Below are 72089 nucleotides of genomic sequence, written 5' to 3'. Positions count from 1 at the left end.
TTAGCTATATAAAAAAAATTATGTGCATAAAATTGGCTAAAATTTATGAGTGGCTAGGAAACAGCAATAAGAATACAGGTGGCAGGGAAATAGCAACTTTGCCTCGCTTAAAGTCATAAACTTCATAAATAAGTACTTAATCAAGAAAAGGTCTTAGGTTTGGACTTTGGATACTCAGAAATACTTGCAAAGGAAAGAACTTCCCAAACCCAACATATTACTCTAAGATATAAAAGGTGAAAATACCAAAGTTTTAAATATAATAACATGCTTATAGTATAAAAGTGTAACAGAACAATAAAAAAAAACGAAGAAAACCAAAGCTTTGTTTCTTTCAGAATATATTACTATGATAAACTGCATTTATCAATTATCATTATTTCATCAACAACGAACAGTCCAAACCAGAACTAGTGGACAACAAGTTTCCTTTGTTGGTTATAGATGAGTGACCAAACATTCAGGCTGTTAACTATTCGGCAGCAATAAACACCTAAACACAAAAATGGCATAGATCCAATATACCCAACAATTCAAAGAACACTGGATAACAGTCATGTTTTCAGTCGAACAACATTAACAAAGCTATACTACTCAAAAGATTAATTCAACTCTTAAGCTTCTATGATCAATGTCCAAACACCATCAGTTTAAATGGGGGAGCTAATTTCATCGTAGTTGTATATTTTCAACAATTAAAGTGAAACAATGCAAGGTTCATGTGCCAGTACGACAATTGATTTATATATATATATATATATAGACATGATCTACGTAGTATTTCAAAACTTCCAACCAAAACTTAATCTGTCTTTGTGAGATGTGACTTCTGCTAGCCAAACATTACTTCAAGGTGTCGAGATCCCCTTGTTCCAGGACAGGCTTTACAACTAACTTGGTTACAATAAAACAATTGATGAACACACACAACAATTCACTTGCAATTAATCAGTATCTCCATAAGACTAGAATTGAGTAAGTATAAGGTGTGACAATAACTATATACAGTCATACACTACCAGCAAAAAAATTGCATTAAAACCTAACCCAAATCGCATAGACATAAACAGTTAAAAGCATCAATAATAACAAGAGAGAATCAGAAAACTTATTCCCCTCCCAAAACCTAGGGTTTCAAAAAAGAATTCACGTCCACACCTGACACTCCTTGTCTCCGCCGACCAAATCGCCGGAAGCAGCTTTGGAAGAGAATCCAACAGGCATTTTCCGGCAGAGAACCTTGAGAACCCTCGTCCGGAACCTCCAGGAGCCGGAGCGAAACGAAGTGGAGGCGAGAATCTGAACGTCGAAGAGAACCTGACCTTTGGCCTTCTCATCGTTGAGGTCGTCAATGACGCGGGGCTCAAGGTAGGTGCCGGCGGCGGAGAGCGTGGCATTGAGAGTGGACTCCGATTTGGTGTCCTGCTTGAAGGGCGGGAGCTGGGACTCGGCGATGTAGTTGGTGCGGTAGAAGAGGGAGGAGCGGAGGGCGTTGTAGGAGACGCTCATCTTGCCGTTGCCGTTGCGGACCAAGAAGGAGATGTTCCACGTGGCGGAGAGGGATTGGGCGGTGGTGGAGAGGTTGGAGACGGAGAGGGCGTGGAGCGTGAAGTGGGGGAGCGAGGGGCGGAGGACGAGCCAGGTCACGATGAGGATCACGCCGAACACCACGGCCAGGCAGATCATCGTCGCGAAGAAGGCGCGGAAGAAGGACCGGGAGGCCAGGGAGGACGGCCTGGGAGGGGCGTAGGTTGGGTTGTAGTATTGGGGAGGGGGGGCGGCGTAGGGGTAGGCCGTGGCGGGGGGCGGCGCTTGGCCTCCGTTCGGCTGGTGGAAGGGCGGCGCGGGGTAGCCGGTTGCCGGCCTGGAAGGGTCCTGCATAGAGTAAAGCGAAGCGGTGACCAAAGAGTGAGAGAGTGGAAGTGAAAGTGTGGCAGTGGGATTTTTATTTATAGGGTCTTTGGTTTTGGCTTTTTTGTAAATGGCTTTTTTTGGATTTTTTTTCTTCTTCTAATATCTTCGCCAAAAGTAGAGGCTCCCATTGTTTGATTTGAATTTGAACCTTTTAATTCCATCGTTCCAATGTGTCATTTTCAAACACATAAAATAAGGATTACGAATTTACGATCCTCTCTTTTATAAAAAAAAATCACGATCCTCTATAGTTTACCGGTGAAACCGCACGGATCACATCCATTAATTTTATTTTATTATATAATAAATTAATGTTTTAGAATTAAATTTATTAACTTTTAAGGGTGGGATTTATAACTGCACACATGAACACTTGTTATGCACTAAGTACTAACAATGCCTTATATTCTAATAGATCTCAAAGAAATTTACCAAGTTTCAAAGATATACGTTGCGATGTATGTCATGTGTTGAAAGAAAAAACGAGAAATTTGGGTTATATCAATATCTACTCTACTATTTCAAATGAATAGTTCATATTAGAGAAATTTGAAGGTTTTTTATTTACAAAAATAAGGATAATAAAATCAAATTATGCATTGAAGTCTACATTGTCCTATTCATTATGATTTAACTATGACGTGATATATCATTAAAAACACACATGGACACTTATTAAAGAATCATAAAATTCTATTACCTAATAATTATTTTTGTACTTCTTATATTCAATGTAAATTAAATGTTAGACCATCTCGTGCTCAAAGTAAATTAATTGTTAGACATGTTGAAATTTCAAGGATTTTCATTATGATTATGTTTTACAAAAATAAACATAACAGAATTAAGTTCTATGCATTAAATTCTAGATCATCTTTCTAATTGTGGTTCAGCTCTAATGTGACATATAATTGAAAAAATATATATATATAAGGGAAAATTCTGTTTCTCAATTTAATAATTTCTCTCTTATATTAAATTTTAACAATTCAATTCAATTATTAAATTAAAGGTTGTTAATATATATATATATATATTAAGTTTATAAATTTTTAAAAATTTAAAAATTATTTAATAACTCGTTAGATTAATTCAAATTAATAAATAATTATAAAAGTTATACACATTGATTTAAATTTATATAATAAAATATTGTGTTTTTTAAATTTTTTTAAATATTTACATAAATAATATATATATTAAGAATTTTTAATTTAATAATTAGATTATTAAAATTTGATATAGAACATAAATTATTAAATAAAATAAATTTATTAAAATTTACTTTTAAAATAAATAAATCTCTACTCTATCTTTATATATATATATATATAATCAGTAAAATTACCTAAAATTAATGTTTATTGAAAATTAATATAATACTTATTTTGAAATTTTTTTTAATACAACAAAGAGGGGTAGTATACATGTCTATAACCATGAACTAGTGGTTATCAAACCGTTTGGCAAGCATGACGTATAGATATAAATTAAATGATCATCGACAAAAGTGAAAATGTGGCCGGCCAGTTTGTAAACAAAAAAAAAAAAAAATGCACGTTCAAAGATTTTTTTCTTCTCTAACATATAATTTATTTTATTATATGTTTTTATTCTCTTTTATTTATCTTTTTATTGTATAAAATGATTATACAACTATATAATTTTTCTTCTTTAATAATTTTATTAGTGCCGATTTATTTATACCATCTGATCAACATTTGCTTTGAGAAAAATATGTCCTGTTTTAATTTTTAATTAAAATGATACTTTATTTTCATTAAGTTTCATATTTTCAAAAGTCCATATAAAAAAAGATGAAAATAAGTTTATCAATTTCTATTTTTACTATTCCTTATATAAATATTTTGAAAAGATAAGATAATGTGATATTTTGTAATTAAAAAAAATAATAATTTTTTTTTCTCAAACTGAACCGAGCATAAGATTTTGTACTTCTTTAAACAATGATCATTATTATTGATAAAGCATTTGACTTCTACCGGTTAATTAAGATATGATTTTTCTGTGTTAAACTTTTTTTTAAATAATTTTAATTTTTTTATGAACATAATCAACGAAATATTTTAAAATTGATAATTAAAGATTAATTTAGATTTGCATTTTGTAAAACTCGTCGACCAAACATTTAATAATTCTAATTTTACATGTCTTTTTGATAATTTTCTTAATTACTAAATATATTGCACATTTTTAAATTTAAAAACTTGAGTAATTACTTTTATTTATTTATTTTTTCAAATCCCGCTTTAATTATTTTAATAGTTGATACTATTTTTTCCATCTTAAATTTCAAGCATTTATACTTTTTATTATTTTTAATTAGTCATCTTCCTCTACATCTAAATTACGCATACTCTTTTGCTTATTTATTTATATTAGTTATCAATATTTATCTAATAAATACAAAAATCTTTCTTTTATACTATATTTTAAAATTTACTTAATTAAAAAATTCTATATAATCTACATCATACTGATTTGTTTCTTTTTTTTTTTTTTTTAGAAGACAAGTATTTGTAACAAGTGTTTGAGAACAATAATTAAGGAAATATAAATATTTACAATTACTCAGAAAATTATTAAACAATTTTTGTGGTCTGATATAATAAATACTTTGATTTTGTGATTTTTTTTTTTTTACATTGTTTCTTTAACCACTACCCCCATAAAGTAAAAGTATGTAGAATATAGCACTAGCTCATTTTTTTTCCCCCCTTTTCTATTTGGTTCATCACAGCATAATTGCAGTTGACCATCTAGGGAGAAGACTAATGGAGCATATCGGTTGTTAATGAGCCTGGCGAGAGCGAGAGTATGTCCACACAATTGACCGTAAGTTGATGTTATTCATTCGTATGGTTACACTATTATTTACAACAGCATAAAAAGAACTAAAAGAATTACAACAAAAAAAATGAAAGAAGAAACGATAAAGCCTGTTTGTTCGCTCAATTCAAGTGGCATTTGAAAAGCTATATGAAGTAGAAAAGTGATTGAAGATATAAAACACAAGCAAACTTACCAAGGAGTAAAAAAACCCATTAACAGCGTCCCCCACTTTCCTCAACCATCAATCCTTTTAGACTCTTGGCTAACCAAATGGCTGTCTCCCTCGGGGAGACTTTATCTTTTCCAAAGGGCTTCAGAACAACTGCAAGTTCTTCCAATCTATTTTGCTGCAGCAAATCTGCAGACAGTTCTAACAGCCCTTCAAGTGCCTCTGCTCTCTGCCTGGAAGATTTAACATCCAAAATTTCCTTTGCTGGTGTTTCCTCTTCAGCTTTTGGAGTGTTATATTTGGTATACTCGGAAGAATCAGATTTTGAAATAATTGAATCCGGGATTTTCACATCTTGTTCCGTAACACCAGAATGATCAGAAAAACTTGATTTCATGCTCAAAGAGTCAGTGCAACTCGAAGATTTTAAGTTAGGAGGATTAGTCAAGTTTCTGATTTCCACATTATCAGAAATATTTGACTTCAAGCCAATAGCTTCAGAGCAATTTGAGGATTTTAGGGTCAAAGGAGTGCTCATGTTTCTCATTTCTAAATCATCCCTTGCAATGTTTATAAACTTACCAACATCTACATTTTGAACTCCCATCTCCACAGATTCCTTCACTGGCTGCTCACTCCCCACACGGTAACTGCTATGGCGTATGACATGAATGACATCATCAAAAGCTGGAGGAAGATGGCCAACAGCTGGCCTTTCTGGTGCTGGATTCTGTAAAACTGTTCCTTTCTCTTCTTGCAAAACTTTCTGGCTTGAAAATTTAGTAGAGATAACCAAAGGAGCAGTTTCATCCACTGATGAAAGTCTTTCCCTCATCATGAATTTGTCATCACCAGTGGAAATGCACGTAAGTTTTGGCTGGCTAACTTTATCAACCCTATTATTTGGCTTGCTTGCTGGACTGAATTCTTCACAAACACACTTTTCTCCAGAAATGGAGACTGAATGTTGGAGAGACTTGGTTGAAGCCACTTCCTTAGAAATATCTTGCGGGTCTTCAATTTCTTGTGTGGATTCAGCAGAGGGATCTACGGATATATTATCACACTTGGAGGCAGCAGATGTAGTTGTCTGATTTATGGGAAAACTATCATCAGAAACAAATATTACCTTAGCATCTTGAACTGAGTGAAAACTGGGACTTACTTTCTCATTACTATTCACTATATTCTGAAATTGGGGTGTAACCATAGAGGTTTCCCTAGACAATTGTTCAGACATCTCAAAATGCAAAGAGGCCGCAGGTGAACTGCTATCTGCATGTGATTCCACATTTTCAGTGTGGTTTAAACTCTCATGATCAGGATGTGTTGGTTCACTCAAATCAATAAAAGTTGTTGCAAAATCAGAAAGTTCAAATCCTTGAATAGAGACCGAGGACGAGACAGAATTGCTGCTGTCTGTCTGCAATCCTTTGGAACTGCTTTCAAAAGTGGTCAAAGGCTCTCTAGAAACATGTGGTAGATTACTGTTGGTCAACTGATGATGGCTCGTCTCAGGCTCTCTAACCATTTTATTTAGAATTGACTTTCCAGTAATATTTGGAACATCAAACCCAGCCTGCTTCACATGTCCTGGAAAAGAAGGTGGTTTAAGTAAACTCGGTGGAGTCTTTTGCCTTGGCTTGGCAGGAACTTCTCGTACTTCTACTTGTTTGATAGGACCAGATGATGGAATCACATTATGTCGAGGTTTAGCTTTTGGTATGGATTCTATCATTGGTAACTGCCAGCATGTATCAAATATACCAGAAATAAATTTCAATGTTACGAGAAAATCTTCAAAATCAAAAAGTAACTAATAGTACATTATATCATTTATAATGGTAATGTACCTGATGCTTTGAAGTATGTGCTCCTTGCATTCTTTTTGCAGAATCAGGTGTTGCTTTTGAAGGTGCAATAGTTGGCACCTCCAAATTAGGCTTCAAATCATAAGCACCGAAATTAGGTTTGGGCAATTTGGACACTGTCTCTGTATTTATTTTATGGATCGATACACCACCACCCTTTATGCGATTGCCTCTAATTGGAGAACTTGTCTCTCTAAGTTTTCCATTTTTTAATGTTGTCACTTGATTCTTAGTTGTTTTTGGTTGCTTAGAAACAACATTAGAATGGTGTTCGTTATTAAGTTGCTTCATCACCTCTTGCTCATCTGATTTCCCATTGACTTTTCTGGATCCATTTCCCTCTTCACCAGGCAGGAGATGCTCGGAGCCATCATCCTCAACTGATGTCAAGTCTATTTCAGTGATTTTGTTATCACACTTTTGCACTGTTTTTGCAGTGTTTTTCTCATTTGACACCAAACTATCTTTGTCAGTACTCAAACTACTACTGTTTTGACTTTCTGGCATATTTTTTCGAGGATCATGGACAGCAGAAATCGGCTTTTCAGGAGAAGTGGCTGATGGAGTACAGAAAGATGAACGATATTGATCAACATAAGGCTGCAAATAAGGGTGCTTTAAGATTTCAGATGCCTGTGAAAGATAATGAAATTGTTCAGGATAAGCAACAAAAGGAAACCAGGGCAACATTGAAAATAATATCACTCATAAAGAGAGGCTTACTGCTGGACGATGCTCAGGATTTTTTCTCAGCATGCCCTTTATCAGTGTTTTCCTGTGAGTATCAACCAAAGACTAAGATTTCCAGTGCACATACAAGAGAAGTGAGAATTGAACTAGAAGGTGTGTATATATATATATATATATAGAGAGAGAGAGAGAGGGAGGGAGAGAGAGAGAATTTTTATTATATATTAAATATCGACGATATAACCGTTGAATATCTTGATATTATTGCAATGATCATATATACCATATTTTAGATAATTTAGACATTTGTAGTTAGTTGATCTTATAATTAGCATTTACTTGTAATTTAAAAAATTATATTATATGCTATTTGAATTTATATAAGTATCAAATAGTCTTCAAAGTTGATAAGAATTCGTTAACTTAATGTAGTCAATAAGAACTTATAATTTAAAAGTTAAATTGTTGAAATTTAATATATATAAAGAGTTATAGAAGGTAATAACTTGATCCGCACAATATATGTGTGCGAGTGTGCATGGATAGAGATAGGAAATTACTTAGGTGAGAGCACTTCGTTATTATGAGAAATAAGAATATTAAATATTGAACATTTAATCATACTTGAATAGTCAAAATTGAAAGATAAATGTGTATGACTTTTGTAATTAATCATGTGACCACTAACACACACATATACTATATACATACACACTTTTTCCTAAACCTATATAGATTTAAGCTTCTCTTAATGCCAAACAGAAGCCTTTTGGTCTTTTCCTTATGAATGGAAGCAAAAGCAGAAGACAATTAAGTTAGCATGTCTTTTTTATAGATCTCAACTTCATGTTCATTGATAATGCATATTAAAAACCAAGTCCAACAGCGTTCGTGAGAATAAATAAAAATTAGGGTGGTGCACAACAAATGCAGACTATAACAATGTCCTCAAATTCACCTACACCAGCTTTTACGTGAGGCCATACTAGTCAAGTATTTATTGTTTATGCTTGACTTGTGAGTCGTGAAAAAATAAAAAGTTGCTCAAGATTGAATCATTTATTTAAATGAGTCAAATTTAAAGCTTGAGCATTTTATTGGCCTTTTTTCCTTTGTAGTTATTTTTAAGTTTATTGATTTAGTATTTACCATATATCATCTGATAGGTGAAGTAAAAGGAGGAATAAATATAATTTTGTATTCACCAAGACTACTTAAGACTCGGATGAAATCTTTGATGACAAACGTAATGAATTTTTTTATTTTTTTTATTTTGAAAAGGCTTGAATGTCACTCATTTAAAATATGATTCTTGAAAATTGAAATTAGGTAAGTGGTAAATATAATATAATAATAATAATTATAATAACAACTAAAATAACAATTCCCCTAGTAAATTTAATTAATAGAATTACGAATCTCTGGGTCAAATATTTACGCATGCGAGCAATTAATGTTAAGTCTACAAATATTAAGTTTTACTCATTTAAATAATTGAGCCTAACTTGAAGTTTTAGTATGTTTATTTAGCTGAACATATGAGCTTGATTGTGCATTCAGCAACCCGAACTGAAATAATTTTCACGAATACCTTACCCATTTAAACCCCTACTAGTACCCATAATTTTCTGTCATATGAACCTGATTTCACCAGGAAACCTGAGTAATCACTTACTTTCTATTAACATAATGATGCTAGCCTGAACAAAATCAGATGAAACTTACAAAGATGGGGAATAACAGGGAGGCAAAGGGCCAATTGAGGAACGGTTTATCTTGCTTATCAAGCCTGCCATATCCTGTAACAAGATTTACCGTGCTTGTCAAAGAAAAGAACATGATGACAAATTGCATTCACATACATAAATATATCAGACAAGACTGGGTTCACAAGCTTAAATTTAGAAGTTAGAACTCCATCACAGATAACTGAATAGTAATAATCATAAAATAGGTCATAATGAGGATTCTGGTAGGGGTATTTTGTTCAGATTCAAACTTGAGATAACATATGACAAGAATTCGCAAAAGATTGTAGCATGTCTACAAATACTTCAAAATAAGTAAAAAATTATAGGAACTCTTGACCAAAATTTTGTTACAGTATTTAATTTCAATCGTTCTGAACCATTTATGCAAATCAATACCTCTCTTTCTTTTGCACAAAAAGACAACTTCCCTATCTTCAATGCACAAATGAGATATTACGTTCATATATGACTTAATGACAGTGCATTAAATGAGACAACTGATTATTGCAAATCTATAATTACTATAAAGTCAAAAAAAAAAAAAAGTAAAACTTACAAAGGCTTTAAAAGCTGGGCGATGAGCAGCCATCTCGTATATACAACACCCTGAACAAAAAAAAGTGCATTTTAGCCTGCAGCAAAACCAATATCAGATATTCATGGCCAAAAAAATATACCTAGTGACCAAATATCAGATTTGAATCCATAAGGAATATCTGCAAGCAGTTCAGGACACATATAGTTAGGAGTTCCTACCACCTGCACACAAATATTTACAGCAATTAACTTTGGCAATAAGTAACCGCACGTGTATAAAATAAATGTAATATTAATCATATGGTACCAATGTCATAAATGTCATATTATAAACCTATAATAGTTGGAAATTATTAAAACATGGATTTCACCCTTCCAAAATATGAGTTGATAAAAATGAAGTTCTTTACAACATAGTCTTCCAGCTGAATTAGATTCAAGAAAAACCATGATCTTATCACTGATAGTAACAACCATTGGTCTTATTTAGCAAATCTGAAGCAAGGAATTTAATTTAATCTACTCAAACAACACTCAATTGCTCTCCACATTTTTTAATTTCTGAAATGTAGTATTAACAAATAAGAAAAGCTTGCTGACTGTATCAGCAATGGAGAGAAAGAGAAGGGTATGCAGCTGAAGATTGATTGCTACTGACACCCTATAGGTCATCCCAATTGAACTAACATTTACCCACTTTCAAGATATATAGGCATAGGATTATGTGTCATTGTGGTCAACAAAGCAGGAAATAAAAAATTGTAGCAACTAGTATTACAAAGAAAAAAAAATAAAAATAATGGAAGAATTGGACGCATTATAAGAGATTTGAGTATAAGCTGAAGAAACTTATTTGAAAGGATTTCAACGCATATCTGTAGTTTTTTTTTTTCTTTTACCAACAATCTATAGGATTTCAACATAATTGTGAAGGTTTTCATTAGTTCACGGATAATGGCTTATCAAATAGAAACATAGTAACAAACTGAAGCTTTCTGTTCTCATGGACAGATACTCTAGGGTACTAAATTTGGTATGGAGGTGCACAAAATTGTATGATTATATGCCAATATGAATAGGTATTTTCAGAGTGGAGTGTCACTAAATATGTCCAACTGAGGGAGCAAGCAAGGGGAATGATTTAAGGATGAAAAACCCTAAGCTCTTGACTTGGTTTTAAGTGCTACTCACTGCTCAGCATATGATGTTCACTTGTACGATTCATCAATGCTGTAGAAACTTGACAGAGTAAAGTTCAGCATAAACCCATGCATCCTTTAAAATTTATAAAAATAAAAATAAAAATAAAAATAAAATAAAAAACTGACTTAAAAGAAGAAAAAGAAAGCAGCAAGTTCCCATTTCTCACATACCGAAGAAGCCAAATCATCCGCTTTTAGTGTCTTAGCAAGCCCAAAATCCCCTATAAAAATGTCAGAAAATTACAGACAAAACTCAGGATGAGAACCTCATAATCTATCCCTAAAGTAATAAAACATGGCAGATGAACTCACCTAGGCGAACATCCTGATCCTTGGTAAGAAAGATGTTGGAACACTGGCAGCAGAGTTGACAAAATAATTTAATATATTTTCAAATGGAAGATTAGGAGAAAATAAAAGCCATATGATTATCATACAGCTTGTTTCATCTAAGTAATACCTTTAGGTCACGATGTAAAACATAATTTGAATGCAGGTATTCCACTGCCAAGAGTAGTTGAGTAAACCACTTGCAGAGTTTCTAAGCAATATCAAACACATCCAACGTGAGCAACCAAAATATTCAAAAAAAGAAAATATAGGAATAAAAGAAATCATCTATATCTGCGCAAAAATACCTCCTCAGGAAAGTAAACCCCATTTGATTTTTTCATCAATGCAGCCCTGTTAAATATTTAAAGAGAAAACAAACTTAACAAAATAGTAAGTAATCCCGCATGCACAACTCATGAAGTTCACATGACACTAGGAGTTCACACTTCCCAGGCATTATCGAATACTCACATGTCTCCACCTTCACAGTATCCAGTAACAATGCAAACATAGCAACCCTACAATACAACCAAAAAATGCTTAGCTAGAAAGAAAACCGTTATAATACAACCAATTCCAGTTTACAACTACTGCAATATAACGATTGAAACGGTGTGGTTTGTCTCACCTTCTCAACCCAAGCCTCCTTGAATTCCACAATGTAAGGATGCTGGATTCGAGCAATAAGAGCCATCTAAAATTCCCAAAAAATAGTCCACAACGGTCAAATCTCAGAGCACGAAGCAATTCAACAAGCGAGAAACCGAAAACCTAACCTCTTGATGAGCAGATCTTCTGCATCGTTCAGTCTGCCGCGCGAGCCTGATTTTCTTCAACACGTATCTGCAATCCATAAACCAAACGAAGCGTTAGTTAGTTCTCAAAATTCAAGCGAACGCAATCGAGATGCGAAATTGCAAAGTGGCGCGTACTTCATCTTCTCCGCTTTGTGGTTCACGAGAATCGCAGCGCCAAACGCTCCGCGACCGATCTGCTCCATGATCTCGTACTGATCCATCCGAGACTCCATCGCTCTCTCGATCCAATTACAGTAAACCGGTTCCGCTCCGAACGAAATTCACTCTCCGACCTCCGGCGACGACGCCGAAAGCATTCCTAGCCGCGGTTTTTGCTCCGAACGAAATTCTACATTGCTTCCGCAGTGGAAGGTTAACGTTCCCCGGTTTTTCTCATCCCTAACTTGTCTCCGCAATCAATGCAGTGCTTCGGCCACACTCAATGGTCAATTCTCTCTCTCACACACTCTGGCAATGCCGTAATGATTGCAATAATGTGAATTACGCAGCGTAATTATCTTGCTCAGAAATTGCAATGATGAGGTTCCTTTTTGTTACGGCGAAACTGAAGAAGAAGAAGAAGAAGAAGAACCAATGAATCACTCTTTCTCTTTCTAAGTCTAGAGAGAGAAAGAGGAAGAAGGAGAGAAACGCATGTGGAGCATACGCCGACAGTCACAGCTGGTCTACCACACCAGCTTCCCACCCTTCAATTTTTCGTCTTTATTTATAATTATAAGCTTTTTTAGTAGTAATGTATTTGCGTATTTATTAGGACTTAGGAGGATGAAGTGATGAACTCATTTTTCTTAATTTTTTTTTTTAAGTAGTAGTTATTATTACTTTTCTAAAACTAAGCTAAAAGCCTAAAACGTATGCTTACACGAGAATTAGTTTAATTTCACTTTCAGGTTCCGTTAACTTCAAAATTCAGCATCCATTAATGGCGATTATCTTGCGGTGTGTCGCTATCGTGGGAGAAATACTGGTTATCCGTTGTTAATTACCAAAACAGAAGACGCCAATTATGTGCAGAGAATGTAGCACAGTAGCAGTCTCAAACTAGAATTGCAGCTTTGCAACCCTACCCAAAGGAAATTTTTAGTGCACTTAACGAATTCTCCATCCGTCTTATCTTAATTAAGAAAAGTTAATTAGTTCATCCTTTCGGAGTAAAATATTTGTTGCAGCAAAAAAATATCCTTATTATATGTGACATGTGATATCTACAACATTGTTTTCGTTATTTCAATCTTAACATTTCATTTCGGTTGTACGATTGTGATTCATTTTTCTTTTAGAACTTTCATCTCTTATTGATATGCTTACAATATTATAAAATTAAAATATATTTACAATATAAAGTATTTTTAACACTTTTTTTTTTACTTAGACTACAGGTATCTTACACTATTGTCTAATAGTAAATTATTATATATCCAAGATTGTTAATTTTATAATAACTATTAATTTCTATGATAACTATTTTATAAATCTTTTATTTCTATTTCTATCTTATTCCTTTTTTTCATCTCTTTTTATCCAAAGTGAATTTACGATTTCAATACTTGAACTTATTTAAATGTAACCTTAAAATAAAAAATATATTTTTAATATATATGACTACATATTAATTGAATAAATTATATTATTTCTACAATATTTTATATAACATTATTATTCTTTTATTTTTCTCTATTCATTGTGTCAATTATTGTAATGGTTAAAATAAATAGTTTAGATTTAAAAATATCCAAAATATATATTAAAAATAAAATAAATCTACCAATTAACATTATATATCAATATCTTAAATTATAATTTTAAAAATAAATAAAAAATAATTTTAAGAATCATAACATTGTATTGCCCTTTCCATTTACAAGATTCAATGAAGTAGAAGTCTGTCGCACCAAATAACACAAACACCCTCCCAGCAATTATAAGTCATTCTGACCTTGGCGTACTTCTCACTTAAGTAGGTTTTACTTAATAGTCTCTAGATATATATGATTTGACTTGCCACATCCATAGTACAAATTTTTAGCATGAGAACAATTTCGAGCAAGGTAAGCTCCTCCACATTAAAAACATTTAATATTTTGAGCTTCACCCTAAGGAATAGCAATATAGGTTCTCCCGATAATAACACCCCCTTATTGCTTAGGAGGTCTATCATAGGGCCTCTTTTGCTAGCCTGCCTTCTTGGACCGAGATGGTCCCTACCTATTGAGTCTTGGCAACCTTGCCACCACCTCCACCCTTTAACCTCTCAACATTCTTCACCTTTTCAACTAAGGTTGAAAACTTTGTAATAGACATACCCTCTTCAACTAATGTTTCAACCCTTCTACAAAATTTCTATATCTTAAAGCCTCTAATATGGTCTAAGAGTAAAAATGAGTCATATGCTCAAACTTCATTGTGTACTATGATATGGATATACTTCCTTAATATAGCTACATAAACTTTACCACCATATTTCACTATCTAGGAAGTACTTCTCGAGAAATATTTTCTTAAAGCACTTTAAATCAACGACTACTCCCTTGCTTTCTAACATTTGACAGGTGTCTCTCCACCAATACTTTGCTTCTCTAACAAACATATGCACAACATATGCCAATTTCTTCTCATTAGCACAATCACATATACCAAAGATTTTCTCCATTTCACACATCTAGTGATTTGCCACATTTGGATCTAAATCCCCTTGAACTGGGGAGGATGACACTTCTTGAACTCTACCAAGTCCCTTTCCTCTTGTGACACCACAAGCCTTGTTGCCTCAGTTGTAGCTCTAATTGCCTCTATCTGAGCAAAATGAGCATTTTGTTGTTGCATTGCGATAGTTATCATCTACATGGCCCTAATAATTTGATCATATTGAGGTTTTAGCACTCTATATAGAGATCAACAAACCATTTAATAACATTGTACAACAACTGCACAACAAACAAATCATAAAGTAAAGACTCACAACAAAAACCTAATGAGATCACTCCCATAGAGTGCCCAAAAGACTTGATCAGCTCTAATAACATAAAAATGTAACTTCCTATCATGGTCATCACACTTGCTAAAATCACCAATTAGCAGCCGAAAAAAAACTATCAACTACCTAAGATTAATTCTTAAACAATTCATGTCAATCAAAATATAATATATATACAATATGTACACAACTATCCAAGCAAAATATATATATATATATATATATATATATATATATATATATATATATATATATATATATATAGTCACTCAACCACGATACAAGTATCACACATATAATTACTGATAAAAACACAATAATTTATGAAAACTTACGGTATTACATTTTTTAAGTTAGAAACTAGCTGAAATTATTTACCAAACGTATACACTTAGTGATAAAATTATATTATTACTTAAGTTTCTTAAATCTTAATATAAGATTAAATAAACAGATTAAAGGTCATCAAAACTCTAGTAAATTTAATTAGTACCTAAATCCCATTTGGTCAATTACAGGGTAGATAGCCTGACGTTTACCTGAACTATAGAATATATATGTATATAATTAAAGACAAGAATCACTATATGTATTATTATATAAGAAAAAAAAATCACTATATGTATCATGAGATTTGGTGGGATATCTTATACACGTACGTTGTGGTCCTCTTCCTCTTCCTCGAGGTAGAGCCATTAACTGTATAATTATTAACCCATGCCTACTATTTCATTTTTCATATTTCAGTTGGTGGCTCGCTAACATTAGCTGATGCATGGTGATCCATGAAAAAAATGAACCATTAATAGGTTACCTAACTCAACATATCACACAGCAGTTTGATGTATGATACATGAAGTCTTGTACATAAAAAAATTAATTCTAATTGAGATGAGAATTTTTTAAAGTATTCAGTTATTCAGAGAAAATTAATTGTATATTTCTAAACATTTTTGAGGAAAAAAAATAAGAAAAAATTGATATATTTATCACACTATTAAATCAAGAGAGACGGCTTTTAAACAGAATTCCCTTCGCTAGATATTACTTATAGTTTATACCAAAAATTAAGTGATGCTTATTAAATGAAACATGAAATACATAAGAATTTATAATTTTTAATAAATTTTTATTGATAAAAAATTATTAGAGAAAAAAGTTTAAAAGAGAGTTGTTAGCCTTTCTTAAAAGAAAATCGAAAATTAGGAGGATAAAATAATATTGGGGTGAGGTGGGGAAGTATATAGAAGTTTATAGTGAAGAATTAAACAGCTCCTAGGACAAGCTGGCATGCATTGCATCTATACTTATTTAAGAAATAAAGCAGAACCAAAAGCTCCCTCCAGTTGACACACAATGCACTAAATCACATTTAAATTTCTAAAATGAGTTATACACATCATTAATTTAGACTAAAATACTAATAAACTTAAACCATTTCTTTTGTATATATACAATGATTATAAAAAAAAAAAAAAAAAGAAGTTCGAATAATCTAAATTTTATGTATACTATTTCACCTCATCTACTGCTATATATATTTCACACATTCATTTACTTTTTTTTCTTCTTCTTTTGAATGCAAGTTAGTGTATTAGCATGTTGTGCAATCAATTAATAATATATATATATATATATATATATATATATATATATATATATATATATATATATATATTATATAAATTATTAAATAAGCATATATAATTCTTTATCACAAAGTTGATTTATATAAAATTAAAAAATATTTTTGATCGTAATTTTATACTTAAATTATGAATCGAATTTTGTTTAATTAAAAAATAATAATGTGTCAAATTATTCATGCTAATAACTTTTAATGTTAATAGCTTTTAATAATAATATAAACTCTTTGAAGGTGTACGTTGGCTAGCTTATTATTATTATTATTATTATTTTTTGGTTGGTAATGTGCTTACACCTACTCTAAGAACAAAATTGTCTGGTTTGCTCTGCTGTATAAATTGGTGTTTCACAATGCAGTGCCACCGTCCTAAACAGCTCAACTGTTAAAGTGATTAATCAAAGTTGGAAATGGAAGGTACTGATAGAGGCTTGTTGAATGCTGGTGTTTTAGATCAACTAAACTATAATTAATTAATTAAATGTTACTAATTGGGCCTATCCGTACCATGCATGTCACCCGCCACACATTTAATGGACTACAAAATTTAAATATATATATTTTTAGGGTCTATAATTTTATAAATTTTGTTTTTATTTCTATAATTAAAAAAATTTATTTTAGTTTATTTATAATAGTTTATTTTTAAAATCTTTGTTATGTAGTGTTATAAGAACTAAAAAAATAAAAAATGAAAATAATATATATGTATATAATTAAAATAAAATATCTTTAATCATAGAGGTTAAAATTTAAAGTTCATGAAATCATAAGATAAAAAGTATTTAAATCTATTTATAAAGAGAGTAATGTGATAATATTTTTTTTAAAAAATTATATTATTAACTTATAAAAATATTAAATAAATTTAAAAGTAAATTACACTAACATTTTTAACATATAAAAAATTACACATATGTTCCTTCATTTTCTATGAGCTAGGTAATATTTTATTAAAAAAATTGTATAAATAGGTATTTTTAAACTTATATTATATTTTATATTTATAATAAATAATTTATATTTTGTTATAAAATTATTTTTAATTATTGATAATTTATTTTAAAATTATTAAACATTATTTTATAAATAAATATATAAATAAAAATTTAATTAGATAAGAAATTAAAAAATTTCTTAACAAATTTCTCGTTGAATTTATTTTAAAAAATATTAAAATATAATTCATCAATAAATATGATAAATAAAAGTTACATTAGAAAAAGAGTTAAGTTTTCTTTTCTTAGAAATGTTCTCATTAAAGAAAATTTCAATGTAAAAATTCGTGCTTCATACATAAGAGTTGATGTCTCTACTAATAAAATTAGTATTTTAGCAAGTGCAATGCACAAATATATTTATTATATATAATTAAAATTTATAATAAATCATATACATAAAAAATATTAATTTTAAATATATAAATTATTTAAATTATATATATATGTTTTTAAACATATGAATTATATATTAAATTTATGATAAATAATTTATTTTATAACATAAAATTATTTTTATTTATTGATAATTTATTTTAAAATATTAATATTTAATTTATAAATAATTATGATAAAATAAAAACAAAATTAGATAAAAAAAAAAGTTTTAAAAATTTCTACGAACTGTCTCATACAAAAAAAAGATTAAAAACACCTTTATGTATTATAACCGTTCATATATTAATATATTGAAATTAATTAAAGGAGAAATTGGAATACACAAAATTAATTTGTATATACGATTTGTTTTGGGTTTCACCAATTAAAATTGAAGCTGAATAGGTTGGATTAAAACTCTTCCATAAACTTTTCATTTCATATTGTTCTACGATGGTGGCTTCTCTACAATAGTTATTAAGTGTTCTGATGGGAAGTTACTTGATTGTTCTAACAGTTATTCTATATAGTACTAAAATCCTAAATTCCTAGAAAACCAAAAATGAAACTCCTCAAATAGACTAATTGACTAAACAAAACATAGATACCTAAACTAAGCTGCCTCACAAACTACAAAAACATAAACAGAACAGGATTATTCCACCAATCTGGAAGGTAGCATTTAATAAGAAACCCTCTCAAGACAACCAATCACATATAAGTGTCAAGACTTGTTGCAAAAATTATCTATCAATAAAATCCTGTGTTGAGAAAATTATTGTATGGTCTGAAGTTATGTGTACCAATCAGTTTGACTCCGAGTTACATAGAAATTAGCCTAAGACTACAGGATAATACAATAATTTGTTTCAATAAAGCAACAAGAGTTTTTAGACATACAAATTGTCAAGCATGCAGTTGCATAAATTAAATAACATCAAATAAAAGTCCATCAATGATTTACATTTTTCATACAATAATTTTTAAAAAATGCTATAAATACACTCTAACATATTTTTTAATTAATTAAAATACACCTAAGTTATTAAGTTCTGCATCTTATTTAATTATGACCCTTTATTAATTTTGTAATTTTTAATAAATTCTTACCCATAAGAAAGAATATATTAAGAAGAATATATTAGAGGATGTCTCAAACACAATTCTATTACAAATTTAGTTCTTGTATAAATTGATTGTCCAGTTCTTAGTTAATCTGAGGAGTTATTGATATTTAATTAGTGATAAACGAGCTTGTAATGGGTAAGTAATAGGTATACAGTCACTCTCATATAGTCATATGTAATGCACGTGTGGATATTCTATAACTTGTCTTTTGACAGAACAGGACCAAACACTTAAATATTGCAATGCACGTTCATCGTTATTTATTTGGAAATGTAAAGTGAACAAAAGTAATATATCGAATGGTCACTTTTACATTAGCTGTTGGTCTAGAAGAGCAAGGTGAAAGTGGTACAGAGACACTTTAATATAATGTCCAAATCAGCGTATAATTGAATATCAATGAAAGGTATGTATTAACTGAAAACTCCTGCAAGTGCTCTGTTCATAGAACTCAGACAATGGATGAATTAATTATGACATTTAAGAGGTGTTTAGGTTCGAATATTGTGACTCTTAAGTATAAGGTCATGTTTGCAGAATGTGAGTTCTCTAAGTATTGAATATTCTGACACTCCTAATATGGGAGATGTGAATAGGTGTTTAGGATTTGTTTAGTTCAAACGTATGGAACAATGAACTAGATCTTGAATAAATCCATGCCTCAAAAAATATTTGCCTATTTATGCCGCGCTTAAGCTTTGTGTTACATCCTAGATTGGGCTAATTGTGTTAAACTGTTGATACTTCATAGAAGGAAACATTAAAAAACCACCACAAGCCGTTAAAAATGATTTTAAAAAAATCACAATCAATTTTAATCATAAAAATTATTAGTTTATTCTTTTTTATTTATCATTTTCATTTTTTTTTTCTATTTCTCTTAAACTAGATATTCTTAATTTCACTATATTTATCATTTATTTCTATCCAATATATTTCTCAAATTTTTGCTCGTTTGTTTGAGTATTGAAGTTTCTTTATTTGCTGCAGAGGAGTACCTCTCCGTTGTTTGGTTGTACTTATGCATAAAATTTAAATTCTGATATAGATAGAGTACCAACATACCAACGGCCAATTTTTTTTCTTCTTCTTTTAATCCTTGAGATTCAATTGTTGACTTTTGACGTCAACCTCTAATGCATTATAATCATGGGGAAATGTATATATGTTTATGTTGCGTGTACTTAAGTTGTATTTTCATAACCAACTAATATATGATGTACCATTATCTTAAATATAAAATAAGTGTGGAAAAAGTTCATATAATAATTTAATGATAAGCCGCGCCTAGCGTATAATTGTATATATGTATTGATAAATAACTTAATTAAGCATTTTGCAATAAGTTTTTATTAAACAAGAATTACGTTATATATAATTTTTATAATGAAATAAAATAAATTATTTTAATAAATTTTAACAAGAAATTTTTTCAAATAACTTAAAAAAAACTTATGACAGATTAAATCAAATAGATTCCCTTTATTTGTATAAAAATTGTATGGCAAAGAGAATTTTTGTGGCATGGAAGATGGACATTTTTTACTAGGGGTGTGGAGGAAGAGGGTATAACCTGGTTGGGTCATGGGATCCCAAAATTTTTAAGTTTACGAATAATTAGTATTATAATGTGTGCAATACATAAAAATATTTTTTATAAATAACTTTTAAGTATAAAATTATATTATATTTAATATTTATAATAAATAAATATGTTTGAATAAATAAATTATATTTTATATTTATTATAAAAATGTATATTGTTATAAAAAAACATTTTTAATTATTGATAATTTAAATATATTATAAGTTATTTTAAAAATAAATATGAAAATGATAAAAAAAAAGAGTTTATGAAAATTTCTTAAAACATCTTATTAAAACGTTCTTATTAAAGAATAGCTTAAAAAATATCTCTTGGAAGATAATTATATAAATATAAATATATTGAAAAGTATAAAAGTTATTTTTTGGTTCTTTTAAAATATAGAATTTATTCTTTATATATTGTCACTAATTTATAAATACCATCCATTAATCAGAAATTATTTCATTAATCATATATTAATTTTATAATACCTGAAAATTTATTATTAGATAATAGTGGAACACACTTTTACACTTTCAACGTATTCTAATTAAATTTTAAAAAATATAAAAATATTTATCTAATTTATTTCTTTCCTCTTACACTATTTTCATATTTATACTTTAATAGAGTTTAATTTTGATGCATAAGAAAATTTACATTTCAATAAAAAACATGTTAAAATAACTTTTATGGTAAATTATTATAAAATTTAATAAAATCATCATAATGACAATCTCTAATGGTTGACATAAATGACAACTTAAATTGAAAATTCGTTACACTGCCACCGTTTACTCTCATATAATTATATATTTTTCTTAATTAAGAAGACACTGTTAATTAAATATTAAATTCCATGCACATTTGTCTTTTCTTAGCTCCTTAGGCTCTAGGGGTGACAAATTTCACCTCAATTCTACCAGTACTCAAAAAAAAAAAAAAATCAATGGAAAGATTAAAAACTCACATAATGGAAATGAGAAGGAGGAGAAAGACCTACCTACAAGTATATATATATATATATATATATATATATATATATATATATATATATATATATATATATATATATATATATATATATATATATATATTTATTTATTTATTTATATAGTACTCATCCTACCTCACACCAATACCTCTACTTATTATCATTATTTAAATAAAATATCTTATATTATAACACAAATTCTTAACCTAAAATTTTAAATTGTATTATTCTATTTATTCAATTAGAGTTGTTTTTATCTTCTATGGGAATTTTTAATTATTTTAAATTTTAGTTGTTTTTTGTCATATTTTAGTTTTTATATGTATATTATTATACCAAAATAAAATTTAAACTTGAAAAAAATAAGTGTTTACATAAATGTGAAAAGTTTGATTCTAAAGATGAATGAAATTAATCTACCTAATTTGTGTTCTATTGAATTTATAATGTATAATTAAAAGCTTATTAGTGAAGGAGAGTGTGATAGATGTATGAAATCTTATATTTAATTATTATTATTTTTACCATCGTAAACTTTCCAACCGATAAATTAATCATGTATGTTACTGAAAATAGGAGCGAGAGACATGATGAATACAGAGAGGTAAATCTGACCTAAGAAATTCTGTGTTTTAACAAACGAAGAATCATTAAAAACAGTAATTCGATCACTGCTATGAAATTATAGAATAATTGGTTTTAAAAAATATGTTAGCATTTTTGTAATAAACCAGCATGCATTATGATTTATGCATACCGACAAAAGAAGTAGATATTGTTGGGAGTGTTCTCCATCTGCATCCACACTGGCATGCGATCGTCATAAAAGATTTATGTTCTCATTAACTTTCTCTCTTATCCTGCAAATTAAAGACATGTTAGATATTAGAAACGTCTTTTTACTGCAAAAGCATCTTCAGCACCATGAAAATCTCACTTTAGAGCCAAAGATGCCGCAAACCACATCAATCGATCCGTCATTTCTTCTTTTCTCTTCACCATGACTTCATCTTGTCATTGGGACACAGAAGATGAATTCAAAACCAAAAATGATACTCAAATGTTCCCTTTCCAACCTGTTTCTACCTAGTCTCCTTACTCCCAATGGTACAATCAATCATCACTACTTTTACCTTAAACTACTGCTGCCACACCTTAATTGTAAATACTAAAATATATTTTATTCTGTTATGAAATCAGCGTGATACGGAAGTGCTGGATCGCGTCAATTGGAGATAATGAGAAGGAAGTAGAGAGACAAAAATATTGACACACAATATTTACGTGGAAAACTCCAAATTTGGAGAAAAACCATGGAAGAACGAGAGCAAAATAATTTCACTATGTAAAAAGGAGAGTACAAGAAAGTTCTCTAATATGATGAGAACAGAAAGTTAATAAATCCCCAATAATATGAAGACTTAAAACAAAAATGATCTCTCAAATTTTCTGACTAAAAATACTCTCTCAAATGGAACTAGAAAGATATTAAGATGAGTAAAAAACTCTCCTTTTTCTCTCAACTTCGGTGTGTATTGTGGTGAGCAATGAGTGCCTTTTATAGACAAAGAATGCACCGAGAATCAAGCAACAAATGAAGAAAATGTGTGTGAACACAATATGTTGTATTCAAAGAAAGCTGCACCGAGTTTGGCTTGAAAATTTGAGCCATCGAAAGTTGGAAAGTTGGCACCGCAACTTTTGACCAACAATCTCCACCTTGGCTCAAATTTGATAAGTTGCTCATCGTCAGATAAAGTCCCAAAGGATATTCAAGTGCTGTAAAGACCAACTAAGTTCAAACAATGTTGAAACTTAGCATTTGGAAGTGGCTTAGTAAGCATATCTGCTGGATTATCAGAAGTATGAATCTTTTTTACTACAACTTCACCAACAGTAACAATATCTCGGATAAAGTGATGTTTTACATCTATGTGTTTGGTCTTGTCATGATAACGACTATTCTTGGTCAAATGAATAGCACTTTGGCTATCACAAAGCACAATAAGAACCTTTTGTGTGAGACCAAGTTCATTGACCAAACCTCGAATCCAAAGAGCCTCTTTCACACCCTCTGTTGCAGAAATATATTCTGCTTCAGTTGTTGACAATGCAGCAATAGATTGAAGTGATGCTTTCCAACTAATAGCAGAATTGTAGAGAGTAAAGATGTAACCAGAAAGAGATCTTCTTCTATCAAGATCACCACCATAATCTGAATCAACAAAACCTGCAACATCATTGGTTGTAGCTTTGCATCTATCAAATACCAAGCAAATATCTGTAGTACTTTTAAGATACCGAAAAATCCATTTGACAGCACTCCAGTGATCCTTTCCAGGATTATGCATGTATCTGCTCACCACGCTGACAGCATATGCTATATTAGGTCTAGTGCACACCATAGCATACATTAAACTGCCAACTGCACTAGCATATGGAACGTGTGACATACGCTCCATCTCTTCTTTTGTTTCTGGACAAAGGTCTGATGATAACTTGAAATGTGCAGCAAGTGGAGTGGAAACAGGTTTGCTGTTGCTCATATTAAATCTGTCAAGCAATCTCTCAATATATTTTTGTTGAGATAAGATCAATTTACCAGCTTGACGATCCCTGTGAATCTCCATGCCAAGAATTTTCTTAGCTGCACCTAATTCCTTCATCTCAAACTCATTGTTGAGTTGAGCTTTCAATTTCCTGATCAAAGACTTATCACGTGATGCAATCAACATATCATCAACATAAAGTAACAAGTATATGAAAGTTCCATCAGAAAATGTTGGAAATATATACAGTCATCATATTGACTCCTGGAATAACCTTGCCGAAGCATAAAGGAATCAAACCTTTTGTACCATTGTCTAGGAGCTTGCTTGAGTCCATATAAAGATTTCTTCAATCGACAAACAAGATGCTCCTTACCAGGAACAACAAATCCCTCAGGCTGATGCATATAAATTTCTTCTTCCAGCTTTCCATGTAGAAAAGCTGTCTTTACATCAAGTTGCTCCAATTCCAAATCAAACAGAGCAACAAAAGCAAGCAAAACACGAATGGAGGTATGACGTACAACAGGTGAGAAGATCTCATTAAAGTCAATGCCTTCCTTTTGATAAAAGCCTTTGACAACTAATCGTGCCTTGCATCTAGGATCTTCAACACCAGGAATACCATCTTTCTTTTTATAGATCCATTTGCACCTTAGAGGTCGTTTGCCTTCAGGGAGCTTTGTCAAACTCCAAGTGTTGTTCTTATGAAGACTTTCAATTTCTTCATTCATAGCCACTAGCCACTTAGACGAATCAGCACAAGAAACAGCTTCAGTATAGCTGGCAGGTTCAATATCATCATTTACTTCTTGTGCAATAGACAATGCATAAGCAGTCAAATTATCATCACCAGTGTATCTAGCTGGCCTTTTGATTTGTCTTCTTGGCCTATCTCGAGCAATATTATAATCATCCTGTTGTTGAATAGGATGAGTAGTGTGATCATCAATATGATCATCAGTGCTAGACTTAGTGGTAGAGGAAGATGAAACATCAACATTAGGAGCTGCAGACTTCAATTCCAACTCCACCTTCTCGCTAGTATCCTGTAGATTATTAGTACTAGAAGAAGAGACAGAAGATTGTTTCCCAGAAGATAATTGTAACAGCCCGCGCAACCCGCATGAGGATATTGTCCGCTTTGGCCCACGGCCTCACGGCTTTGTTCTCGGGAATGGCCAACACCACCCCAAAACGCGTCCTCAAGAGTAAGGTATCCACACCCATATATATGACATGCTTCGTTCACCTTACTAGCCGATGTGGGACTTCACAATCCACCCCCCCTCGGGGAGCCCAGCGCCCTCGCTGGCACACCTACCCGGGTCCCGGCTCTGATACCAAATGTAACAGCCCGCGCAACCCGCATGAGGATATTGTCCGCTTTGGCCCACGGCCTCACGGCTTTGTTCTCGGGAATGGCCAACACCACCCCAAAACGCGTCCTCAAGAGTAAGGTATCCACACCCATATATATGACATGCTTCGTTCACCTTACTAGCCGATGTGGGACTTCACAATCGCATCCTCATTAAAAGTCACATCTCTACTAAGAATTATTTTTCGTGACTTAGGGTCTGAACACCATAAACGATATCCTTTGGATTCAGATGCATAACCAAGAAATATGCACTTAATAGCTCTTGGAGCTAATTTTCCATCATTGACATGTGCATATGCAGGACATCCAAAAATTCTTAAATTAGAATAATCAACAGGATTACCTGACCAAATTTCTTCTGGAATTTTGAAGTTAAGTGAGGAGTGTGGTGATCGGTTGATCAAGTAGCAAGCTGTGGATGCTGCCTCAACCCACAACTCACGTTGATGCCACAACCCAGCATTTGAGAGCATACAACGAGCTCTCTCAAGGATAGTTCTGTTCAAACGTTCTGCAACACCATTCTGCTGGGGTTTGCCTGGAATGGTTTTGTGTCTAGCAATACCATGATTTGCGCAGAACTCATTAAAGTCACCTTCACAGAACTCCAAACCATTATCTGTTCTGAGCTTCTTGACTTTCTTTCCTGTCTGAGTTTCAACAAGAGTTTTCCACTTTTTGAAAGTGGGGAAGATCTCATTTTTATGCCTTAGAAAATAAACCCAGACTTTTCGAGAAAAATCATCAATAATGGTCATCATATAGCGACGTCCTCCATAAGAAGGAACTTTAGAAGGTCCCCAAAGATCAGAATGAATGTAATCAAGGATACCTTTTGTACGGTGAGTTGCAGTGGAGAAGCTAACTCTTTTCTGCTTCCCAAAGACACAATGTTCACAAAACTCTAACTTACCGATACCTTGATTACCAAGAAGACCTTGCTTGCTCAGAAGGTGCATGCCTTTTTCACTCATATGGCCTAGGCGCATGTGCCATAATTTGGTGACATCTTTATCATGCATAGAAGATGAAACAGCTGCTGATCCTGTCACTACAGATCCTTGCAAGATATACAAACTACCAACACGGTTAGATTTTAATAAGGTAAGGGCACCTTTAGATACTTTTAGTACTCCACCTTCAGCTGAATACTTGCACCCAAGTGATTCGAGGGTGCCAAGAGAAATTAGATTCCGCTTTAAGTCAGGAATAAAGCGAACTTTGGAAAGAGTCCTAACAATGCCATCATGAGTCTTGATCTGAATGGTACCAATTCCTGCAATCTTGCATTGGGTATCATTACCCATTAAGACAATACCACTATCAACAGGTTCAAGAGTGGTAAATAAGTCCTTATAAGGACACATGTGAAAAGTACATCCAGAATCAAGAATCCACTCATTTTTGCTCCTCTTATCAGAAGAGACAGAGAACATAACATCACCATCGGAATCAGTTTCAATATTAGCAGCTTCAGCAGGTTGTTTATTTTTCTCTTGTTTTTCTTGTTTCTTTTTCAAGATAAAACAATTAGAGATATCATGCCCATATTTCTTGCAATAGTGACAGGTTTTGTTGGATTTACGCCCTCTAGATTTGGATCTGCTCTTCTTGTTACTGGTACTCCCTTTTTCTTGAGTTCTACCTCTGACACTTAATCCCTCACCCTTGTCCTCAGAATGAATATCAAGATCAAACTTTTCCTTAGACAATAAATTAGATTTAACATCTTCAAAGGATAAGGTATCATTGTTGCTATACAACATAATTTCTTTAAAGTGTTTATAGGTAGAAGGTAAAGAGACAACCAACAAAACAGCTTTATCTTCATCATCGATTTTAATATCGATATTTTCCAGATCCATAATAATAGAGTTAAATTCATCAAGATGAGATTGAATAGGAGTACCTTCGATCATACGGAGTGTGTATAGTCGTTCTTTGAGACGAAGTTTGTTTGCGAGACTTTTAGTCATATATAGAGATTCCAACTTTAACCACAAAGCAGCAGCGGTGGTTTCGTTGGCTACTTCACGGAGAACCTCCTTAGACAAACATAATTGGATTGCTGAAAGCGCCTTTTCATCCAACTCGTCCCATTGCTCATCTGTCATGGAATCCAGTTTTTCTGACTTTCCATATAAAGCTTTCCTTAATCCGTTCTGGATAAGAACGACTCTCATTTGGACTTTCCAAATAGAAAAGCTAATTTTGCCGTCAAACTTCTCAATGTCAAATTTGGTGACTGTAGACATCTTGAATCTCCAATTGAACAAGCAGCTCTGATACCACTTGTTATGAAATCAGCGTGATACGGAAGTGCTGGATCGCGTCAATTGGAGATAATGAGAAGGAAGTAGAGAGACAAAAATATTGACACACAATATTTACGTGGAAAACTCCAAATTTGGAGAAAAACCACGGAAGAACGAGAGCAAAATAATTTCACTATGTAAAAAGGAGAGTACAAGAAAGTTCTCTAATATGATGAGAACAGAAAGTTAATAAATCCCCAATAATATGAAGACTTAAAACAAAAATGATCTCTCAAATTTTCTGACTAAAAATACTCTCTCAAATGGAACTAGAAAGATATTAAGATGAGTAAAAAACTCTCCTTTTTCTCTCAACTTCGGTGTGTATTGTGGTGAGCAATGAGTGCCTTTTATAGGCAAAGAATGCACCGAGAATCAAGCAACAAATGAAGAAAATGTGTGTGAACACAATATGTTGTATTCAAAGAAAGCTGCACCGAGTTTGGCTTGAAAATTTGAGCCATCGAAAGTTGGAAAGTTGGCACCGCAACTTTTGACCAACATATTCTATGCCAAGTCTTCGCCATGAATTCAATTCACGACTTTCTTTTACACTATTTCATACCAAAGAGAAAAAATTACGAGCAATGGAGTGAAAAATAAATTAAAAATAGAAAAAAGATAATATTATAAAGTTGTTGGTTTTGGTCAGAAGATATGAGAAAATTAGAATGTAGTTAAGTCATATTACTATTATACTCCTATTTATGTCGCGACGAACACGTACAATACCATAAAAGACTAGACGAATTTAATAATTGTAATAGACCTCTAACTCTAAGGAATAATCGTAATTAACTTTGAATACATTTTTAATTGATCAGCATTTATATAATTAATGATTATAATAAGTTCGAGAGTCCTCATAATACATTTTTAATCAATTAAGCGTTTGTATAATCAATTACAATAGATGCAAGTGTCCTCGTTGGTCCTGTGGTGAAACTTTAACCACTAAAATTTTGTTTTAAATTGATTAAAGTTTCACAACAACGTATACATACTCGTGAGAACTTCGAACTTCGAACCGAAGTCACCTTCGTCCCTCCTATTTTGGTTGAGTCTCTTCGCTATTTCTGCTCATATTAGAAGGAAAAACACTTGCAAGTCTCACCACTTTTTTAATTCTTCTCTCCACGTTTCAATTACTTCGGTCAACCTAACTTATTATTATTTTTTAATTCATATCCTATCTATTTCTCATCTATTTTCACCTTATAAAATAATATTAAATTTTTTACTCAAGAAACATGTTCCGATTTAAAAAATATTTTATAGTTAATCTAATCGTTTAATCAAAATCAAAATATTCAAAAGTGTATCATGTCATTTTCTATCTTAAGGTTAAGATTTTTATAGTTAATTGTTTATGGGTTTATAGAACTCTAAAGTTTTCAAAATTTGATAAAATAATTTAAGTATTATCTCTTAACATATTATCTTAATTATTGAATATAAGATTTGGTCCAAAAGTTTTTAGATCAAAGATCAAAATTAGTCCAACTTCCCTTAGACATGGTTAATAGATCACATACTAACTATCAAAGGTTGGTTAACATTGTTTACCTCTTATTTTTATTGTAATCGATGTATTAAGTGATACAATCGATTTTAATGATCGACTTGTAAAATTGATCGAATAATTTTTTATTCACTTCACCTATATTATTATCTCAACAACTTCATATCGAAATATATCCAAAATGGTAAAAAAAACCAATGATTAATCTAGTTAAATTAGAATTTGAGAATGAAAATTAATCATATCACTGCAACAAAATTTAGTATTACCGACAATTATTTAATGGCAATAAATTAATTACTTCTATTTTATTATTTAATAAAAATATTAATGACTATTATATAATGGTCACTAAAAATGTATTTATATCACATCAAAATTTACTATTAGCAACAATTATTTGTTAGAAAAAACTTAAGTCTCACATCGACTAGAAATAAAATAATTAAAGAGTATATAAGTGAATAATAACTCTTACTTTACAAGTATGTTTTATAAGGTTAAGTTAGGCCTATAACTTACTATTCTAAGTTGGTATTTAGGAGATAAGATAATTAAAAAAATTAAAAACTATATACTTAATTAAAAGATAACCTTCATCTTCTAAGTCTCACATCAATTAGAAATAAGGTAATTAAAGAGTATTTGTACTTATCTTACAAGTCCTACATCGACTATAAATAAGATAATTAAAGAGTATTATAAATCTTTTCTTAAACTTTTAGCGACAATTTTAAATGCCAGTAACAAATGACACAAAAAGTTATACATTTTTTCCGACCATTATGAAGGTCTTTACCAGCATTTAGAATAATTGCCGGTAAATGTTTTAGCGACACCGTATACAATAGCTAATGTGTGAAATGCCGATAAAAGAATTTGTAGCAATTTTTATTGCCACTAAAAGTCTTATTAAATGCCACTAAAAATCTATTTTGTTGTAATGTATTAAACAAGGTTGTATTTTGAATAATTTTGAATAATTTTGGGTAATGTGTTTAAACTTAATGTTTGAATCTAATTTAATTGATGTTATTTAATATCTAAAATTTGTTTTAAAGTCCATATTAAATATGACATCTTTTAAATTGTCACGGACAGACTTTTTAATAAGCTTTTATTTTATTTTTTTATGAGTAGACTTTTTTAATAAGTTGATATAATGTAAAGGTGGACTAACACAAGTGGTAAGAATATTTGAAGTTAACTTTCGTTTTTTTATATTTTATTTTATTGTTGTAATATATACGGGTTCAGTTCCTCCTTTTGTTTTGTGTAATTAATTTTAGATGGCTCTTTATTGACGGCTCCGATATGTTATTGGCAAAGCTTAATTTCAAGACCATTCTATCATATAATAAAATAAATTTGATTTCAAGATATTTATGGCATTATCATAGAAAACTCCCCTTCCATACCATTGGTAAAATTTTGATAGAAAAATTCACACTCAAATCTCACATTTTTTTTTCCTCTTCAATTCTCAACACGGTTCAAATTAACAGTGAGCTTGTTCTAAGAAGCGTGTTTTTTTCCCTCGCCATTTTTTTTTGGCAAATTAAGGAAAAAGTAATTTCACATTATTCGGCAAGCAAAAAATGGTACATGAGTTAATTTTGCACAGTTAAATTAGTGTACTAAACTGCTAGTACAGCTTAATTTGAACTTTTTAATTAGTGTACTGAACTGTTAAACTAGGCTAGAGCTACTGAGCTAGAGTGAATCAATAACGAAAGAGAGACATGAGTCATTAGATACATAGTACAGATTGATCCAATTACAAACAAGGTAAGAACTCTGTAGTACAAAAACAAAAGTAAGCATGTTCATAATTTTTATTTGAATCTTCTACTTTTAAATAACATTATTATACTAGTATTATTTTGTTAAAGAATGATGATTCATTTTTTTTAAAAGATATAACTAATAAAGTTTAAAACCAATTATGATAAATATTTATATCATTAAATTATATTGTTTTATTTTCAACAAGATCATAGTATTGTATCAAATAGAATTTGAATCTTTTAATTTTCGGTCCTACCCACTTCAGGTAAAATATTTGGATAACATTTTAGTTTCACTATCGTTAATTCAAGGTAGTTGTTGCTTTTTTATACAATAAAAGAAATTATAAGGACATGATCAGGATAAATTTAAATCATCATGTACAACCCACCACTAAGTTTTTTTTAAAGCTCCTCATGCTTCTGGTTGAAATTAACTTATATGTTCAGTGTCTTTTTGTTCTGGAATATAGAATCTTCTTTACATAATAGCTAATCTATGTACTTGATAATTATTTTATATAATTTAGAAATTTAAATAATTTTGTAATAACATAATATTTGAAATACACAGCAATAAACTAATTAAATAACAGAATATTAAATTATGTAAATAACAAATTAAATAAATAAAAAGTGTGTTTGTACATAGATTGTCCAGCAGGAAAAATCAGATACGGAAGGGCCACAAACCACATCCTGAAGTGAAAAGAGTTGTACAGAATCATAAGGGAAACGTGACGTTGAGGCTGATATCCAAAAGAACATCATTATTGAATAAATAAATAATTCTAATAAAATTATTAATTAAATGATTTTTTAAAATGTTGAACATTTATATTTTAATTTTCAAGTTTATATATTTTATTAAATTTTATAATCAATTTGAAGAGTATATATATATATATATATATATATATATATATATATATATTAGAATAATTTTTCTGTTTACATATTTTTATATTATCACTCTTTTATATGTATTCTCATCTAAATATTGTATTTTACTGGAGTTAAACTTTTGTTGGTTTTAGTCTTAAAATAGAGAAAAACAATAAAGTAAGAAAATAATGTAATTCTATTTTTAAATGTAAAGTGTACCTAGAAGAATAAAATTTAAAATTAATTGATCCACTAATAACATAATAACATATTTTTATCAAATAACTATTTCACGTATTCAAACTAAAAATCAAAATTACTATGCCAACAATTAAAGACATATTTCTAACACTCCTATATTCATCCTTTAAAATTTACCTTGCTAATTTAGAAAGTCATCAACACTTTGATTTTCTTTTGTAGAAGATTCTTCACTTGTTGAAATAATATTGCTTTCCTCTTATATGATTAGGCTTCATAACTTTTAGCTTTCAATTTTTTAAGTCAATTTTTTAATTTCAAACCTCATCAACAATATTTTTATATCATAAAATCATATTTTTGATTCAATAGCCTTCAATTCTAAATTAAGAATTTTTAAACACCTTTTAGCATGCTCAATTTTTGCAATTTTCTTTTTTATTTCATCTTCTTTTCTAGCTAAAGTTTCATAAAATTCTTTTTTTAAACATTTTTTCTTAATTGCACATGCTTGTTTGTGCACTCCTTCATAGTAGTTGCTTTATCTAAAGTAGAGTACCCTTTTTTAATAGCGATATCATAATTTTACTTCCAATCACCTGCCCTTTTTTAGTCAATTAAGCATGTTCCTTTATTGTTGCCAACTTGCTTCAACATCACTACTTTAGGAATTAAGGGTTGGTATTTCAAAACTAGCTTGTTCTTCTTTAGCATCTTGCCTCTTACTCCATAATTTAGTGATATTCTCTTTTGTTAGAAAAACAATTTGCTACTCTTTCTCTTTCAATAGATTTAAAAGTAAAACATTTCCATCTCATTTTTTACTTTGAAAACATCTGTTAGTTTTATCTTTAATCAAGCAACTTTTGTTTTCGAAAAATACTTTATAACCTTTATGAACTAGTTGTCGATCCAACACTTAACAAATTCTGATTATTTTAAGGAACATACAACACATCAAAAATGAACTTTGTATTTGAATAGGTTGAGATTGTTACTGTTCCCTTTTGCATTCACAATAATAATGTACTTGCCATTTCCAGTCCAAACCTTTGATGTGCTTGCATTGCTTAGTTCCTTGAATACATTTTTATTGCTTGTCATGTGATTAGTGCAATCACTGTCATTAAGCCATTTTTCATTCAATTCCAAGCTAGAGAAACAAGTGGCAATAAACCAGTAATCCTCCTCTTGATTAGCAGCCTTTGCCTTTTAACTAGAGCTGTCAAAATGGATCTCAATCTGTGGGTCAACCCGATCCATCTTAAAAACAAGTCAGGCTAGGGCAGGCAAAAAAAAATCACAATTCTTAATCGGTCCAAAAACTTAACCCAACCCACTTTTAACCTAGTCCATCCGGGCTGAACTCGTAGTGGGTTGGATTGCTCACCTAACCCACTTACACCTCCCATCAATCCAACCTACTAATGACCCATTTAACCATTTATTGTTATATATGTATTATGTTAATAAAATATCATTTTTTGTAGAAGAAGATAAAATTGATGTTAAACATGAAATTGCTATAAATTTATTTACTGCTTCTAATAAAGTTTAATATTGATGGACAACTACTTCAATGTCAATTTTTTTTTGTCTTGATTATTTAAATTTGTACACTTTTTTGATTAAGTTTAATGTAGTATGCATGATACTTAGTTTGACAATTTTTATTTTAGATTAAAGGTCATTTTAGATAGGAATTTATTTTAAATTAGAATTTACTATAAATTAGATATTTTAAAAAAAGATAGGTGGGTTAACCTTTTTAGCTCATCAACTCGTTATATGTTGGGTCGGGTTAACAAATTTTGAATATTAAAATTGGTGGGTCGGATTGGGCCAACCCATTTAGAAAGTGGGTTGAGATGAGTCAAGCCAAGCAGGTCGACTCGGTCTGTTTTAACAACTACTATTCACCATGTGGATGATTTTTGTTTTTACGTGTAACAACTTCATGTGCAATTTGATTACACTCACTACACTTAGCATTGGGTATTCTCTGGCATCTAAATGAGAATGACCTTTCTTTTTGTAGTGTTGACATGGTGGTTATCTTGATCTACCACTGAACTTCCTTCTCGATCTTTACTCTATTTCTTCTTTTCTTTTGTTCTTTGATTCATATGTGATTTTTCTTGCAAAGTTCCATCAATTGTGCTTTCTTGTGTCATGAGTCTTATATGCTCTTAAGCTTGTAAAACACTCAACACTTTTGCTAAGAAAATAGTTGTCAAATCTTTAGAAGTCTCTAAAGAACAGATTATGAAGTCAAATATTTTAGGAAGAGAGCTAGAAGTTTTTGGACAATTCTTAAGTCTTCAAACTTATAATTGAACAATCTAACTCGATTTGCAATGTTGATAAGTTGATTAGAATACTCCTTCACAGTTTTTGACTACTTTATCCTTTGCATTTCAAACTCGCTCCCTGATCAAGTTGAGAGCTTTCATCCCTTTGATCCCCTCATCTTCTTCATATTCCTTTTTGAGAAAATCCCATATCTCTTTAGCTGACTTTATCATCATGATTCTATTGAAAATCCCTTGTGATACAACATTGAATAAACATGCTTTGACCTTGCCTTCCTTTTCTTTTGTTTTTTTTTTCTTCCAAATTTTAGTTTGAGAAATTGTAGGGTTGTCTAGAAAAGGAGGAAGTGAATAATCCTCCTCCATGGCTTCCCAAAGATCTATGACTTCTAGATAGGCTTACATCTTAAGTTCTCAAATCTGGTAATTTTCTCCATTAAAAACTGGAGGTGCAACAATCAGATTTTCAATTTACATATTCATTTTGATTTTTGGAGTGTATATGATAGGCTCTCAATCTAAGTCGATCTCTTGAGAACAGGTTCTTCATACCAATTGTTGGTTTTAGCCTTAGGATAGAGAAAAATAACATAACAAAGAAGTAATTAACTCTATTCTTCAATACAAAGTGTGTCTTATTTTATTGAATATGAATTATATTTAAATACATTAAAATAAATGAATAAAAAATATGCTCCATGATTTTAGGATTTTTTTGATAATATCTGAATAATAAAATCTGAAACTAATTGATCTACTAATAATACAATACCATATTTTTTTTATCAAATAACTAATTGATTTATTTAAACAAAATTAATACTCCTTTGATAGCATATAAAGGCACATTTCAAACAACTTTACACTCCAAACATGTGTTTAATAATGTCTTTTGTAACGACCCGCCACGGTCTCTACACTTAGTGGAATCGCACTACAACTAGTTAACTAAGAGAATATTAAACTGGATAATACATACATATAGGCATAAATATAAAGATTGAAATAATTAAGTTTCTGTATATAAAATATAGCACCATATATGTACAGTCATCCCAAAATATTCCTTAGTGCCGGTCAAGCACTGACAAAAAAAAATGTTACCCAGAATGGTAACTCAAAACACAAGACTCAGCTCCTCGTCTCGCAACGATCACCTCTACTCCCAAGTTATCCCTGACCTGCTCCCATACCAAGTATGATCATCGCAGTTCCACCACATGGAAACAAAAGGGTAAGCTAGAATTCAAAGATCGAGTACAGAATAAAAATATATATATACATGCATACCAAATCATGTCCCTAAGGAACCTTTTATCTCAATCAATCATTCATTCATCAAACATGAAGTCAAACACCACACTTCATCATATTAATAATCATGCAATAAATGCAACTCATGACAGATATCCATACATATCAATCATCTAATGCGTCGTCACGCATACACCTAGGAGATCTCCATAACAATAGAGCTGTATAAGTGACATTCCATCCTACCGAAATCACCCCAACCGTTTTCACGCCTAATGCGTCCGCTCGGTCACAGCTAAACAGGATATATAATCCTCACTCGGGTTTACTCGGATGATGTCACTTACACACTTGGAAGTCCAGATCCACCGTCAGGTATATCACAGCTGGGTACGGGCTTACCACGACCTTGGCATGCATTAACCAAGTCAATTGTGGAGTTTGCCCACCGACTATCCGCAAGGATCCACGCACCTTCCCGAGTACTTGGTTAAGGGAATAACCCTCGACCTCATACCCCGCTCTAACACTAGCTAAGGACTTAGAGGAGACTCACCCAACCCAGTGGCCTATCTGAGCACCACTCTCCCAAATCCAGTGGCCTCCCAGAGCACCACTCTCATATATTAGTGGTCTATCCAAGCACCACTCTCAAGAGACTCTATGTGAGCTCTTCCAGTTCGAAAATATTTTTCCTCTCCTCAAGTCCTAGGCTAGACTCATGCCATAGGCATCACATGCAATCATGCATCATACATCATAATGATCTGCCCACCATCATGATCAACAACCATACACATGTCATAAGACATCACATGCAATAATGCATCATACATCATAAATGGTCTACCTACCATTATGATCAATACATACCATATGAACATATCATATTCAAACATTCATATATATCATCACTATGCATACATATGAATCACACCTCACCATACATCATATATCATACATACATAATCCAAATCTTCAACTTTAAACATGCATAAGCATCAATTATTTATAAATATACTCAAGCACAGCGCCGTTAACTCGCGCCTGACCTAACACCAACCCAAGAGCTCTAAGCTCTTCCACCCCTGACGCGCTCAACCTGCGCCCGGCCTAAAACTATTCAGAGAGTTCAAAACTCTCATCCAAACTAACAAATTCATCTACATGCAAACAATTTAGCTTCCCTTACCTGAAGATTGGCTCAGATAGCCAAAGACTGAACAAAAGTAGAATTTTCCCTCGAGGCTCAACTCGGAACTTCAATCCTCCCAAAACAAGCTTTCTAATCTGAATTTCAAGAAAAGACAGAAGGAGTTATTGATCTAGAGGAGAAAAGGAGTTAAACAGAGAAATTTGGGAGAGAAAGGAGCTCACTGACCCAGAGACCTTCTCTCTAAAACTTCTCTCTAGAACCAAAACTCCTCACGGCCCCCCCCTCACCTCTATTTATAGGCAATCCGGAGTGGCCAGAACGGCCCGTACCGATACCGAAACGGCCCGTTCTGAACTCCCAGATCACGCACAAAATCCACGCCTAGAACGGCCCGTTCTGAAATCAGAACGGCCCGTTCTGGGACTCATCCAGAACGGTCCGTTCTCCCTCCAGAACGGTCCGTTCTCCCTCCGGAACAGCCCGTTCTCCTTCCTAGAACGGCCCGTTCTCCTTCCCGGAACGGCCCGTTCTCAACTACAAGATCATGCACAAAATCCACGCCCAGAACGGCCATTTATGATGTATGATGCATTATGTTCATATGGTATGTATTGATCATAATGGTAGGTAGACCATTTATGATGTATGATGCATTATTGCATGTGATGTCTTATGACATGTGTATGGCTGTTGATCATGATGGTGGGCAGATCATTATGATGTATGATGCATGATTGCATGTGATGCCTATGGCATGAGTCTAGCCTAGGACTTGAGGAGAGGAAAAATATTTTCGAACTGGAAGAGCTCACATAGAGTCTCTTGAGAGTGGTGCTTGGATAAACCACTAATATATGAGAGTGGTGCTCTGGGAGGCCACTGGATTTGGGAGAGTGGTGCTCAGATAGGCCACTGGGTTGGGTGAGTCTCCTCTAAGTCCTTAGCTAATGTTGGAGCGGGGTATGAGGTCGAGGGTTATTCCCTTAACCAAGTACTCGGGAAGGTGCGTGGATCCTTGCGGATAGTCGGTGGGCAAACTCCACAATTGACTTGGTTAATGCATGCCAAGGTCGTGGTAAGGCCGTACCCAGCTGTGCTATACCTGACGGTGGATCTGGACTTCCAAGTGTGTAAGTGACATCATCCGAGTAAACCCGAGTGAGGATTATATATCCTGTTTAGCTGTGACCGAGCGGGTGCATTAGGCGTGAAAACGGTTGGGGTGGTTTCGGTAGGATGGAATGTCACTTATACAGCTCTATTGTTATGGAGATCTCCTAGGTGTATGCGTGACGACGCATTAGATGATTGATATGTATGGATATCTGTCATGAGTTGCATTTATTGCATGATTATTAATATGATGAAGTGTGGTGTTTGACTTCATGTTTGATGAATGAATGATTGATTGAGATAAAATGTTCCTTAGGGACATGATTTGGGATGCATGTATAATATATATTTTTATTCTGTACTTGATCTTTGAATTCTAACTTACCCTTTTGTTTCCATGTGGTGGAACTGCGATGATCATTGTAACATCCCAAATTTTATACAATATTAATAAAAGGGTTATTTTTATGTATTTTAAATATTTATAAAATTATTAAAGGGTTTAAAAATGTAATATCCCAAATTTTAATAAATAAAACAAGTTATTTTGATTTTAAATATTTATTGAGATTATTAGAAGGTTTGTCATATTTTTATTTAAGTATTTTACTATTTACGTATTTTACTATTCATGTATTTTACTATTCACGTATACGTTTTCACTATTCATAAATACGTATTTACGTATTTGTAAATAGTATTTTACTGTGCATGTGCACAGTAACTGGCGGCTACAGAGGGGCTGCGGATCTGAAGTTTATAAATTTTAATAAATTTTATTATTTTAATGAATAGTGCATAGTGCATAGTAATTTATAATATTATTTTAATGAATAGTGCATAGTGCATAGTAATTTCAAAATTTCTATAAATAGGGGCCTAAGGTTTTGAAAATTTAGAATTCTAGAGAGAAGGAAATTCTGGAGAAATAGAGAGAGGAAAGAGAGAGGGAATCCAAAAGAGGAGGTTCTGCTCAAGTGGTAGCTCTTGTTTATCTAGGTAAGGGGGAGGAGAACCTTATCTCTTTAAAATCTTATATACTATTATGTATATTTATTTATGTCACTATATTTATTTATTTATATATTTATTTAGTGAGGTGCCCCTAACCTCATTATTATTATATTTATTCAGTGAGGTGTTACTAACCTCATCTAACTCCTTAACTTTTAATTACTATATTTATATATTTATTCAGTGAGGTGTTCTTAACCTCATTTAACTACTTAACTTTTAATTACAATGTTTATTTATGTTATTATTATATTTATTCAGTGAGGTGTTCCTAACCTCATCTAACTACTTAACTTTTAATTATTATGTTTATTTATTTACGTTATTATTTAGTGGGGTGTTTCTAACCTCATATATTTGTTTAACCTTTAATTACTATTACTTATTCTATGATTATTCTTATCTATAATAATTATTAATATATTCACATTTTATATTGTTTAATTATTTTATAATAATTGTCATTGTCATTTAATTAATTAGTGCTCTTAATATATTTTATTTAAATTTGTGTTATTTAATTAAAGCTTAAATAATGATAAATTCTTAAATCTATTTTGAGTAATTTTTTTATGATTAATATAATTTGTTAAAATGTCTTTTACTCATTTTAAAGATAATTAATACTCTATGGCCATAGATGATAAAGTTTGAATTATTTGTAGCTGGAGGTTTAACCTTGGGGATTTAAATGAGTAAGAAATGGAGGTGGAATATCTTTTGGTTGGTGTTATAATGATGCTCATTTATCCTGACTAGTCACTACAAGTATAATTCAAATTTTATTGTATCAAGAAAATCTAATATTTAATTTGTATATATATATTTATATATATATATATGTTAAATTTTTGTTTATAAATAATTCTGTTCATTCTTTTGAATTATTGTATTTATTGGATATTGTTCTTACTCCTTCCTTTCTTTGTTTTTAAATTAAATATATTATAAATAGACGGACCAACTTGAGGTTCCAGATCATTTTGCTGTCCTACATGGAAGGAAATTGGAATATGGAGGCTATTTGATGGATTTATTATAACTTTACTTGTCAATCATATTATTTTAATTGTAATTTTCTTTCTGTTATGAATATATATATTGTATTAAAAGAGTAAGGAAAAAGGAATAATGTGTAAAAGAATACGTTATTCTAAATATTTTAGAACGATATATTATATATTAAATTCACAAGATATTCTTTTCTTTACTTTTATTAAATAAATATATAGATATTATTAGTGATATAATTGCGAAAACATTATAAAAAAAAAATTTATAATTTTTATTGTATAAATTGGGTATTAGAATTTGGGCGTTACAATCATACTTGGTATGGGAGCAGGTCAGGGATAGCTTGGGAGTAGAGGTGATCGTTGCGAGACGAGGAGCTGAGTCTTGTGTTTTGAGTTACCATTCTGGGTAACATTTTTTTTTGTCAGTGCTTGACCGGCACTAAGGAATATTTTGGGATGATTGTACATATATGGTGCTATATTTTATATACAGAAACTTAATTATTTCAATCTTTATATTTATGCCTATATGTATGTATTATCCAGTTTAATATTCTCTTAGTTAACTAGTTGTAGTGCGATTCCACTAAGTGTAGAGACCGTGGCGGGTCGTTACATCTTTTATATGTTTGAATTAAATATGTTTTCAATTCTTTAGAAATAACTTTATTTTTAATTTCTCAAATTTAAAATTGGTCTTTAATTCCTGTAATTTCAAAAAATCTTATTTTAATTTTTATATTTAAATTTTAATTAAAGAATCTGTCAAATGTTGTCACATAAAATCTATTGATTGGTGTCTTTATTAGTGAAAATATCATACTAAACCCAAATAATGTTGCATATTCGTCTTAATCTATCACTTTAGATACTAAAACAAAATTTTAAAATTTACAGAGACTAAAAATAACAGTTTTAAATTTGAGAAATAAAAAACAAATTTTTTTATCTTAAATTTGAGAGAAAAAAATATTTAAACTTATATATATATATATATATATATATTTTATATCAATGGAATCATCTATTATTTAATAAAGAATAACAGAATATAAAAACATATTAGCTTCAAAATAAAGCTTATATATGCAGTTTGAACCAATAAATATACGTGCTTGAATCACTTTAAAACTGATGCAAAAGTCCTACAAGAAATGGTCATGTATATGCTATTTGAATCTAGTGAAAGAATTTTTTTTAAAACATGTTAAACTTATAGAAACAAACAACAAAACAGAACATTCAAATTAAATGCTTACAACTTATGAAAAAAGAATTACATTTTATTTTCTTGTACCGGTATGTTGGATGAGGTAAGGATGTAGTTTGAGATGACTTTTAGATACTTTGTGTTTTTAATTTAAAATATATAATTATATATAATAAAATCAATAATATGTTATATATATAAATTAGATCGGATTGGATTGAATTTAAAAATCAAAACTACTCAACCCGTAAATGAATGAGTTTTAAAGAATTAGGTTTGGTTTGATCCAAACACTTAACCAATCTAAAGCAATTGAATAGATTTGAGTTAATTTAGATTTATGGGTTATCTAGACTCATGAACACCTCTAAAAATATACTTAAACTCCTTTTAGAGATATTATTGAATGTGCAGATGAATTGAGACAACATTATTTTAATTTAACTATTAGTCTAAATTTCAAATTTCAAATTTATAGTTGTGTTAGATTCAAATATAGTTTTGTTACACATAATAATTATTAAAGGCTTGAACAAGATTACCTTACAATAGAGAAAATTATTTCACATTTATAGAATATAAGTAAAAAATATATGATAAACACTAATTAATATTATAAAAACTAAAACATCTAAAAGAAACTCACATTATTTTCCTAATCATAATAATTAAAAAAATACAAATCATTATCTTAAGTAAAATAATTGAAAAATTATATTATTTATACTATTAATAAATGAGATTACTTCATTAGTGTAAATAATTTTTGAACCATTTTATCTCTATAATTATCTCTCAAAATACTCTTTCTCTCTTTAGTATTTTTTATTTATAAAAAAACTACTCTTATAATTATATTTACACAAAAAATTATTATTGCTCACTTTTTATATATTTTTAAATTACATAGCAGTATGAGTGTCTTTTTTTATTATAGTTAGTTTTTAATAAAATTTTTTATAATGACAGCAATAAAAATATAACTTAAAATATTGTGGAATTTATCCAAATCCCTCCCATTGCATTTATGCGAAATCTAGTGGTGCGGAAAACCTAATTATTCTAATTACAATAAAAACTTATAATCTGAAATCAAATACTGTCGATATATATAACTAATGATCCCAAACATAAAGAATTGAAGATACAAAAGAATTTCCTTCTTCACTTGTAAACTCTAATTTCCCTGAATCAAAATAAGAAAGCATATGCTTAGTTTATTTTGGCATGATGCATTAGATATGGACAATATTTGCGTTGCCACCTGCCAGGTGATTTTCAGGTGGCTCGACAGCCACATAAGACGGCGCTGTCACAGAGAGAGCAGTGGTAATCAAATGTGTTTTGCAATAATTAAATCTTCCCCATTACTCTCTTTAATCATTTCTTTTTCAAATGGCTGCATGAGCCATCATTCTAATCCTTGAATCACACCGCTATAAATACGTGCATTACCATCCTCTTCTTCACCTCACAAAACAAAACTTGTTCTTCACCTTGCAACTTGCACCCCTAGCTTAGCTACCTTCATTCTCTATTCTATCAGTGCACAAGATTTTTCTCCAATGGCATCAAAGTTAATCTTCACCACTGTCGTCGTTTTACTTATGCTTTTATGCCTGCTTCTTATGAGGGAGCCTTCTGGTTTGTCAATGTTCTCTTTTCTTGTCTCCATATTTAGAGGGACAAATATATATTAATTGAATAAGATTGTGCATTGTTTTATTCACGTGTGTTGCTATTTGCTTAATTTTTTGTTTATTGCCAGGTTGCAGTTCTGCATATGAATGCTTTGGTGCTGATGCTGCTGGTCTTAGGGAGATTCCACACAGGAAGCTTAAGGTCTGTGACTCTAACATAGGTTGCACTACATAACATATATGTGGTTCGAGCTTCATAGGGGTTTTCTCTCTTTTTTTCTCACGTGGTTTTCATATGATTATAACGTAGAAAGATCCTTTTGTGGTACATATAAAGTTTCTGGGGTATTGGATGTGTACTACATTACTATAACTTCATCTGTTTGTGCAGATGCTGTCTTTGAAGGATAAGAAAGCTACTCTGAAGGCTAGTCTGCGAGGATCATCACAAAGCATCAAGTATGGTGAAAAGCCACTAAGTTGGGAGTTGAGGAAGGTTCCTTCAGGTCCAGACCCACTGCATCATAACGGTGTCAACCCCAAAAAGCCTCAAACCCCTTAAACTTTATGATGGAACCTGTTTCTGTGCTCTTCCTGGTATTTGTTATCAGCCTAAATATCTACCTATTAGGCATAACATAAGTTTGTTCAATAAATATAAATATATGTTTACTTTCTTTTGTTATGTTATTTTTTTCATCTCTTTGTTCATCCACCCCATCTTGAAGTGTATGTTTATCGGTGCTCTAGTTCATCAGTACTTTAGTTTTGACATGTAGTAGAACATGTCTCATGTAATTTCTGGACCCATTTATGTTAATTAAGCAGTATTTAACACATGCACTCTTTAGGGGCTGGAATCATATCTCCTCTAGAAAAAGCAAGTTTAAACGAAGTTAACTAAAACCCATGAAATATGATGTATACGGAGTTTGCAGTGAGTGGTATTTGTGATGCCAATTTTTATGTGCTAAAAAATATTATCCGCACAGCTCATTCATGGATTGGACATGAAGAACAGTGACATGATGTGCTGTGGCTCCTTTCACCGGAATACTACAAAAATATGTATCTGCCTCTGTAATAACTAACCTAGAGCTTCTATTCATATCTATGCTGATGCGGGTCACAGTTTAGACATGACAGCAATGTCACCAAGGTGACGCAAGCGAATCATTTCCATTTTCAAAAAATACCCTAACATCCAACCCAATACAACAATTTGAACAAATCCAATAATGGGGCAAAAAGTACCCGCAACCCGTAACCAAATTCGGTAAATTATTCTCTGCCCACATTAATATAAGTTTAATAATTATATTATTCATTAATAAAATATTCTTACATAATAAAGTTGAAAACAGTCACTGTTGTGTTGTGCATGTGATTTGTTAAGGTGATGGCTAAACCTCACGAACTAGTGCCTTTCTACGCTTCACTTCTCGACGCTTGTTCTTCCTCGAAGCACTTAAAGAATCTAAAACGAATACACGCGATAACCATCACCTTAGGCATTTCACGCAATGACTTCATTCGAAGCAAGCTTGTGTCTTGCTACGCTTGTTGTGCCCAATTGCACGAAGCCAATATTCTCTTCAACTTCGCCATTCGCCAACCTACTTTCCTCTTCAACTCTCTCATCAGAGCTCATTCTTCTCTCAACTTGTTCTCACAATCCCTCTCCATATTTCGCCGAATGCTTCTTGCGGATAAACCCTTTGATCGTCACACCCTACCCGTGGTGCTGAAATCTTGCGCTGGCTTATCTTCTTTGAGGATTGGGAAACAGGTCCATGGGGCTGTTTTCGTTAATGGGTTTGCGTTAGATTTGGCAAATTCGAATGCTTTGATAAACATGTATGCCAAGTGCGGACACTTGGCTTGGGCACGCAAGGTGTTTGATGGAATGTGGAAAAGAAATGAGATTACGTTTTCGACAATGATGGCAGGTTACGGAATGCATGGGAAATGTGATGAGGTGTTTGAGCTGTTTGATAGAATGGTGGAGGCGGGGGAGAAGCCAGATGGTGTGACTTTTACTGTGGTTTTGAGTGCATGTAGTCATGGAGGTTTTATAGACAAGGGGAGACGGTATTTTGAGATGATGGAGGTGAGGTTTGGGGTTAAACCTGCGCTGCAACATTATACGTGCATGGTGGATATGTTGGGGAGGGCTGGCCGGGTGGAGGAAGCAGAGAAGTTGATTTTGAGAATGGAGGTTAAGCCTGATGAAGCTTTGTGGGGTGCCTTGTTGGGAGCCTGTAAAACTCATGGGAAGGTTGAGGTGGCCGAGAGAGTAGCAGAGAAGGTTTATGGAAGGGAACTGATTGTTGCATCGTCAATTTGAGTTTATTACGTACGTGGTATTTGCTCATGAGAAGACATGCAACTTAAGGATATGCATGTTGGTCCAAGGTTTTAAAAATTAGTCCACATCTGCAATTTTGAGGCTACCATGACCGTACCAGTCACATTTATTAGTAATTTCCCGCGATATCAACAACCTTGGGTTCATGAATGGCCGTAGTTTTAATCTTATAATCATTCTTTCGTTATATATGTTGGACACTTTAGATCATGGTCATGTCTTCCAATTTATTTCCCAGTTAATGATAAACAATTTTGACTGGTATATATACTTATAAAAGAAGGTTCGTTTCGATCTTGGTATAAAAGAGTACTTTTCTAGCTTGGTATACTTGTACAAAGAGTACTTTTGTATAATCAGTTACTTTCTTGAACTGAATTAACAGGTTCGTTACCTAACTGTGTGATTGTGGAATTCAATTACAAAATTTAATCACCCTCATAAGATTCTTTCCCTGATAAATCGGGAGCATAGCCACATAATTGCAGCTCAAAGGAGAGAAGCTCCAATGCTGCATAAATGTGGTCGTTCTCCTCGTGAGATTTATCACCAGCTACAAATTTGTAAATGCTGGAGTCAATCTCAATGGAACTAAAGCCTGGTTTCTTTTGTATGCCACGCTCCTTCATTCTCCTTCTAACCTTGTTTGCAACATCCCACTTTCCAACCGCTGCGTATATGTTAGAAAGAAGCACATAATTGGATTCTCCCCCTGGGTCCAAATCAATGAGAAAATTCATCACGTTTTCAGCCAATCCAATGTCTCCTCGAGTTCTACAAGCAGCGAGCAATGACCCCAAAACAACTTCATTTGGTTTCATGGGCATATTCTTCAATACATTCAGAGCCTCCTCTAACCTCCCTGCTCTACTGTAGAGATCCACTAGGCAACCATAGTGCTCGATTCTAGGCAGAATTCTACGAACTCTCCTCATGTTTTCAAAGATTCTGAGTCCCTCATCAATCAGTCCAGCATGACTGCATGCCGTGAGGGCACCTGTGTAACTGACTCCATCTGGCTCAAACCCTTCCTTCTGCATTGAATTGAAGTAACTCAAAGCCTCATCCGCAAGCCCATTAACAGCAAAACCCACGATGATCGAGTTCCACGACACCAAGGTTCGATGGCGCATTCTATCAAACACTTGTCGAGCAAGTTCTATGCATCCACATCGAGAATACATATCTATCAACGAGTTGGAAACTCTAACATTGTTCCTGAAACCCCGAGTCATCACAAATCGATGTACCCACAAGCCAAGACCGAGTGTGCCCAAGTTGGCACACGCCGCAATGACAGCAATAACAGTTACATAATCAGGTTCCACACCAGCCAGCTGCATTTCTCGAAAGCACTCTAGAGCTTCCTCATGATAATCTTTCTTCACAAACCCACCAATCAGCGCAGTCCAAGAAATAACATTCTTCACAGGCAAACCATCAAACACTTGGAGTGCATCTTCAATTCTTCCATTCCTCATGTACCCATCAACCATGGTATTCCAAGAAACCAAATTTCTGATACCCATATGATCGAATACCAACCTAGCGGAATCCACGCGACCGCATTTGGCGTACATGTCAATGAGCGCAGTGCCCACCATGACATCGTTTACGTGCAACCCCAATTTGCATGTGTATGCGTGAATGGTAGTTCCAAAGGAGATACTTCTTTCTGAGGGGTAATGGGCACAGGCAGAGAGAAGTGTGATGAAAGTAATGTAATTGGGTTCAATGTCAGCTTCTCTCATTCGCACGAATTCGGAGGCAGCTTTGACCAAATGACCACTTTTGCAGTGATGAGCTATGGAGGATGTCCATGTTACAATGGGATCTGTGTACTTTGTGGCGTGTCTTAGGGAGAGGCTTTGGTTGGTGTTGGTGTTGGTGTTGGAGTTAGAAGAAGAAAAAGTGGAGTGAGTTTGGTTTGGAAGTGTAATCGGTGAAGGTGGTTTTGGAGGAAGCTTAGTTGGCGTAGCTGTACACGCAGGAAGGATCATTCTCGCAAATCAAAATCTTTGGGATTACTGTTCTATATTTTTGTTCGTATAAATAAGGAAGGAGAACACAACCAGAATGTTTTTGTTTACATTATTAGTTTTTGAACCAGCGTATCTGCAGTTCAGGTACAACATAATTTCATGTTCGTGGGAGATTATAAAAATCAGAACATGGATGCGTAAAAATAATTTAAAATTGATTAGGTATGGTTAGGGTAAATGTGAAATAATGTACATGTAGATGCATGCGTTTAATATTCTTTATTACAATTTTACATTCAAATAAAATAATAAATCCTGTTTCATAGCCTTATTAACATTCCAAACAAGGAGAAAAACAATTTTCTTTCATTTCTTCTTGAGCCTTTTCAGCCTATTTCCAAAATTTCCATACAACTCTACTAATTGAATGAAGAAAAAAGTAGTGCAAACGTAGCGTGTAAAATATGCTTAAACATGACAGGTTATATTTCTAAAGTAGCCGTAGATGCCGGCATGATCAACAATCTAAAATTTAGTTTCGAGTTAAATGCTATCAAACTCAAAGTTTCGTAGAGAATAGGATAGCATCGTCAATAAGGATGTAGCGTCAATTTTACCCAACAATCAGCTTCTCCATATTAAAACCTTAGATCTCTTTTGGGAAAAAAATGCTGGGGTGGGATATAACACAGGTACAAGTGGCTTAACAATCCAGTAGTTGTCAGAAAGATTCAATTAGAACAAAAAAACACTTCAGATGCTTCAAAGGGTTGACCTAAAAACATAGTGTGTCACCATATTTAATTTATCCAAGTAGGCAGAAAATAGGCAACTCTTAGGAGATATTAAATATTTTGCTAAGCATTTCAGTACAATAATCAACCTCCTATACTAACATGGATAGCACAACGTACATGAATGACTTGTCACACAGATTATCAAATATAAATTGATTTTCCTGTATACAAGGCCACATAAAGAGAAAAGGAAAATATATTTATCTACATTCCTATGGTATTTTGAAGTATTGTAAGTCCAAAAACAATACAAAGAGTCAAAGACCAGAGACATAATTTTTGCCTCATGGCTGCAGAAACACAAGGTGAGTCCAAGTAAATTTGATCAATGACAAAGCAACAGGGTCCACAAATTGCGCTAGATCATCTTGCATCAGCAGAAGTAAAAGAGTCTGCAAACCCAAGAGGCCTAGCTGCAATACTGCCTCTGCTGTTTTCAAGACTAGAAGTAGAAGCATAGCTAAACTCTTTGCTTTCTGCTTCCTTCCAAATCTTCAACATTTGAGGAAGTGGTCTTGTGTAGTCAATGCCAGAGTAGTAATCTAATTCATCATCAACTGGCTGCCACTTTTCCACTAATGCTGACAGGACATTCACTGCATGACTCATATCTGGCCTATGATGTGCTTCCCTTGCAGTGCAGTGTCCAGCAAGTTCAGACACAATGGTTATGCTCTCAAAAGTCTCTTCAGTTGCTTCCAGAACCGGATCAATGGCAGACATAAGCTTCTCCTTGCTTGATTTAATTCGCCAAAACCATTCAGCCAAGTACCGGCTTTCCTCTGGCCGGCTCTCATCAAGTGCCACAAGTCCGGTCAGAAGTTCCATCAGCACCACACCATAGCTGAACACATCAACTTTTGTGGTGATTTTCCCCATCACTGAAACACAAGGAAACTTAGTTTGCAAACCTAGGTGCATCAAACTGAGAATACTGAAAGAGATATAGATTATAATCATAAGATATCACACATTTATGAGTATGATGCAATGGTCTGAATCAACTATTAGACAAGGGATACAATCATACAAGGATCGTATTGCTCACAAATTTTGAAACATTGTGACATGTGATGAGGTTGCATTTTTTTGTTAACATATAGTCTTTCAAATGCAAACACAGAAAGAGACATTCTGCACGTTACTAAGATGTTTTCATTATAAGAACAATGTAATTGAATATAAATTAACAGAAACTACATGCTGGTATGTATGTAGAGAACGTATAATGATTCATGGAGTCAATGCTAAATTTCTACAATTACATCATGGTCAAAAGGAAGTCGTTATTTTAATACCTGCATATTCAGGGGCAAGGTATCCAAATGTCCCAGCAAGTTTGGTCACTACAGACTTCTCACTATCCGGGGCATGCTTCACCAATCCAAAATCTGAAACTTTAGCTCGAAAATCATCACCCAATAAAATATTAGAAGACTTGAGATCTCGATGAATAAAGGTCTGGCGTGCAAGACTGTGGAGGTACTCCATCCCTCTAGCAACATCTAGTGCTATTGCAAGTCTCTGTGACCAAGACAAAGGCTCCAAATTCAAGCTTTTCCAATGAAAAAGATGCTGGCTTAGAGCACCAAGAGACATATATTCATAAACCAAAAGTCTTTCATTGCCTTCAATGGAATACCCCAACAAGGATACCAGATGTCGATGCCGGACCTTGGAAAGAACAGCTATTTCAGCTTGAAACTCTTCCAATGCCTTATTGCTAATAGCCCCATGCTCCATTCTCTTCACTGCAATTTTTGTCCCATCTTCTAGTTCCCCCTTGTAAACAGTTCCAAACCCTCCACGACCAAGCTCATTTTCTGAGGCAAAATCATTGGTAACCTTGCGTAGTACTTGTATAGAGATGACAAGGTTGCCATCCTCAATCATGTGAGAGTTTTGAGTTTCATCACTAATGTTACTAAGAGAACTTGTCCCAGTCTTTGTTGACAAACTTCCAGTGGTATTTGAAACTGCAATTTTAACCATGTTATCTGGATCAGATGGATCACGTGGGTGAACCACAATGGAACTTGGTGCATCCAAGGAGGACTTTTTGTTCTTCCTGCAACATAGGAAGAGATAAACAACCAAAAGAGCTATAACTGCAAACCCTGCAACTCCAGTCACTATTGCTACTGTTTTAAATCTTTTCAAGTCACTTGGTTTGGATTGATTTGATCTTGAACTCTGATCTGGAACAGATGGCTCATGAGAGGATGGATTTTGTGGTGAAGGTGGGCTTCTAATAGGCATCGGACTGGGACTTCCATTAGTTTGATTAGGAAGAAGAGGGTTTCCCCCAATAATAACCTTCACATCATTATGAAATTTTGGCATTGGAGGCACAAGGTTGTTATCACTTAAATCCAACAATCTCAAAGATGTTAATTTGGTAAAATTGGTGGGAACTGAGCCGGTTATGTTGTTTCCTTCAAGCCTAATTTCTAGGAGTGAATCTATCTTAGCAAGTGAGGGACTTAGAGTACCATTTAGCTTGTGTTCAGGTAGATTGATAATAGACACCTCTGAGTTTGAATTGCAGCTCAATCCAAACCAATTACCTGTGCTGCGTGTGCATGGTTCATCACCAACCCAATCAGAAACGAGAGATGAAGGGTAATTCAGCTTATCCAGAAAATCCAGCAGTGCAGTAACTTGAGGGGCACATTCAAGCCCTGGTTCAGGTTGACAAAAGAAATTGTTAGCATAAGAAACATTGGCAGCCTTAAATTTTGGTATTGGACCCATTAGCATGTTATTATTTAACACTAGGATCTCAAGGTCCATATGTTCTAGGGACTCAGGAATCAAGCCAACAAGTTGATTACTATTGAGATTTAGTTCCTGCAGGGAAGTAAGATTTCCGATATTCTGTGGAATTGTTCCAGTGAACTGGTTTCCATGTAGCCAAACCTGTCTTAGAAAAGTCATTGAAGCAATAACATCAATAGGACCACTCAACCCACCACCTTCTTGATTATTCAACCACAACACCTGAATTGAAGACTGAGCAAAAGTAGCTGGAATGGCACCAGACAGCTTGTTTCCTGAAAGCCTTAGATTTGTGAGGGATGGCAATGTGCCAAGAAAATCAGGCAATGGTCCAACCAAGTTACAATGCACCAGAGAAAGATTGGTTAACTGCTCTGATTTTTCTAAAGCCATGGGAAACGACCACCCACTACTTGTATTCAGTGGATTTTCTTCCAAAGACAAGACCCTAATGCTGCTAAGTCCATTAAAGAAATCAGCTGGTATTGCATCAAATGCATTATAATCCAAGAAAGCAAATTCCAATTTGGATAATCCACTAAAAGTTGGCAACATCCCACTAAGGTTGTTGCGTTGGAGACCCAAATTGTAGAGTTCTGACAGTTGGTTAAAGTTTTGAGGCAATGACCCTCTAAGCCCCAAATTCTTAGCCTGAATCTGGTTGACTCTATCTCCAGAACAGTAAACATGAGGCCATAAAGGAGGACCACAAGGATCATCTCCCTCCTCTGGCCATTTCAAAAGCTCTGGATTCTCCAACCCTTTTCTGAAATCATTCAAAACTTTGACATCATTTGTGTTGGTAGCACCATAACTCATTGTAATTATTAGACCAAAACAAAACAAGATAAAGACTTCTATCTGAACACCTTCCATGCTTAGCCTAGGACAAAAGAAAAAAACCACCAAAGACAGTATCAATATAGGAACTTTCCCAGTAAACTCAGAACCCCATATATATCTGACACCAAAACGGGACACTAGCTACAAGACCTGGAAAAATGAGAAGCTTAGAAGTTAGAATGAAACATAGTAACAAACCTGACATAGAGTGTGAGTGAGTGTGAAAGTGTGTTTGGTAGTTACTCTTACCTAGAAAGAGGCAAAAACAAAGGTTTTTTATTGAGAAAATGTTGAATGGCTGAGAGAAAAAATGGAAGGTCCCAAAATTGAGAAAAGGACAGGGATGGGAATGAGGAATGTGGAGTGTCTTCAACTTTTTCACATTTCACGAAGGAAGGAAAGAAGCATAAACAAAGTGTCAGAGCACTCCACCATGACTGGAAAATGGATCCTCTCTCCAAATTCCAAACCCTCTTTTCTCTTTTTTTTTTTTTTTTTTTTTTTTTTTTTTTTTCTTTTTTCTTTTTGCCTCTTACCATTGGTTTGGTTGGCTGTGATTTGTATTAAAAAATGGAAGGCGTAGTAAAAGGAAGAATCAAAGAAGTTAATAATCATTTTGTCCCATTTATTGTGATTAACAACCAGCAAGTGGATGACAGTGCTCCATGTAGGAATTATGTGGGCCATGGGAGATCTTGCTTGGGATTTTTTTTTTTAATTACGGACTATCTTGAATGTAAAATTTTCAAATTTTTTTTACACGCAAGACTTGGTAGATACTATAGATCTAAAAAAGAATCCAATTGGAGGTTACATTCTCAAGGCATGGTCAAAACAGAAGACAACTTGGTCATGTTTTAGTAACGGATGATATTGCGGTCGTCGGCATGCAAAACCGAAAGACACAAACAAACGGTGGGGCCCCTGGTTAGGAAAGTTCTATGGAATGTGTAGGCTTTGATTGTGATCACGTGGTATTGTTGTGGCGGGTCACTTTAGTAAAGTTCTCCGCTAATGTCGCTCCGCAGATAGTTGCTTGCCCAAAATGCTACTATTCTATTTGCTTTGCCATAATTTTTTGTTTGAGTAAAATTACTTACTCGGTTGTTGAATAATTTTTCACTGTTTTGCTCTTTTGGTGATGGAGAATACTTTTATTTTTATTTTGGTAGGTAGAGACCATAGGATTTTATTTTTCTAACTTCTAAGATCAAGACATTTCATAATCTATTGTTAGAATTTGCAGTGATATTATACAAATGACTTGCCAATTAAAGATTACAAACAGAAATGGAATCCAACATTTACCTTACCTACATTCTCTTGTTTAAAAAACTTCATTTGTTTCCCATGTCATTTATGTATTAGTTAGTGTATATATATATATATATATATATAAGACAATTATTTGACTTTAGGATATCCCCGAAGATAGGTATTAAGGCATTTTCAGAGCTCAAATTAAAAAATGAGCGATAAATATCAACCACAAGAAGGATGTAAATCTGGCTTTAAAGAATGGCCCGCTTGCAATAAATTAATTGATGCATTTTAAAAATTTATTTCTATTATGCTACTTGGAATAAAGACCTACGCATGCATATGCTAACGGAAATTGATTCTGCAAAGACATAGGTGGAAGAAGAAAGAGAATTTTGCACCATAGTACATTATATTGTAATTTAACTTGAGGTTGGGGTTTAGAGAAGTTTTTGCCACTACTCACAAGACATTGCAACTTGATTAATTGGAAGGAGGAATTTTGAGTTACTAATTAAAGATATCAACAATTTTATAATGTGAGAAAGTTTACTTCACTAGACATATACTATCTCAACTTTAAAATTACTATTCCAAAAAGCATATTATTTAACTTTAGTTTAGCATTCGAAGTAACTTTAGGTATCTTATACTAAGAAAGCATTGTTGCATAGCAAGTTGCCTAAAAATACCATGTGAATGGGCGAAACCGTTCAGTTAGTTCAATCTTATCCCTAATTATAGGAAGATTTAAAGTCAAGATGCATAACACAATCCAAGTTGTGATTATTAAAACAATATTGGGTTATGGAAATTCTCTACGTACGTTGGTGCAGCATCCAACAATGGCCTAATATGCCCAAATAATAATACCCTGGTGACTGGTATTGTGCAAATAATATAGATTTAAGTAAGTAGAATGATGCACAAAATAAATCGGAATCAAGGGATGTATACAGTATAGTTGGTATAAAGAATTTGCATTGATCAAATCATAAGAAACGACTAGTTAACCATTTTTCGTTTGTGTGAGAGAGCTCAAATCTTCAGTCCACTATCGGCGGCGCCAATCAGGTACAATTTTTCAAAGCCTAACCTGAAAATATCTAATTTACATCACGAGTGGACCAGGTTTTAGGTGAAGCGAAACCTGTTTTATTAGTCACTCAAAAATTGTAATGCCTATGTTTCTGTTTTGACACCATCTTCATTCATGTAATCATGCTTTGTCAAATCAAGCCAAGTATACTCATATCCCGCAATCCTCATTCATACCAGATTGCATCATATATAGCCGACATGTCTGTTTACACCTTTTTCTTTTCTACGGTTCCTCCAAGATCAAAATTGGCTCAACATCATATATAGATTCAATTAGTGCCACTAACAGGCCTCCACTAATTACGGTTCCCCTTACTTTGGATGTGGTGCAAGTTATCCACTTTTATATGCCAAAATAACTTATATTTTTACACTAGTTATTTTTATGTTCACACTATACCCTATTATAAAATAGTATATTTTATTGATGTGACATTTTATAGGTAGAAATATAAAATAGCATACATGATAAATATTAACCCTTCTTATCTCTAATAGTTTTTTTTACCAATAATCAAACATGGGCATAAGGTTTTGGAAGAAGTATCTCATGAGTTTCTCCACAAGGGCACTTTATCTTTTTGATAACTTTTAATGGCTTCTATAACTTTGACAGGAAATGTCTCGTCTTCTGGGTAATAAGCAATAGGATCTGGTAGTAGAGGCTTTGGTAGGTTGAGAACCCCCTCAAGTGTGGCATGTAAACAATATGCAGAATATGAGATATGGTATCCACCTTCCTGGACAATTAGAAGGCGTCCATCACTGTGCCTTGTTGCAAGAAGATGAAAAATCCGCCCAATTTCTCTGTAGCCCTCCATGGTTAAGCATTGCCTTCCATTAGGATCAAACTGTGGAGGCACATGCAGGATATAATGTTAGTAAATGCAACTTTTTTAAATTCCATAACCTTGAAGCAAACATTTAGGGGGATTAATCCAGTCCAACAAAAATAAGTGTGAATCATGTAATTAGACTGTTAATTGCTGTCACATCAAGTCATATACAAGAAGTTTCTTTCCCAATTCTTTACGTGAAGGAAAAATGATGCAGATTAAAGGTTTTTGTTAAGGAAGATATTGGTGCAATTGCTCTAATTTTCATGCAATCAATCTTTGTGTGATAGAAAGGAAAGGAAACATTTAATTATTTATAACATGCTATAAACTAATGACCAATAGTAAAAGGCAATTGTTGGAAGGATTGCCTAGTTATAACATTGCCTATTTGTCCTGGTCAAAAAGTTCAAAACCGTTAATAATAATAAATAAATAAATACCTAAACATCAGTACTGTGTCTTTTTCGTATAATCAGTTAATCACCCTCAGATCAGAGCTACCATTCATTAAAGAGTAAATTACACAAGCACTGCAAAATTTCGTGAGAGTACACATGATCTTCTCTCTTTTTTAATGTTTTAAGCAACATCTCTTATAAGAAACACAGCACAATGTTTTTCGAACAATTAATGAAAATTAATATAATATTTAAGAAGTATATGTATCATGTTTTTCAAACAGTTAAAAGAAGTTAGGGTAGGAGTAGAAAAAACAGGAAATTTATCTGTAATCTTGCAAAATCTAAAGAGTTATCAGTGTAATTTACTCTTTTGTTAAATAAATCATGAAGAAACCCACATGTAATTCTTTTTCAAAACAAAGAGAACCTAAAAAACTATTGTGAGATTTGCCATTTTCAAATAACCATTTACAGAAACATGACATGTATACTTTTGGGATTATCATATTAACAGATCATAATAACTTGACCAGTTGAGAATTTATGTCCATTGTTCAAAATTCAGCAAAACATTTTTCCACTTTTGGATTGATGGAGGGTATCAAACTCCCTAATCTTTTTTAAACACTCATTCTATCTGTCTGTTTCCATTGCATTTGTCTTTGTTTTCATATCAAAACTATATCCGTCCCTTGAATTCATGTGCCAGTATCTTATCAGATTTTAATTTATCTGAGTGCAGGAAATCATGTCCAAATATAATCTTGGCAATTAGATGCAAAGAAAGGATTGGGAACCGCAAAAAATGATAAATATAATAACTTACTACGCTAGAGTCTTGTCCAGCAACCAAAACTATCATATCAGGCCCAAACTTTTCTATTGATGGAACGACCAACTCATTGAAGGCATATACATATCCTTTGTCACCAGTTCCGTTTGGTAGAGGAATGTTCAAGTTATAGCCATAACCTTCTCCTTCACCTAGCTCATCAACAGCTCCACTTTGTGGATGAGATGGACCCCATGATCCATGATTCATATGAAGAGAGATGGTAAGAACTTTATTAGATCGATAAAACCCCTCTGCTGTGCCATTTCCATAATGAACATCAATATCTACAACTGCAACCTTCTTACACCCAGAATCTAAAGCCAATTGTACTGCTAAACCTGCATTGTTAAGGAAACAGTAGCCATCAGCCTGAGAAGGCTGAGCATGGTGACCAGGGGGTCTAACCAACGCATAAGCAACTTTTCCATTCCCATCCAGTAAATGCTTCATTGCAGACAGGGTAGTCCCAGCAGCAAGAAGGGCAGCATCCCATGATCCAGGATTCAAGAATGTCCCTTCACAAAAAATCTTCCCCCCTTCTTTATCAGCTTCTACCAGTTCATTTACGTATTCTAGGAAATTGCAACATTTGAAACCATGTCATGCACTGTTTCATATGAATCCAGAAATTATATCCATCACAAACATGGATGTTAAATTCTCGAGTTAACTATCACACTCTCAGAATTTTACAATTTTAGGTAGAAAAAACAAGCTAACTCATTGTCAAACTCTTTTATGAATAAACAAAAGTAATATCAGATAAACTCATGTAAACTCACATAAACTTAAGAAGTGAATGAATGAGTGTGAAATTAAATGTAATTTTTTCACTTGTAGGTACTCTTTTATCGTGGCTCAAAGAAGAAATTAACCTTTTTTGTTGAAATTTTTTCACTTCAGTAACTTTTGTTCTTAAGAATTTATATATAATTTGGTCATTTCATAGTTTGCTACTTTGCTTTAGTATGAAATTGAAATTTTGAATTAATACTAAGTGTAAGAGTATTATATTATATTATATTATATTATATTATATATATATATATATGTTATTAATATATTTGTAATATTAATTTTTATTTTTGGTAAGCACTTACAAGTTTGAGTCTTAGTCTACCGCTTCATGAGCTCACGTAAACCCTCATTTGACAATTATTAAAACTTAAATCCAGTATCTTAGATCTTTTTGTTATTTAGAGTTTCACTTTGGTATCTATGTTGACATTTAATGTAAAAATATATATATATATATATATATATATTGTGAACTATTGTGATGAAATTTTAATTTTGATTAAGGAATAGTAGAAAAACATCTAAGAAAGTACAAGTTTTATGTATATTCCTATATTGTAAAATTGACAACGAGAATGAGACTCTCCTTGCTCTCTTAAATCTTAATTCAATCAGTATATTATCTCTTCCCTTGTTACATACTATAGTGATATCCACATACAATTGATGCAATTTATAAAAGTGAAACTGATTTTTAAGATTTTATTAATTTTTTATATTTAAACGTGTATGATATTATCTTAAAATTTAATTTTAAATTAAATCATATTTTATTTCAAATTGTAACAATTACTGTTATTTTAAATTTTTTTGAATTAAAGTGTATTAAATTTTGTTATTAGGAATAAGTTATTCTCTATATATAGTCTATATATAAAAATTAGAATTTTTTATGAGTATATATAAAAATTAGAATATTTATCACGAATAATAATTTTTTAAATTTTTTTACAACAGTATTTTTAAAAAATTCTTGATATATTAATCTATTATTTTCATTTTCATTTTTATTTTTAAATTAAATTACAATATTTTAAAGAATTTATCAATAATTAAAAATTAAATTTTTTTATTATAATACAAATTATTTATCATATATCTAAAATATAATTATTAATATGTTTAAAAATTATTTATTAGGCTAAATTGTAATTTTAGTCCACTATTTTAATAAATTCACAATTTTAGTCCCTCTATATTAATGTAACATTTACTTATATGATATTTGAAAATAAAAATATTTTAAAAAAATATATGTAAATAAAATTTATTAATAAAATAAATATTAATCAGTCAATTAATATATATATATATATATATATATATTTTAATGTTATTTTTTAACTTTTATTTCTACATGTCATTTAATTCAATATTATGTCCCTTAAATAGTCACACGTCCCTGAGATCAGCATCAAAATTTAAATTTCATGATCAACAAATATCAAATCAACCAAAATTTTATATTTTTAAAAATAAAGAAACTAAATATCTTTTATTCAAAATAGAGATCAAAATTGTGAATTGTCAAAAATAGAGAGAACAAAAATACAATTTAGTTAATTTATTCATCGGAGACTAATCACTCTCAACATCTTGAGAGCATTAAGATTATCTTTTATCCCTCTTAAGATTCTTTTTATCAAATTCAAGACTTTAACTTATCGTGAGCAAATAGTTATTTTTTATAAATTAAAGTGTCTAATAAATAAAAACATAAAAAACATTTTCTATCATTAATATAAGTTATTGAACTAAATAAGTTTAAATAGATTTATTCTTATAATAAATGAATCTCTCATCATATTATATATATATATAGGGAGAGGAGGGATTCTTTTATTCTAGGAGTAAGTCTATCTAGACTTACTTTGTTCAATAACTCATGTTCTACATCAAATTTTAACGATCCAACTGGTTAATTTAAAGTTCTTAATACATAGATCAAATTTGTAAAATTTTAGAAAATTTAAAAATCATTTGATACTTCATTTCATTAATTCAAATTAAAGGATAATGAATAAATTATTTTATACATTGATTCGAATTAATGAAATGAAGTATCAGATGATTTTTAAATTTTTTAAAAATTTGTAGATTTGATCTATACATTAAGAATTTTAACTTAAACAGTTAGATCATTGAAATTTGATGTAGAACATGAGTTATTGAATAGAAGAAGTCTAAGTAGACTTAATCCTAGAATATAAGGATACTTCAACGTGTATATATATAAACATTCCACATAGTCTAAACACCGCTGAAACGAGGATTTAATATTATTATATATTAATTAAATTCATTAAAAATATAATAAAATAGTTATAATTTATATAATTATATTTAAAAATAATTCCAATACATTTGTCATGTTGCCGAGCCCTAAATTGTATATCCAATTCTCCATTGTTAGCAACTGACAAGTCTCGAATCCATAAAATTTCAAAAAAGAAATTATGCAAAGCACGAAATTTGAGCAAAATCGAGAATCCTAAGAATGGATGGTGATGGAAATAGTAGGTACCTGGAGTGTGAAACGAAACAAGTTGAGATAAGAGAGCAGGTGTAGCATGGTGCCAAGAAACGTAAGGGGCGATAGGACCCCTTTTGAGGATAGAAAGCATGTTCCTCACTCTATCTGAGTTTTCAGGGTGCTTCTCCAACACGTCTAAGAACCCTGGATCCATTCCCTTATCAAAAACACCATTGCCAGTGTCGTGCTTCAACATTCCCTCGTGCCAGAAAACGTCGATTTGGTATGCATCACCCATGCTGCTTTGTTTTGCTTTCCCACTTGTGCTTCCTTTTATGCCCAACTCCACCCAATGGACCTCTTTCGATGGCCCAAACGCTAAATTTCATCTTCCTCTTTCTCCTTCCATATAGACAAACAAATTAAATATTTTTTTTATGATATCGGTGCGGAATATACTTTTAAAAATAAATATATAAATAAAGTGACTAATACCGTATTGAGAATTCCAAAAACCATACCGTATTGGGCTTTCACTATCACTCCAAGGCCGATTGAATCTTGTTAACTTCATAATCACACTTGCAACAAACTAATCAATACATGTTATGATATTGGAGGGATTTTTCTTATGGGCGAATAAAAGTATATCTTTGAAGGGTTTGAATCTTATGGATGGTACATGTGATTGGACAAGAAATTTCATATTAGTGATTAATAAGGTTAATAATTTTTTTTAATGTTAAACATGTTTTTAGTTTATGTAAAATGAGAGTTTTGATTTTGGTTATGTAAAAATTTATTATTATTTTTTATTTTTTAAAATTTGTAAAAATTGTTTTTAGTCGTTGTAAAATATTTTTATCTTGTAAAATGAATAAATTTTGATTCTAGTTTCTATAAAATATTTTTCATTGATTATCAATCCTCTAAAAATTTAATATTACTATTTTTAGTCCTTAAAAATGATTTAAAGATAAATAAATAATATTTATTTTAAAAACATGTAAAAAATTGAAATGTTATATACTAATATATATCACTAATAATTGTGGATAACATTTGAAATGATTCCTTGGTATTTTAATAAATAAATAAGTAATTAAAAATAATTATATAATATTAGAGACTAAAAAGTACGGTTCTAAATTTTAGAGGAATAAAAATTTTATGAAAATCAAAATTAAAATTTGTTATTTTTTTAGAGACTAAAAATATATTTAAATTTATTTCATAGTGACTCTAAAAATATTTATTTAAATTTTTAAATGGTATACATAAGTAACTTTTTATTGTTATAAAAAGCTTTAAGTGGCTTGGATTCCAAGAATTCATTAGGTAAGGCTAAAAAAATACTTATATAAATACTTAAAGATTATCTATTACCAAGATCCTTGTATCAATAAATGTTATACTACTTCCTATTTTTACTATAAGATATAAGAAACAAGTTATAGTGTATCCTTATTATAAATAACAAGTTATTTATAACTTGTTATAAGGATGAATGTAATAATAGGTATATATGAAACTAAATATCTTATAATATTTTATGTTAATAGTTTTTCATTATGTAAAAAGGTGTTAAATATTTTTAGATTTTTAATATATATTGTAAATATATTTATTTTAATTTTATAAAATACTATGATAATTAATAAAAGAAAGTACTATAGAAGATAGAGTGTTCCTCTATTAATAAAAAGTTTAATTACTGTAGGCCGATCCGTCTTTGCAGGCAAAGTTGTTAGTTGTTGAACTATAAATCCAAAGCCAAAGGACAATATATCAATCCAACAATATTCTATTTACAATTTAGACTTTCCCCGATGATTGTTCTCCTAAAGAGTATACATATTAGAAAATTAAACATTCACCAAAATGTAAGGGGTCAAACATTTGTATTATAGATCAACCCTTGGAATTATTTGCATGCAAATTGCAAGTAAATGGGGGCATTTTATCTGTAATTTCAGTGACAAATATAATAAGGGATGGATGCAAAAAAAAAAAAAAAAAAAATTAAGGGATGAATTTGAGTTACAAACTGACAGAAAGCTTCACGACAATAACTGTCAATATGCCGTGTTGTATTTTTCTTTTTTACACGTTTAATTACAAGGAGTATTTCCGCTCTTTTATTAAGAATAATCTCTTTGAATCTAAAAGTATTTTTTTTCATATACAATATAATAGTTTAGTTTAAGTGTGCTTAGATATACTTTTAATATAATTAAAGTATCGTGATTTTTTTTAAGATGATAAAAAATATGGACTTAATTTTTGTTCCGGTATTGGAGACCATGCGGAAGCGGCAGCGGGGATTTTTGACGACGGAGACAGTGGATTTCTATCGGAGGTTTCCGATTTATATCCCACGGCTGCGTCTTCTGCGGCCGCGTCTTCCTGTGATGCGTCGTCGCTTTCTTCTAAGGCCGAGACGAACACACTATCGTCAATCCTCCGCCGCTTCTTTTCCCAATCTCTGCATCGCGCTTCTTCATTTTCTCGTCGTAAGGTTTTCATTGCGACCAAGACTTCTTCTAAGGTGTGGCCGCCGGCGGGAGGGATGGGATTTTCCATTCCGCCAGAGCTCCCAGTTATGACCTCAACGGCACTGTCCATATTGGTTCCTGTCGCATTGCTTCTTAGAGATCTCGTCATTATGACCTTCCGCTCACGTCAAACAACAAGGGTGTGGGATGCAGTTTTACCTGCCCCACGGTGGGCGCCAAAATGTTCCGGTATTGGAGACCGCCGCCCAATAACCCTTAGCGATACTGAGCTAAAAGAACTTGGTAGCAGTCTTAATCTAGAACATTCAATGAGAGTAACCTGCCTCCTTAGACCTAATCATTGCTATATATAACGGTGTAGCGTTATAGACATGAATCGCACTTATGATCCCATAAATCATGCCCCATTATGGACTCGTAACTCCCGGTATTTATTACCGTTCCCACGGATCGTGGGATCTTATTGATTATCCGAGCGAGCTAGTCAATCTCCCCATATTTGGGTCCCTCTTGTGTGATCGGCATTTTACCGACCTGCCCCTGGTCGGCCAATGGGAGACCACCACGGTACATAGCCCTCCATGCTCGAGTACTAAGGTGCGAAGAACATGTTAGATCGGTATTTTATTGACGTGCCTTGGATCGGCCAATGAGAGACCACCACGGTACATAGCCCTCCATGCTCGAGCACTAAGGTGCGAAGAGCATGTTAGATCGGTATTTTAATGACGTGCCTTGGATTGGCCAATGAAAGACCACCACGGTACAATTTTGATATTAAATATAGTTTAAAAATTTGTTATCTAAATTGATTTTGAGCGTATAATTATAAATTTAGATAAATAAAAAAAAATTAATTTTGTTTAATGAAACAGATTCTAATAATTCACTAAAACAAAATTTATTTTTACTGACAATTATTTAACAATAATAAATTAATTTTATTTATTTTATTATTTAATAAAAATATTAATGACTAATATATAATGGTCACTAAAAATATATTTATATCACACCAAAATTTACTATTAACGACAATTATATATTAAGAAAAACTTTAATCTTACATCAATTAGAAATAAGATAATTAAAGAGTATATAAATGAATAATAACTAAAGATAAAGTAATTAAAGAGTATTTGTACTCATTTTACAAGTCTCACATCGATTAGAAAGTAAAAAATGTCACAAAAAGTTATACATTTTTTCGATCATTATAAAGGTTTTTACCATTTAGAATAATTGCCGCTAAATGTTTTAGCAACACTGCATATATGTCTAATGTAAAAATGCTCGTAAAAGATTTTGTAGCAATTTTTACTACCACTAAAAATCATATTAAATATCACTAAAAATCTATTTTGTTATAGTAATTACTTTCAAATATATGAATTTGACCGTCATAAAATCAATTTGAACATGTTAGAAATAAAACCGAACATAGTCGTCCTAATCTCTAACAATTTGTTGAAGGGATTTGAATCGATTATTACTCCCACCAACGTTGTAGAGACATCAAAATTGTTGTAAAGTGCTTGAACATAAAGTTTTAATGCTGGAATGGAGGAAAAATCAAGTCAATGAATTGCAATGCGCGTGCGGCTTGATTTGGTGGAAATGAATGCGATGACAATATGTGACTTTTGACACGTTTAATTGAGAACGGCATCAAGAATTTAGACCGAGAAGTCAGAACATACTTTCTTCATAACTTCATGGTCTCAGTCTCACCCCTCAACACAGCACGTTGCTTACTTGTTTTGTTTAGAAATAGACAAGCTAATCTTATGTTTGAAACTGTTGTTCAAATCTAATTCCATTTTGACTCATGTAAAAAATTAATTCAAGCCAACCTCGTGCTTGCATGTACACATAAAAGTAAGGCTCATAAATATGGATGATATTTTAATAATAGGGTATTTATTTTTTATTTGGTGAGGTTTAATTTGATTGACACGATAATAAAAAATAAATAAATAAAACACGATCCTTTACTAAATTTGGCCAAAAGCCATTTTCAAGAGTTGCATGTGCTAAAATCCAACTAATTTGTGAAATCACATCGAAAAATCTTACAAATTCTTAAGACACAAATATATTACAATTCACATCGAAGTATTTGTTAAAGAAGTCTTTTAAAAATTATCTTAAAGTCATTACATTTTTACAAGATCTTTTAAAAAAAACTTAAAGTCATTAAATTCTTATAAAACCTTTTAAAATTCACAAGATTTTTTTTAGGTTAAAAAAGTTTTATAAAATCTCAATTCAATATATCTCTTAAGTAAAATAGGTAAAAATATACACAACTAAAAATAATGACTAATTTCTTTCAAAAATTATAAATAAAAAAATATTTTCTGAACGACCTAATTAAAAAATATAGAATATTCCTACTTGTGTATATCTTTGTTAGTTCTATAGTACTAAATCATGCTTATATAAGGCATTTCATTTGCAATTAGGTTTCTCTCTGGAAAAAAAAAAATCCTCCATCAAACCTCTTCAACAAGCAAGAGTATTCGGGTTTAATTAATTTCATAAGCTACTATATTTTAAATAAAAAATGATTTTTTTTTCATTTTTTTCTCGGTTTGCTGGCATGGTGTAAACAATATTTTTTTTATTCATAATTTTTCATATTTTATACAAAATATGAAACTTAAATTTAACTTAAGATAATCAGTATGCCATGTAAGCAGATTCCAATGAGAAAAAAATTAAATATATAATTTCTTAAACATAAGATATACACATGTGAGATACTAATGTTGTTGATACTTTTATCAAAATTCCAATAATTATTAGTTTCTAATTATTCTCTATCCCAATTTATTAATCTTGTTAATGCACACAAACTAAGGAATATTTAATAAATATAAATTTATTAGTCTAAATTATTATTTATTTAATATCTCATCATATCAACTCTAGTATTTCATTTTTTTTTAAATAAGTGAATAATATTGATGAGTAATATATTATTAAATGAGTATAATTAAGAAAAAGTATTAATAAAATTTTAAAACTATAGAATGTCATTTATTTTAAAAAAATAATTAAAAAGACAAAATAAAAAATAAAAAGAGACGCATGGAGTAACATTAATTATAATGCACTTTGTGTGCTAAATTTTTACATTTCTGAATGAGCCTAAATGCAAACCAGCAACAGTGATGACATATTACCTAATAGAAACAATAATTATTTTATTGTAACAGCTTTGTGTGCGTACAACTTAATTCATTGAGCAATTTCCTTGGTCAGTGTTTACAATCATTATGAGTAATTCCGTTCTTTTCATGTAATTAATCTTGATGGTCACTCAGCATCAGCAACGTTGATGACATGAACCGAAGCATCATGATCAGAAATTGGCTGCACTGTTCCTCGATGAAGCAACTCATCAGAAGGCACAAAGTCTGCTAGGGTTGCTAGTTCGTCAACGGCTTCACAAATATTGTCAACGCAAACCACAACATCAATTAGAAGTGATGCCACCGTAGCTGCTGGTATTATCTCTAGATGATCAGCACCTTCCCACGGGTTTGTTCTTAGAACGGATTTAAGAGATTCAGCAGCATTTTTAGCATTTGCAACATGGGAATTCGGCATTGATGATTTCGCCATGTGTTTGAGCATCAATGATGATTCTTTGAGGGCTTTACCAGATTCCATGCTGATATTTGTGCATGACTCTTGAATCCTGCTTCGAAATTCATATGGGGTCTGTAGGGCAAAGAACAAAAAACAATGTTAGTATATATACTTACCAACTTAACTATATATGCATTTACACGTTAAATTGTTTTATTTATTTATTTATAATGGAGAATCGAAGAAGTACTAAAATAGCATACTTGGTCAGAGCGAAGAAGGAAGACACTAAGAGCTTTAAATTTGTAACCACACAACCGTATTTGGTTCCCAATCTTTAAGTATTGCTTCCATGGGTGACGAAATCTGAACCGGCCATGGCAAGGTTCCCATCTTGCCAAAACAGCCTATACATGTCAAAACAAATGAAACATACATATAGAAGATTAATGAGATAAATTGATGGAGTATTGTTTATTTTTATTTTGGATAAAAAGGTTATGTGAGAGAACATTAATTAATTAATGTTATTGGTGTTCACCATTGTTTCTTCACTGCTTTTTGAAGAGAGGACACTTTCATATCTGTGGAGAAATGGCTTATCACTCATACCTTCTGTTGCATTCTCTAAATTGTTGAAGTATTCATCTCCAAATCCTGCGGATGGCCACTATTTTCATTATTTTTGAGTTTCATTATTTTTATTTTGGGTAAAAAGGTTATGCGATTTGAAAGGATTATTGCACCAATATGTGAAGGAAGAAAAAAACCACTGAACCTATACATTAATTAGTCAAATCGATCAAGCAGAAAAATAAAGTCAAAAACTCATTTCTAAAATGAATTCCATTACGCATCAATCACAATGACCAAACTCAAGAATTTCGAAGCATTTTAATTATTTTTGAGAGTCAGAAAAGATGACCGAAGAAATGAACTTGAATAAGAATCCTCTTCTCGATAGTCAATAATAAATGAGAAGAAAAAAAAAGGTAGTCCTAGTGGTTTGTTTAGAATGAAATTTATGATCAGTCGTTACTTGGACTTGCATTTTGACTCTTCCCCATTAACCGACTCAAAGCAGGATTCTGAAGTGGGAAATTTTTATTTTTACATATCTTTTTATAATTATTTCTATAATTAAAAAAGAGACAAAGTCAGAGAAGAAAAAAATGAAACAAAATGAGTAATGTGATAAAGATATATATATATATATATATATATATATATATTATATAAAAAGTGTATGGAAAATTAATATAACTGTTCAACATTTTAAAAACGATAAATGCTTTTCTAAGATGCTTAGGCAGATACACGAGATTTAAGGAGCACTTTTTTTTTTTTTTACTCTAACATTTAATGTCCTTTTCTATATAGTAAAAAAAAAAGCGAAAGTGAAACATCACCATTATGGAAATGTACATGCGATAGAAAAATTACGTCAATCCATTGAGATATAGTATGCTACAAGTGAATATTTGCGACAAAAAATGAATCCTAATTTTAGGATGACCGATCCCTTTAATCCAGTCCATATAATATTTTTTTCAGGAGTTAGAGGAAATGCATCTCAAATACACCAATTAGTAGTTACTTCCGTACAAAAGAAAAAAATTTATATGCATATGGTACAAAATTATTAGAGCGTGATGATAATATTGTTCAAGATTTAGGTATAACAATTCCAACAAAAATAAAAAAAAAAAATAGGTATGACAATAATAATAATAATAATAAATAACATTACCTTTCAAAAAGTCCGCGAGTTTGTCCATACTGACAGCCATTTGATTATGGAGATCCTGTCCAATCCAAACAGGGCATATGCAAATACATACCATAATAGCTATACAGCTCCCAATGATGATTGTTAATAGCCTCTCTTGAGCAACTTTTAATAGTTCATTCTCTGTATTATCCGAAAGAGTAACTAAGCAGAAGGTCAATATGAATATAATCATTCCATAATCATATCTCGCCTTCATTCGCGGGTAAAATCTCATATACGTCACTGTTCCAGCTGCAAATTATAGAAAACAACCATTCCCATTAAACACTTAATTCTAAATTAACTTTGAGAACTTAGGAGAACTAGCACGTCATAAATGTTAAAAAAATATATATAATACACTATTTTTAACATGTTCTTTTATATATTAGTTAAATTTTATTGCGAATTGCAAAATTTGACCAATCTCACATATTATTTAATAAATCTCTCATAATCTAATTACATGTTTTTTTATTATAAATTTTAAAAATTAAAAGCGTGTTTGCTGAGATTAATGCGTTAGAGAATACTAGTACTTCTCATGTTAACAATTTTTTTTTTTTTTTTGTCATGGGTATATATTTTAACTCATTGAATCCGAAAATAATTATATTTGTACTATCCTGTGATTATCGTTAAATCGACGAGTTTTCGTATGCAATGAGAATCGAGTATGACTCTTGTATTAACATTGCATGGTGTATTACATATTAGTAAAATAATTAACTAATTACCTATGAAAAAGACAGAGATTGAAGTGAGTACAGCCTTTCCTTTATCCCCAGAAAAACTAGCTATTCTACGAATCCCAACACCCAAAGCACCAGCTAACCCCGTTGCCAACACCCTATTTAAACCTTTTCCGAGTGTTGCACCTGAAAATGTTACAAAGCTTAGCTCATATATATCATTTTTGTTAACACAATTAAATATATATTGAAAGGAGTCCTAAAAAGTTACTTACCAACAGAAAATTCAAGGACAAGAACAACGGTGAGAACCGCCCACATAATGTTGTCACCAAAAGCATAGAAGGAGGGGCGAAGATGTTGCAAGATAGAGATCAAAACTAGGGCCAATCCCACCTTAAAGGAGTGAATAACCCTTCTGGGGTCATCTTTTCCGAGTTTTATTACCACCTTTGTGAAGTTAACTAACTTAGAACGTGATTTTTCTAGTAAGGTTCGCCATGCATGAGTACTGTGTTCGGCACCTGCTGGCAAGGCCATTTTTTATTGCTCTCGGAAGGTTAAATGATTGGGAATACAAAGAGAATGCACGCTTGGTAAGGTAATTGCGGGTTTATATATATAATGAGTATTTTTTTATGTTACCAAAAAAAAAATAAGTTTGACATTGTTAGGGAGACAAACATGTTTCATGACGTTAACATATAGAGTAATCTAGTTGTAGTGTGAAAGAGGTTAATTTACCATCATGTGATACGCATATATATGAAACAATGTTGACTATCATTGATTAACTGGGGAATGGGGATGGCATTGACAGGATGTATAAGTTTCTAGATTAATCATTTTTTTTCTATTTAATTTTTTTGACCTGATTAATTAATATTTAGAAAGAGAATATTAATCATTTGAAATTATGTCTACTCATTTTTTTTCAATTCTAATAAAAGAGAGCAATATTTTATTTCATTAATTTCCAGCATTTAATATTATTTTTCTTTAAAAAATTGTCAATTAATGAAGGGTATTATAGGAAAAAAATAATTAATATAAGAGACAATTAAAAAAAGTTATAAAAAGAGACAAACAATGAAGTAAAAACGATTTTATATGTAAAGATAAAAAGTAATTTTATTTTTCCTTCAAGGGATAATGTGACATTATAGTTAAAACATGTTATACAAAATTAAATTGTAATAAATTAAGAATTAATACTAACTAATGTCCGACCGGTTAAACTATTTAAATTATATTTTTCTTATTAGGAAGTAATAGTGTTTTTTTTTTTCATAATTTTTAGTGCAACTTTTTAATAATAAAAAAATCACTTTTAATTCTGTAACTGATATTCTTAGATCACTAGTTAGAAGAAACAAAATTGATTTTAAGAAATTTTTTGTGTCAACTGCTACTCGTAAAACTGATTTTAGATGTAGAAACAAAAGCATAAAAGTGAATACAAGAAAACTAGCTAGGTCGTTGTATATTTCTATCGTGTGGGAACATTTGAATTACATATGATAGCATGTTATGCATTTGATCATATTTCTTAAAAAGGAACATAATCAAACTTAACAAAGAGAGAAATATATTCAACAAAACTGCAATGGAGGACGTCCTTTCAATAACCTTTAGAAGCCTATAATTGAAATCAACTGGGCCACCTAGGCCCTAGTGATTAAATGCTTACATACGGCACATTTAAAATATGATCACACAAAAAAAGTTGTACGTTTGTACTAATAATTGTTGTTAATAATTAAAATTAAAGAAGAATTCAATTTGTTGCTTTTACATTATTTAAGATTAAAAAAATCTAATTTGTTGATAATGGAGGATAAATTTTGTTGTAATTAGAATAATTAAAAAATAATTATATGTTTCTACTAATAATTGTTGTTTATCATTAGAATTAAAGAATAATTCAATTTGTTGCTTATACTTAAAATTAGAATATTATTATTATTTTGAATCTTTAAGATAAATATTAAAAAATATCGTCATTTAAAAAATTGTACTAGATCAACAAAGTAATTCAACCAGTTTAAACCGTTTTTAGAATGGGTTGGATTTTAAACATGCAGGTTAATAATGGATAACAATCAATAGTAGATGGATTTTTTTTATAAGCCAATAGTAGATGGTTTGTGTTACTGAAATCCATTCCTCATATAATCAAAAAATAAAATAAAATAAAATCCATTCCTTATACAAAAACTGTCAATTTTCATTTAACTAATAATTTAATTATTATATTTTTATATTTTTTATCCATTAAAATTACAATAAACTACATGATTCAAATTTAACACTTTTGATATTAATATTATAAAAGTATACCACAAGCTTTTAAGTAAATTATAATATTTAAAAAATTAAAAGTAAATTAATGAATTAAAAAAAGTTAGAACAATGTTACAAATTAAAATAAATCATAAAAATATATTATATCTAATTATCTTATTTATATAAAATGACAAATATATTACATACAAATTATGTACTAAAAAATAATTTAATTATTCGACATTTCAACTCATTATCTTAAAACTGATATTATCTGCAGCTTTTGCATCTTAGATACCATACTCAAGTCAATGAATTCCCCATGATTCTTTGAAATATATGAAATAACATAAACACTTAACTTTGGGAGGAAAAATATCTTAATCCATGGAACACGATTGGCCAAGCCTTAGAATATTTCCTTGAATGGGCACAACCAACATAACCATAAACTACAACACCACCAAATATGGACCCCTCCTCCACTGTTTTCTCAAATGTAACATGGACCTTCATTGACATCAAGAGGTCACCTTGTCAAATCCTACTCGGACCATAAGCTTTACTTGCTAAAGGTAACTGAAGTGGAAGTCTCTACACTACTTCTTGTCATCAAATGGATTAGTCCTAAAGGAAGGCCCTCCTAACTCAACTCAAATGAGATTAACGTAGAAGGAAGCAAGCTAACTTAGTAGTTAATACTATTGCTAGGAATTATAAGAACAATCATTGCCTCCATTCCATTCACTTTATTCTGCATTGTATTCAAAGTTTTATTCAGTCGAATATTATGAGTTTGTTTTTGTAAAATTTTTTTTTAAAGTAAACACTTAATTATCTTATTTTAAATTACGTACTTTTTGTTGTCTTAATTAAATTTAATAGTAGCGACAAAAATAAAACACTAACAAAATGTCAAAGATGTAAAAATATATTTTTTTTCTTTATAAAGATTAAAACAAAATAATTAAATCATATTCATATAAACTTAAAATATATGTAATCAGAAATTTAATGTGACACATCTGATTTATTCCATCTCCACCTGCATGATTGGTTGACAATTAATTTAATTGATAGAAGCTGTAGAGAAAATCAAAAGGTCATCACAACTGGGTGGCTTTAGAAGAAATTTAGAAGCTAAAAATGATATATTTTCTCAAAGAATGCCTACCCTTGCGTCGGTGGCTTATAGCAAAGCAATTTTTAATTGCTAGGTTCACTTTATGTCTCCTCCAAAAGTTGTGCTTAATTATGCTTTGATTGTGCGGATAGTTTCATCCTTGCAAAAACTCACCTTAGAAATATTATTATGTTGAATTTCCAAAACGGATAAATTTGGTTAATTTCTCGTGGATAGTCTCCTCACAGTAACTATCCTTTGATTTGGTTAATTTCCATTATTCATCTTTGATCCGTAATATTAAACACCGGACAGCAATTTATTAATATTGTTCCGGCCAAAAGGTGGACTAGGGTTTCTTTTTAGGTTAAGCCTTAGAGCCAAAGCATTCAAAAGTGTAATCTGCCGTCTTAACTCTAGGATTTTAG

The 72089-nt window shown here is 31.7% G+C and overlaps 8 protein-coding genes across 11 annotated transcripts; 2 read left to right on the top strand and 6 right to left on the bottom strand.

Moving 5' to 3' along the window:
* Nucleotides 1–933: 933 nt before the first annotated feature.
* On the bottom strand, nt 934–1934 carry LOC109788757 (uncharacterized protein At1g08160). Its single transcript, XM_020347575.3, has one exon. It carries the CDS (start codon nt 1879–1881, stop codon nt 1147–1149), a length of 735 nt encoding a protein of 244 aa, XP_020203164.1. The 5' UTR covers nt 1882–1934; the 3' UTR covers nt 934–1146.
* A 2819-nt stretch (nt 1935–4753) lies between these two features.
* Nucleotides 4754–12864, bottom strand: LOC109788751 (serine/threonine-protein kinase Nek5). Of its 2 annotated transcripts, XM_083065148.1 has the most exons (15): nt 12253–12864; nt 12097–12163; nt 11949–12014; nt 11792–11838; nt 11626–11671; nt 11448–11528; nt 11300–11342; nt 11159–11208; nt 9926–10007; nt 9805–9854; nt 9223–9296; nt 7531–7582; nt 6790–7440; nt 6102–6680; nt 4754–6026 (listed from the first exon to the last, which is right to left on the bottom strand). In XM_083065148.1, exons 1-15 carry the CDS (start codon nt 12348–12350, stop codon nt 4980–4982), a joined length of 3033 nt encoding a protein of 1010 aa, XP_082921274.1. In that variant the 5' UTR covers nt 12351–12864; the 3' UTR covers nt 4754–4979. The 2 variants fall into 2 exon arrangements, with proteins under 2 accessions (XP_082921274.1, XP_020203157.1); XM_020347568.3 differs by having other exon boundaries at nt 4754–6680; nt 12253–12862.
* Nucleotides 12865–42699: 29835 nt separating this feature from the next.
* On the top strand, nt 42700–44473 carry CLV3 (CLAVATA3). Of its 2 annotated transcripts, none has more exons than XM_083065961.1 (3): nt 42700–42890; nt 43330–43403; nt 43593–44473. In XM_083065961.1, exons 1-3 carry the CDS (start codon nt 42770–42772, stop codon nt 43761–43763), a joined length of 366 nt encoding a protein of 121 aa, XP_082922087.1. In that variant the 5' UTR covers nt 42700–42769; the 3' UTR covers nt 43764–44473. The 2 variants fall into 2 exon arrangements, with proteins under 2 accessions (XP_082922087.1, XP_082922088.1); XM_083065962.1 differs by lacking the exon at nt 42700–42890 and adding an exon at nt 42907–43205.
* Nucleotides 44474–44540: 67 nt separating this feature from the next.
* Nucleotides 44541–45733, top strand: LOC109788756 (pentatricopeptide repeat-containing protein At4g16470). Its single transcript, XM_020347573.3, has one exon. The coding sequence runs from the start codon at nt 44601–44603 to the stop codon at nt 45546–45548; it is 948 nt and encodes a 315-aa protein (XP_020203162.1). The 5' UTR covers nt 44541–44600; the 3' UTR covers nt 45549–45733.
* A 132-nt stretch (nt 45734–45865) lies between these two features.
* PDE247 (Tetratricopeptide repeat (TPR)-like superfamily protein) lies at nt 45866–47569 on the bottom strand. The gene has a single exon (XM_020347572.3). The coding sequence runs from the start codon at nt 47567–47569 to the stop codon at nt 45998–46000; it is 1572 nt and encodes a 523-aa protein (XP_020203161.1). The 3' UTR covers nt 45866–45997.
* A 957-nt stretch (nt 47570–48526) lies between these two features.
* Nucleotides 48527–53244, bottom strand: LOC109788745 (receptor-like kinase TMK3). Of its 2 annotated transcripts, none has more exons than XM_020347562.3 (3): nt 52168–53244; nt 49647–52009; nt 48527–49229 (listed from the first exon to the last, which is right to left on the bottom strand). In XM_020347562.3, the coding sequence occupies exons 2-3, from the start codon at nt 52000–52002 to the stop codon at nt 48712–48714; spliced, it is 2874 nt and encodes a 957-aa protein (XP_020203151.1). In that variant the 5' UTR covers nt 52003–52009; nt 52168–53244; the 3' UTR covers nt 48527–48711. The 2 variants fall into 2 exon arrangements, with proteins under 2 accessions (XP_020203151.1, XP_020203150.1); XM_020347561.3 differs by having other exon boundaries at nt 49647–52119; nt 52219–53243.
* A 1488-nt stretch (nt 53245–54732) lies between these two features.
* Nucleotides 54733–60121, bottom strand: HDA08 (histone deacetylase 8). Its single transcript, XM_020347571.3, has 3 exons — nt 59728–60121; nt 56397–56977; nt 54733–55181 (listed from the first exon to the last, which is right to left on the bottom strand). Exons 1-3 carry the CDS (start codon nt 59972–59974, stop codon nt 54879–54881), a joined length of 1131 nt encoding a protein of 376 aa, XP_020203160.1. The 5' UTR covers nt 59975–60121; the 3' UTR covers nt 54733–54878.
* Nucleotides 60122–65513: 5392 nt separating this feature from the next.
* On the bottom strand, nt 65514–68792 carry LOC109788746 (aluminum-activated malate transporter 8). Its single transcript, XM_020347563.1, has 6 exons — nt 68528–68792; nt 68298–68438; nt 67540–67812; nt 66331–66446; nt 66053–66196; nt 65514–65921 (listed from the first exon to the last, which is right to left on the bottom strand). Exons 1-6 carry the CDS (start codon nt 68790–68792, stop codon nt 65514–65516), a joined length of 1347 nt encoding a protein of 448 aa, XP_020203152.1.
* Nucleotides 68793–72089: the final 3297 nt, after the last annotated feature.

This window comes from Cajanus cajan, chromosome 10, assembly GCF_000230855.2.
Source record: "Cajanus cajan strain Asha chromosome 10, NIPB_CcT2T_4, whole genome shotgun sequence".
NCBI classification, from domain to species: domain Eukaryota; kingdom Viridiplantae; phylum Streptophyta; class Magnoliopsida; order Fabales; family Fabaceae; genus Cajanus; species Cajanus cajan.
The sequence above is the reverse complement of the archived record's forward strand: the minus strand, read 5'-3'. Positions and strand labels throughout refer to the sequence as shown.

Excerpts from the sequence above, each read along its gene's own strand:
- LOC109788757 (XM_020347575.3), bottom strand. The coding sequence starts at position 1,881 with ATGCAGGACCCTTCCAGGCCGGCAACCGGCTACCCCGCGCCGCCCTTC.
- LOC109788751 (XM_020347568.3), bottom strand. The coding sequence starts at position 12,350 with ATGGAGTCTCGGATGGATCAGTACGAGATCATGGAGCAGATCGGTCGC. Across the intron at positions 11,343-11,447 it reads TTTTACATCGTGACCTAAAG|TGTTCCAACATCTTTCTTAC; the intron begins GTATTACTTAGA and ends CTCTGCTGCCAG. Across the intron at positions 7,583-9,222 it reads CCCTGTTATTCCCCATCTTT|GAAAACACTGATAAAGGGCA; the intron begins GTAAGTTTCATC and ends TGATACTCACAG.
- PDE247 (XM_020347572.3), bottom strand. The coding sequence starts at position 47,569 with ATGATCCTTCCTGCGTGTACAGCTACGCCAACTAAGCTTCCTCCAAAA.
- LOC109788746 (XM_020347563.1), bottom strand. The coding sequence starts at position 68,792 with ATGGCCTTGCCAGCAGGTGCCGAACACAGTACTCATGCATGGCGAACC. Across the intron at positions 68,439-68,527 it reads TGTCCTTGAATTTTCTGTTG|GTGCAACACTCGGAAAAGGT; the intron begins GTAAGTAACTTT and ends TAACATTTTCAG. Across the intron at positions 66,197-66,330 it reads AAAGCAGTGAAGAAACAATG|GCTGTTTTGGCAAGATGGGA; the intron begins GTGAACACCAAT and ends TGACATGTATAG.
- CLV3 (XM_083065961.1), top strand. The coding sequence starts at position 42,770 with ATGCTTAGTTTATTTTGGCATGATGCATTAGATATGGACAATATTTGC. Across the intron at positions 42,891-43,329 it reads CTGTCACAGAGAGAGCAGTG|GTTGCAGTTCTGCATATGAA; the intron begins GTAATCAAATGT and ends GTTTATTGCCAG. Across the intron at positions 43,404-43,592 it reads TTCCACACAGGAAGCTTAAG|ATGCTGTCTTTGAAGGATAA; the intron begins GTCTGTGACTCT and ends CTGTTTGTGCAG.
- HDA08 (XM_020347571.3), bottom strand. The coding sequence starts at position 59,974 with ATGGGTGATGCATACCAAATCGACGTTTTCTGGCACGAGGGAATGTTG. Across the intron at positions 56,978-59,727 it reads TGTTTCGTTTCACACTCCAG|AATACGTAAATGAACTGGTA; the intron begins GTACCTACTATT and ends GCAATTTCCTAG. Across the intron at positions 55,182-56,396 it reads CTGGACAAGACTCTAGCGTA|TTTGATCCTAATGGAAGGCA; the intron begins GTAAGTTATTAT and ends GTGCCTCCACAG.
- LOC109788756 (XM_020347573.3), top strand. The coding sequence starts at position 44,601 with ATGGCTAAACCTCACGAACTAGTGCCTTTCTACGCTTCACTTCTCGAC.
- LOC109788745 (XM_020347562.3), bottom strand. The coding sequence starts at position 52,002 with ATGGAAGGTGTTCAGATAGAAGTCTTTATCTTGTTTTGTTTTGGTCTA. Across the intron at positions 49,230-49,646 it reads CCTTGCCCCTGAATATGCAG|TGATGGGGAAAATCACCACA; the intron begins GTATTAAAATAA and ends CTTGTGTTTCAG.